The 72,089-nt window shown below is 40.7% G+C and overlaps 2 protein-coding genes across 2 annotated transcripts in view; one reads left to right on the top strand and one right to left on the bottom strand.

The window, feature by feature from the left end:
- Positions 1-20,004: 20,004 nt before the first annotated feature.
- Positions 20,005-56,643, bottom strand: LOC133551175 (A disintegrin and metalloproteinase with thrombospondin motifs 15-like). The gene is made up of 8 exons (XM_061897612.1): positions 55,489-56,643; positions 40,069-40,201; positions 39,796-39,963; positions 30,399-30,682; positions 27,933-28,110; positions 27,654-27,826; positions 24,063-24,238; positions 20,005-23,991 (listed from the first exon to the last, which is right to left on the bottom strand). The coding sequence occupies exons 1-8, from the start codon at positions 56,473-56,475 to the stop codon at positions 23,199-23,201; spliced, it is 2,892 nt and encodes a 963-aa protein (XP_061753596.1). The 5' UTR covers positions 56,476-56,643; the 3' UTR covers positions 20,005-23,198.
- Positions 56,644-62,445: 5,802 nt separating this feature from the next.
- Positions 62,446-72,089, top strand: part of LOC133550536 (serine/threonine-protein kinase 36-like) — a 14,875-nt gene continuing 5,231 nt past the window's right edge. The window contains exons 1-16 of the mRNA XM_061896502.1: positions 62,446-62,549; positions 64,089-64,212; positions 64,292-64,432; positions 64,505-64,582; positions 64,655-64,785; positions 65,479-65,728; positions 65,793-65,886; positions 65,951-66,117; positions 66,191-66,357; positions 68,976-69,093; positions 69,196-69,327; positions 69,391-69,570; positions 69,645-69,736; positions 69,825-69,888; positions 69,955-70,065; positions 70,169-70,243. Coding sequence (XP_061752486.1) covers positions 64,129-64,212; positions 64,292-64,432; positions 64,505-64,582; positions 64,655-64,785; positions 65,479-65,728; positions 65,793-65,886; positions 65,951-66,117; positions 66,191-66,357; positions 68,976-69,093; positions 69,196-69,327; positions 69,391-69,570; positions 69,645-69,736; positions 69,825-69,888; positions 69,955-70,065; positions 70,169-70,243 — 1,884 coding nt within the window. The 5' untranslated portion in view covers positions 62,446-62,549; positions 64,089-64,128. The remainder of the gene's footprint in view (positions 62,550-64,088; positions 64,213-64,291; positions 64,433-64,504; positions 64,583-64,654; positions 64,786-65,478; positions 65,729-65,792; positions 65,887-65,950; positions 66,118-66,190; positions 66,358-68,975; positions 69,094-69,195; positions 69,328-69,390; positions 69,571-69,644; positions 69,737-69,824; positions 69,889-69,954; positions 70,066-70,168; positions 70,244-72,089) is intronic.

Genomic DNA, 72,089 nt, shown 5'->3' with positions numbered 1-72,089 from the left:
ACTGTAATTTTACATGTTTGGCCAACTTCCCTCTTCAGTTTGGTTTAAAATTTACATGCAGACTTAAATTATTGTGTGTAAAAACTTTTTCGTATCATAGCAGTTTTATTTAATTTGTTTGTTCTCTATTTGTAACACAGTGAATGGATAAATACATTAATAATATACAATGAGTAAGTAAATCATTATTTAATACCTAAATAAAACAATATAAACAATAATGAAAAGTTTTCATAAATACTGTAAATAGTTAAGTAATTTATGTTACACCTATGAGATGAATAAGATTTTTTTTAAGTAATGTTCAAAATGTATATGAATATTTTTTTTCTTTGTACTTTTTGAGGTTGTGCACAGACAACAAACCTTTGGGTGGACATCCAGCCCCTGTTTTCCAGGCGAGAAAGTTTCTTTCCACCAGAACCGCCTCTGTTTTCAGGTCAACTCTGTAGTGTTGTGCAAGTTTGTTTATGCAACGTCTCCCTGTTTGCAAGTTGCCTGCTATCTTTATGCAACAATACCGTCCTTATGTGGTTGGGCCATCTCATGCTTACTAAAGATGAAAGATTTCCTACATATCCACTTTCAACCATTTAAATGCATTCAGTGTTGTGTAATTCTAACACAGTGGCAAAAAGTGAAAACAGTGAAAAGAGCTTGCAAGTTGAAAAACGTTTGGCTTGCGCACTTTGCCCACTCCCATCACAGTATCCTCTTGGGGAATAATCCCCCACCCACACACCCCAAGATTGCCAGTCCTAAATCTTTCGAGGGGGACTTTGAACTTTGCAGAGGTTTCCTGGTACAGTGTGAGTTAATATTTCAACACCAACAGTCTCGTTATGCTACAGATGGTGCTAAGATAGCATTCATGCTTTCACTGCTTTCCGGTCCGGCATTGAAGTGGGCCACAGCAGCTATTAATAAGACTTTGGGACTGAGCTCCGATTACGTTGCTTTTCGTACTGAGTTCCTCGCAGTCTTCAACCACCCAGTCGATGCTGGGGACGCCGCCACAAGGCTGCACACAATCCGGCAGGGCTCCCGCTCCGTAGCCGCTTACACTCTAGATTTCCGCACTCTGGCAGCTGACAGCGAATGGGGAGACAAGGCACTACAGAGCGCTTACAGGAGAGGCCTTAGCGAGACCATAAAGGACGGCTTGGCCCTGCTTTTCGACCAAAGACTGTTGGAACGTGCCGCAGAAAGAGACCAAAACCCCTCCAGCTTCACATTGACACCCCTACCTCGACCTGCCGACCGTTGTCTTGCAGGACAGACATTTCCCCCGACTATGTCCCCTGCTACTATCACGGAGCCGATGCAGATAGGCAGGTCTCGATTGTCGACTGAGGAACGGGAGAGAAGATTCCGGCAACGTCTCTGCCTCTACTGCGGCCTTGCGGACCACATCATCCGCCAATGTCCTTCGCGACCGAGGGACCTGGCTCCCCAACCAAGAGGTATGCTGGTGAGCCATACCGCCGTCCCCACCTTAAAGAGGGAGAGAAATGATCCTGGCATACTGTTTCCTGCGACCTTGGCCTGGAACTCGAGGACATTATCAGTTGGGGCCTATTTGGACTCCGGGGCAGACGACAGCTTTATCGACTTTGAATATGCACGAAGAACCGGGATCCCCATGGTTCCTCTCGATACCTTCCTCTCCGCTCAAGCTTTGGACGGACACCCTTTAGGTCCCATCAAACACCGCACTATACCCCTGTCATTGACCCTCTCAGGCAACCATACTGAGACCATCAGCCTCTGGGTACTGGATGCCCCATTATCCCCCTTTATCCTCGGCCGCTCCTGGCTTTGTCAGCACGACCCCCATATATCCTGGTCATCTGGCAGAATACTGGCATGGAGCACTTCCTGCCACGCGCACTGCCTCAGGTCTGCAGTAGCTCCCCCTTGCAGACTCAAGCCCACTTCACCACCTCCCGATCTATCCCGTGTTCCTTTGGCGTACCATGACCTGGCGGCTGTCTTCAGCAAGGAACAAGCTCTTTCTCTTCCACCCCACAGACCCTATGACTGCGCGATTGACCTGATCCCCAACGCGGTCCTCCCGTCCAGCCGTCTGTATAATCTGTCCCTCCCTGAGAAGCAAGCCATGAGTGACTACATCTCTGAGTCTCTCACCTCCGGAATCATCACCCCATCCAAGTCACCGGTGGCAGCAGGGTTTTTTTTTGTTAACAAGAAGGACGGTTCTTTAAGACCCTGTATTGACTACCGACAACTCAATTGCATTACCGTTAAGAACAAATACCCATTACCCCTCCTGAGCTCATCCTTTGAGCCCCTCGCCCCTGCCACCATTTTCACAAAGTTGGATTTACGTAATGCCTACCACCTGGTGCGCATCAAGGAGGGTGATGAGTGGAAAACGGCATTCAATACTCATCTGGGCCATTTTGAGTACCGAGTCATGCCGTTCGGGCTCACAAACGCACCTGCTGTCTTCCAAGCCCTTGTGAACGACATTCTAAGAGACATGATCGATCGGTTTGTTGTTGTTTACTTGGATGACATTCTAATTTTTTCTAAGGATCTACAGGAGCATCACCGACACGTCCGCGTCGTTCTTCAGCGACTCCTGGAAAACCGCCTCTTCGTGAAAGCCGAGAAATGTGAGTTTCACGCAACATCTGTTGACTTTCTGGGCTTTATCATTGAAAGCGGTCATATCAAGGCTGACCCCAAGAAGGTGGAAGCAGTAGTGGAGTGGCCCAAGCCTTCTACTCGGACGGAGCTAAGACGCTTCCTGGGATTTGCGGGATTTTACCGACGGTTCATTAAGGATTTCAGTAAGGTGGCCGCACCACTCCATGCTCTCACATCTACCAACATTCCCTTTCAGTGGACCCCAGAGGCCGGGAGGGCCTTTTGGAGCCTCAAGAGGAGTTTTGTCTCTGCCCCTATCCTTGTTCATCCTGACCCAGACTGCCCATTTATTGTTGAGGTGGACGCCTCCGATTCAGGGATTGGGGCGGTGTTGTCTCAGCGCTCCAGGTTAGATAACTGTATCCATCCCTGTGCTTATTTTTCCAGGCGCCTTTCGCCTGCAGAACGTAACTATGATGCTGGTAACAGGGAGTTGCTGGCAGTCCACGACGCTTTGACAGAGTGGAGACACTGGCTTGAAGGGGCCAAACACCAATTTCAGGTCCTCACAGATCACCGCAACCTCCTGCATGTCGGGTCAGCTAGAAGGCTGAATGACCGTCAGGCCCGCTGGTCCCAATTCTTTTGCCGGTTTGACTACGTCCTCTCGTACAGGCCGGGCTCCCGCAATACTAAGGCTGATGCCTTGTCCCGGCAATTCTCGGAGGAGCCCGCCTGCACCGTCTCTCAAGAAACCATCATTCCTCCGGCCCGAATTATCGGCATGGTCACCTGGGAAGTGGAGAACCAGGTTCAGCGTGCCCTGCGCTCCAATCCCGGACCTAGGGGCGGACCCCCCAACAAGCTTTTTGTTCCCCGAGAACTACGCGCCAAGGTTCTGGACTGGGGGCATTCCAGCATCATCACCTGCCATCCGGGATTCCAACGCACACTCTCCTTCATTCGACGGCGGTTCTGGTGGCCGTCGATGGCTTTGGATACACGTGAGTTTATCGCAGCATGCAGTACCTGTTCTCGTAACAAGTCTTCCCACAGACCGCCGGCGGGCCTGCTGTGCCCCCTAACTGTCCCCGGTCGTCCCTGGTCACACATCGCGCTGGATTTCATCACTGGATTTCCCTCATCCCGAGGTAACACCACCATCCTTACCATCGTTGATCGCTTCTCCAAAGCCGCGCATTTTGTCCCTCTGCCTAAACTTCCCTCTTCTTCCGAGACGGCCGACCTCCTTACCACTCACGTGGTTAAGCAGCATGGCATTCCCATGGACATTGTGTCTGACCGTGGCCCCCAGTTCACTTCCCGGTTGTGGCAGTCATTTTGTAAGGGAATTGGGGCTACGGTCAGTCTTACATCAGGATACCACCCACAGAGTAACGGCCAAGCAGAGAGGACAAACCAATGTGTTGAGACTATGCTACGCTGTGTTACAGCCCGCCAACCTGCCTCTTGGAGCAAGTTCTTGCCCTGGGTCGAGTTCGCCTACAATTCTATGAAGAGCTCGGCCACAGGTTTGTCACCATTCGAGTGCTCCCTCGGTTACCAACCCCCTATATTCCCCCAACAAGAGGCCGAAGTGGCCCTCCCTTCTTCTCGTAGGCACATCAAGAAATGCCGTCAGATTTGGAAAACCGCCCGTGCTGCCCTGTTGAGGGCCTCCGAAAGAATGTGCCGCAGTGCCAACCGGCGGCGCATTCCGGCTCCATCCTACACTCCTGGACAACAAGTCCTGTTACGGGCCAAAGACCTCCACCTACAGGTACCTTCCCGTAAACTTGCACCGCGGTTTGTAGGACCATATACGGTGGAGGCCATCATCAACCCAGCATCTGTTCGTCTGTCTCTTCCCCCCTCAGTGAAGCGACATCCGGTGGTCCATGTATCCCAAATTAAGCCTGTTTGTAGTTCTCCACTCTCTTCCCCTGACCCTATTCCGCCCCCTCCTAGAATTCTGGATAACGGTGACCCAGTTTGGACCGTCAAGGAGATCCTTGGGGTCCGTCGGCAAGGTAGGGGTCTGGTATTTTTGGTAGATTGGAAGGGTTATGGTCCAGAGGATAGATCCTGGGTGCCGGCCTCCTACCTTGCTGATCCCTCCCTTCTGAAGAACTTCTATCAAGCCAACCCTGGAGCTCTCCGGCGCTCGTCGTGAGCCTCGCATAAGAGGGGGGGCACTGTTATGATGCACACGCCATCTGCTTCTCCCTCCCCAGCAGTAGCACCTAGAGGCCCCGCTGTTCGCACGGCAAGACACGCCCCCGCACGTGCCGCGCAGACTGCAGCCATGCGCCTCCACAGCTGCCGACAATCACCTATCAACGCAGCTGGTCTTGACGAGAGGCAGCGGCATAAAAACTCACGCCACTGACTGCTCCATGCCGGAACAACCTTTTGATTCAGTAAGCTTCACGGCTCTGGCTCCTCACCTGTGTCTCTCTCTCTTGCTCGTTTTGTCTCCCTTGTGCCTAGTTCTTATCTGTCCTTGTCGTCTGCTATTCCCACAGTACCTCCGTGTCTCTGCAGTGAGCGGTGCGTCTCACCTGCTAAATTATTTCCCCGGACTCTGACTGCCTCCCTGGACCCTCGACCCCCCGCGCTTGCACCTGGATCTCTGGACGTCTCTCTCTTGCCCCCACGGACCTCGCTAGGATTTTGGACCTCTCTCGCTTCACCCTTCTGGACCTGTTTGCTACTGCAATCAACACACACTTACAACAACCCCAGGTAACTTATATTTGAGTAACTTCCACACATAGCCTTGCATCCACACACATAGTTGCATACACACCCCATGTACTCATCAAGCCAAAATAAAACCTTTGAGCTAGACCTCCTGATGTCGTGCCGTCTCCTTCCCCCATTATAAACGTAACAATGGGGAGTATTATTGTATCTATAAACAAACTTATTGGTGTGTCCAGGCGAAAGTAACGTCGGAGAAAATGCAGTCGTTTATCAATTATTTAATGTTTCTCTGCAGCCTGGTAGCAAATGCGTCATGGACCGGTGGTTGGGGACCACTGCTCTAGACCATACATTAGATTTTGCTAGTTTCAGTTTTAGAGTAACAAACTCTACACCGTTTAACGCTACTTCTGTACATGTTGAATCGGGGAGAAATTAGCAAAACATTTGCAACTAATTTAGTCCCCCTCCACCAGCAAAGTAAAGCTGACGCCAAAGACATGCGCTGTAAGGATAATTTCAACCCTAATTTTAAAAAAAAGTGTTTACATTTACTCCAATCTTAATGACTATCGGCAAAAACCACCCGTCTGAATCGAAAGGATATTTTAATCTAAATGTGTGTGATCGAGGCAGAATATTCCAAATGGCGTGCTTACATGAAGCATTTTTATTCCAAAGAGGCTTTTAATCCAATGAATTGTGTACATGTGCACATAGCTAATGTCAGCATTAGAGGGGCCTTTTAAGTGTTGGGATTGGAAAAAGTTATATTTTTGTAACACAACCTACCATTGATCTCAGAAACCGCAAGTTAACAAGGTACCTTCTAGGACGGTGTTCCTTGCTCCATCTCTGCATCCGTTTGAGGGTCCTTGTTCTGGAAAATGTTGACGACTTCCGCTCTATGATATTTAGTAAAGAATAGTTTTTAAATGTAATTTACACTACTCAGCTGTTTGTGGGAAACACATGTGTGATACAACAACCTTATTGATGCTGGATGAGCAGTTTGCTTCTCAATGGTAATACAACATGGGTTTGTTGCTTCTGTGTTGCGATACATTGTTAATGGGTGTTTAGTAAAGATGCATAATACATAAAATCAGCATCATAATCACAATGTACTAGTTGTGTACAATAGTCCAATTTCAAGGTCCTGCGATTTGAGGCAAATTAACTCCGCATGTGGGTGCCTTTTAAAACGCACGAGCAATTAAAAATCAACTAATACAATTAATACATTGATAATGTACAACTTATATCTCTCTCTCTATTAATGGGCAGAGATGACAGCAGTGTAGCATAATTTAAAGTGCTAGTTAAAGCTGGGGTATCAAAGTTATATTTTTTAACTAAATAGAAAAATCAAATTCACATCATACAGTATACCTTAACAGTAATCATTTCTGAAAAACAAATGTACGTCGGCTAGCTGTCTGTGCCTTATAAATAAGTATTTTAGTAAATAAAACCCCAAAAGACCAAACTGTTTGTCTTCCTGGCGGTCAACCCCTCCATATCCAATCACAGGATTTACAAAAAAAAGAGGGGTGAGCAGAGCCCACGAAGGAGCCTCCTTATTAGCTGACGCGAGTGGAGGGCATGCTTTACAGTTGGAATTTTGCTTGGTGACACACGATTCAAGTACCCTTGCTTTAAGTCATCTAGTAAAAATCCCTGCATTTTGAAATACATATTGCAGGGTTAATTAAACTAGATCAGTGGTTATCAAACTTTTTTCACCAAGTACCTCAGAAAACACTTGCCCAAGTACCACCATAATGACCAACATTAAAACACAGTAGCATGGTAAGATTAAGTATTCATTAAAAACAAGACAGAGGTTTTATTTATATTTAATAGTTTGGCCACTGTAACATTACATACAGTTTGAACAGTACACTGTGTTTCAATATTTTATTGGGTGATTCTTTGGCGTACCAAAGATGGAGCCCGCGTACCTATAGTGGTACGTGTACCGCAGTTTGACAATCCCTGAACTAGATCACAGTGTCATTTTTGTTCCAATATTGTGCAGCTCTAACATGTAGACAAAGATAACAAAATTTTCGTCACTACTCTCTCATGCACTCCAAATAATCAAAGTTAAAAAAAAAGGTTGTATATGTATAATGACAGTTTAAAAATAACATCTTGAAATTAAACATTCCATCCTCTTTGTAATTTATGTAAATAAACGCTGCCGATATAATTACAGCATTTTTCAAATAAGAAAATATTGAGGGGTGCAGTTGCACTACAGGCCTGCAGGCGGCAGATTGTGCAGTGACAAGTGATAACACTGCACATAGATTTTATTTCAAGTGGACTGTAACTGTGATAATACAAAAGGCATTCTTCAGTCTGGAGTTTTATCCAGATTGCATTGATTTGGATTTTTCCAGGATGCAAGTGACTATCAACACATAACCTCTGGGCTCGTTTTCCACGATTACCTGTGCAAATTTTGTGCAGGAAATCGTACTAAATTATCATTAGAACTGACAGTTACCTCTAGACTTTTCCCAGGTTGCTTTCTGAAGAGCCATGGAAGAGTAAACAAAGTCTCACCAAATGCTGGACCAGCCAAACCATGAGCTTTTTTTTCCCTTTTCTATGATGTTCTTTAATGTGAACATTATGATTAAATACTATGATATGCCAATGTGGCTGCTTAAGCAGAGCATAATATCTGCTGACACATTTAATGGTTTCACATGCCTCTATGATTGTGTTTTTTTATCAAGACGCTCTGATAGTGAATTGTTGTTGACTTTTTTTTTTTTAGCTATTGGGATATGATCCAATCAATTATCTGGCTCAAATGCAAACATGTGGTAATGCTGTATTCATGAATGCAAAGGAGTCTTCGGCGGTTTGCAGTGATGGAAGCTGATATTGTGCATGCATTGCAAGGCCGTTTTTGACCCATTCACACTGAATTATACAGAGTGATTGACTAGAAATTGGAAAATGCTTACAGAAAACGGTTGTGTATTATAGTCCACAGTTTCCACTTTGGGGCTGTGGTATGTTTACTTGCTGCTTTGGTTTGATTTATTGGTTAATGCAATGTTTGTTTACAAGTTATATAAGATGATGCATTTCCAAATGCAGCACACGTGGCTCAATGTTGCTCTACTTTGTATTTTTGCCTTGTTTCAATAAAACGGCAAACAGTTTATTTTTAACCTCAATCGACGGAATGATTAGAATAGTTTGCAGTGCATGGAGGTCAGCTGTGAATGTGTCACCGCCATTGTTTGCAGAATCATACTGTTTCTGCTGTGGTCAGCAGAGCTCAGCAGTGATGCGCACTAATGTGGCTCCTCATCGGACTTGTCCATGAACCCAGTCACCATCACATGAATCGGCTACAAACCGGCTCATTGAGATCTTGAATGTAGTCTGTGGTGAGAAGCCTGTCCGAATCAGCAATCGCTGCAAACACACATCTGCTGCTGATCAGGCACACAGACAGACAACACACAGACATGTCATCGTTTGGCTCACTCCTTCTAATTAGAACCTCTAAGAGGTGTTCGTCCCATCATCTGTTTTAGATCATTTTGCTTTGTTTACAAGGATACGTCTGCTTAGGAATGTTCCAAAATTGGCGTTGGCTAATTATTATTCTTTAACTTACAACATGGGTGAGCAAATGCTAAGAGAATATATTTGAATGTGGTATTTATCAGTCTATTACCTATTTTCTATGGTAGTGGTTCTCAACCTTTTTTCAGTGATGTACCACCTGTGAACATTTTTTTTATTCAAATACCCCCTAATCAGAGCAAAGCATTTTTGGTTGAAAAAAAGAGTTAAAGAAGTAAAATACTGCACTATGTCATCAGTTTCTGATTTATTAAATTGTATAACAGTGCAAAATATTACTCATTTATAGTGGTCTTTCTTGAACTATTTGGAAAAAAAGATATAACAATAACTAAAAAACGTAAGCTTCATATAGTTTCTGTTATTTTAGGAGAGTTTATTGACAAGCATGACTTAGTCAATTTAATTATAGTACTTGGTAAAAGGTTTATTTTTAAGGCCAAAAATAGATATTCACTTAGTATTACTTTCTTTAAAACATTTATTCAGTATTTTTTTAACTTTAGAAAGATACATGATTGACAACGATAATGATGCCAAAAAACATGAAAAAGATGGGAAATCCTTAAAGGCTTATTATGAAAATGTAATAATGTTTATAGATATGCAACAACAGCAACATATATGCTATCTGTTGTTGTGTTCCCTATTTTTGAGTGTACAAAATGAAGGTGTGTGTTGAATCTGACTTGGACATAATATGGACTATACACAAATGCTTTTTATGAAAATGTAATTTTGTTTATAACTTATATGCAATCTGTTGTTTCCCTAATTGTTGTTGTTGTACATGGATGAGGGTGTGTGTTGCTGAGCCCCACTTTGACATTGTCTGGACTGGACCTGGTTTTAAAAACCTTTTAGAAAAGTCTAATTCCATTAACAACCTGGTCTGATGCAGATAAGGTTATTTTTTTTGTATTTTTTTTTTTTTTAATAAAATAAAATGAGATTTAAAAAAAAGGAAAACAATGACCTTTTTTTTGGATAAAAAAGAAAGTAAAATCATATAAAACAATTACATGAAAAATAGTAATTAATGATAGTGTTAGTGGACCGGCGACACACACAATCATGTGTGTTTCAGGGACTGTGTCCCTTGCAGACTGTGTTATATATGTTGTGGGAACCAGCATTTTGGTAGCAGAAAGAAACAACCCTTTTTTGTGTGAGTGGGTGTGGCTGGGTGTGAATGGGGGAGGGAGGGGTTTTCTTTGGGGGGGTTGATGCACTGATGGAAAGTGTATCTTGTGTGTTTTTGTGTTGATTTAATTAAAAAAATAAAAAAAATAAAAACGTATTGAAAAATAAACAAGTGATTCAATTATAAATAAAGATTTCTACACATAAAAGTAATCATCAACTTAAAGTGCCCTCTTTGGGGATTGCAATAGAGATCCATCTGGATTCATCAACTTCATTCTAAACATTTCTTTACAAAAAAAGAAATCTTGACATCATTATTCATGGAACATGTCCACAAAAAAAATCTAGCTGTCAACACTGAATATTGCATTGTTGTATTTATTTTCACAGTTTATAAACTTACATTCATATTTTGTTCAAGTATTATTCAATAAATATATTTATAAAGGATTTTTGAATTGTTGCTATTTTTAGAATATTTTAAAAAAATCTCACGTACCCCTTGGCACACCTTCAAGTACCCCCAGGGGTACGCGTACCCCCATTTGAGAACCACTGTTCTATGGTACCTCTGTGGTCAATAGATTGAGGTGAGCAATTTTTTACCATAAGAAATAATGTCAATTTTATGGAGAAAAATGTACGTTTTAGATTCAAAAAACAATGTGAAATACATATATATGTCAAATAAAAGAATGAATGAACATTTAATGTCACATTTACCTTAATTGAAGACTCGTATTATATCCGTTGACGTAACAAGAGCAAAATACGTCCCATTTTAATTCCTTCAATCAATCGCAACTGGACTGTTTAGTTTGTCCTAGAAGACGTTTCCCCCGGAGGGTGTCCATGGGCAAGGATGATTCCGTTCAATCGTACTGAGAAAAACAACTTTTAAGATGCAAACAACCAATCCTACTTTCAATGCCAACAACATTTGTTGAAGTGTATTTTCCTCAGATGGACATCCTTGCCAAGGCACACCCACCTTATGTTGGACTATAACTATTAGGGGTTTTGGCACCAGCCGCTATGAACTGATGAAGCCTTCTTAAATGACAGGCAAAACGTCATCTAAGACAAACCAAACAGTCCACTTGAGTTCGATTGAATGCCCTGAGAATACAAAGACCTGGATGAATGAGAACATCCAATGACATGTAAGAACAATTGGTTTTGCATGATATAACCGCTTAATATCATTCACTTTTTCATCTCAGCACTGTACCTCAGACTCACTTTCTTTCTTCCCATACTTGGAAAAACAAAGTAATTTTGATCTATAAGCTGATGATGTAGTAAGACCAGATATTTTGGGCCCATCATACAGGGCTCACTGTGACATTTCCTATGCCAACCCATTACAGGGATGCTTGAAACTCAGATCTTTGCTTGCAACTGCAGGGGGCCCTATTATGCAAAACCAACTCTTCTCACCTATTTGTGCCTTCTTATGTGTATTTGGGTTATGCATAAGTCCTTTTGAAATCAAACCGTGGAGGCATTGCAAAGATGTTTCTTAAACAATCTTGTCTTCCTTCATACTTCCTTGAAACTGTCAGTTTTCTTCAAGTGTAACGTCCGAGATTATCTATATATGGTAGACATTTACTCATACATCTTTGCACAGGTGAGCCATTTTTAATTTATGTGGGACTGATTATACCGCAAAATGTCCACAATGGAAAATACTTAGTTGTAGGTTTGCTTTAACCTGCACAAGTCACTACACAAACTTTCAGTCTCATCTGAAGCAAAAAGTGCCCTACTTTTAATTTTTATGATTTGTGGCAATATGCCCTCAATTATGAAGAAGTCGATTCGAGTGTGTGCAAAGAAGAGTCCTGGTTCAACCACAGACCTTCACAGACTTCCAAAAAACTACTTTTAATTGCAGACCGGCGATTACCGTTTATAGCAATGGAGGAGACAATGAAATGGTAAATAAAAACAGTACGTTAGAAATGTACAAATGAGACGTTACCAAAGATAGCTCAATTTATTTTGTAGCTAGCATAGCCTTCTACTGTAAGATAATAGCATCAACGCCCTTCGCCAAAATAAAGAATGGTTTTCCGAAAAACTACTTTTAATTGGATCAGTGTCTACTATATTTGGCAAAGGACACGTTAGTAATATAATCTGTTATTACGTTTGCAATGTAGCTTGTAGCTTAGCTTACTGTATAGTATAGTCACTGTGTCTCTATTGTTTACAAGTGGTCAAAACAGCAGTCAAGTAAAATTATTCACATGATACATAATAGAAAAGCATTTTATTGTCAATATACACTTGTTTTGTCCAGGATTTAACATAAGAGAGATAAAGACTTTGTATGAGATTAAACTTAGCCAGTATAATGTACCCGATTTGATACTTGGTTTCACATGATCCACATGAATCGTCTCTTCATTTAGCCGACAACAAACCACGGTGAGCCGCTGGTCTCGCTATATCATCCGGGGTGTTGTGTTGTGAAAGTCAAGTAAAAATTACATGGCTGGTGGCGATCACCAGTGTTCATATTCCACACGGTCTTTGCAAAACAACAACAACAAAAATAAAATAAACAAGGCTGCTGGAAGCGGGGCCAAGGTCAAGTCAGCATGAGGGGGCTTCATTTGAAACTAACAAATACGCTTCTCAAACCAAACGTTTGTAGAGGCAGCCGAAAAGTGGCTAAAATTTAAGTTTTTACAGAAGAGTCTATGCAATATTTTGACCAAAAAACACCAATACATGTTATATGAACCAAAAGTAAGCATTTTAAAATTGAAAAAAGTCATAATGTGACCCCTTTACAGCGTAACAATTAGCCAGAAAACTAATTCTTATCCCATAGCACTCTTACGTTGGGACAATCTTAAGTTGAGGTACCACTGTATTCATAACACAACAACACTGAGTCACTGACATGTGGGATTCTTTGTGAAGGGCTCTCGATTCGGCAGGATGATACACTAGCAAACAGACTAGTTTGCTTAGCACATTGTTTGGCCATATGATAACCGAGATTGTATACGCAAACCGGGTAAAGAGTTACATCCGAGACCAAATAGGGGCCTAGTGGTTAGTGTCTGCCCTGAGACTAGAAGGTCGTGAGTTCAAACCCCGGCCGAGTCATACCAAAGACTACAAAAAATGGGACCCGTTGCCTCCTTGCTTGGCACTCAGCATTAAGGGTTGGAATTGGGGGTTGTATCACCAAATGACTCCTGAGCGTGACCACCTCTACTGCTCACGACTCCCATCACCTCCCAGGTGGTGAACATGGGAACAGGTCAAATGCAGAGAATAATTTTCCCACACGTAGTGCGTGTGTGACTATCGTTGGGACTTTGACTTTAACTTTTGTTTTATATAGTCCCTTGTGCAATCTTTTTGTATTGCAAGTCATTACAATGTGCATGTGCACCCAATGAAGTGTTCAGTGAGTACGAAGTGTAAACTGGACAGAGAGTTGCGACAGCTTCCAATAAAACTTCAGCTTCCTGAAGTATGAGACTGCAATCCAAATCCTAAACTGTATTGGGAAAGCTCGGAGTCAAGATAAGCTGTCTCGTACAATTAATGCCTTCAAAGCTGCAACAAGATCTGACTATGAACTCAAGCAAGAGGCCATTGGGGGAACAAACAAATATTTTCATTGACTGCCTTCCAGTTCCTCTTCTATCCACGTTTATGTAGGTCAGCCTTTTGTCATATATTATCTACGCTTCGCTCTAAAATGTACAAACCCCGTTTCCATATGATTTGGGAAATTGTGTTACACGTAAATATAAACGGAATACAATGATTTGCAAATCATTTTCAACTCATATTCAGTTGAATATGCTACAAAGACAACATATTTGAAATTCAAACTGATAAACATTTTTTTTTTTTGCAAATAATCATTAATTTTAAAATTTGATGCCAGCAACACGTGACAAAGAAGTTGGGAAAGGTGGCAATAAATACTGATAAAGTTGAGGAATGCTCATCAAACACTTATATGGAACTTCCCACAGGTGTGCAGGGTAATTGGGAACAGTTGGGTGCCATGATTGGGTAAAAAGCAGCTTCTTCACAAACAAGGATGGGGTGAGGGTCACCAATTTGTAAGCAAATTGTCGGACAGTTTTAGAACAACCTTTATCAACGAGCTATTGCAAGGAATTTAGGGATGTTTAACATCTACGGTCCGTAAAATCATCAAAAGGTTCAGAGAATCTGGAGAAAACACTACACATAAGCGATGATATTACGGACCTTTGATCCCTCAGGCGGTACTGCATCAAAACCGACATTAGTGTGTAAAAAGTATCACCACATGGGCTCAGGAACACTTCAGAAAACCACTGTCAGTGACTACAGTTGGTCGCTACATCTGTAAGTGCAAGTTAAAACTCTACTTTGCAAAGCCAAACCCATTTACAACAATACCCTGAAACGCCACCGGCTTGGCTGGGCCCGAGCTTACCTAAGATGGACTGATGCAAAGTGGAAAGGTTTTCTGTGGTCTGATGAGTCCACATTTCAAATTATATTTGGAAACAGAGGACGTGGTGTCCTCCAGAACACAGAGGAAAATAACCATTCGGATTGTCATATGCGCAAAGTTCAAAAGCCAGCATTTGTGATGGTATGGGGGTGTATTAGTGCCCAAGGCATGGGTAACTTACACATCTGTGAAGGCACCATTAATGCTGAAAGGTCCATACAGGTTTTGGAACAACATATGTTGTCATCCAAGCAACGTTATCATGGACGCCGCTGCTTATTTCAGCAAGACAAATCCAAGCCACGTGTTACAACAGCGTGGCTTCGTAGTAAAAGAGTGCGGGTACTTTCCTTGCCCGCCTGCAGTTCACACCTGTCTCCCATCAAAAATGTGTGGCGCATTATGAAGCGTAAAATACGACAGCAGAGACCCCGGACTGTTGAACGACCGAAGCTCTACATAAAACAAGAATGGGAAAGAAATCCACTTTCAAAGCTTCAACAATTAGTTTCCACTGTTCCCAAACGTTTATTGAGTGTTGTTAAAAGAAAAGGTGATGTAACACAGTGGTGAACATGTCCTTTCCCAACTACTTTGTCACGTGTTGCAGCCATGAAATTCTAAGTTAAGTATTATTTGCAAAAAAAATTAAGTTTATGAGTTTGAACATCAAATATCTTGTCTTTGTAGTGCATTCAATTGAATATGGGTTGAAAATGATTTGCCAATAATTCAATCAATCAATCAATGTTTACTTATATAGCCCTAAATCACTAGTGTCTCAAAGGGCTGCACAAACCACCACGACATCCTCGGTAGGCCCACGCAAGAAAAACTCACACCCAGTGGGACGTCGGTGACAATGATGACTATGAGAACCTTGGAGAGGAGGAAAGCAATGGATGTCGAGCGGGTCTAACATGATACTGTGAAAGTTCAATCCACAATGGATCCAACACAGTCGTGAGAGTCCAGTCCAAAGCGGATCCAACACAGCAGCGAGAGTCCCGTTCACAGCGGAGCCAGCAGGAAACCATCCCAAGCGGAGGCGGATCAGCATCGCAGAGATGTCCCCAGCTGATACACAGGCAAGCAGTACATGGCCACCGGATCGGACCGGACCCCCTCCACAAGGGAGAGTGGGACATAGAAGAAAAAGGAAAGAAACGGCAGATCAACTGGTCTAAAAAGGGAGTCTATTTAAAGGCTAGAGTATACAAATGAGTTTTAAGGTGAGACTTAAATGCTTCTACTGAGGTGGCATCTCGAACTGTTACCGGGAGGGCATTCCAGAGTACTGGAGCCCGAACGGAAAACGCTCTATAGCCCGCAGACTTTTTTTGGGCTTTGGGAATCACTAACAAGCCGGAGTCCTTTGAACGCAGATTTCTTGCCGGGACATATGGTGCAATACAATCGGCAAGATAGGATGGAGCTAGACCGTGTAGTATTTTATACGTAAGTAGTAAAACCTTAAAGTCACATCTTAAGTGCACAGGAAGCCAGTGCAGGTGAGCCAGTACAGGCGTAATGTGATCAAACTTTCTTGTTCTTGTCAAAAGTCTAGCAGCCGCATTTTGTACCAACTGTAATCTTTTAATCAATCAGTGTTTACTTATATAGCCCTAAATCACTAGTGTCTCAAAGGGCTGCACAAACCACCACAACATCCTCGGTAGGCCCACATAAGGGCAAGGAAAACTCACACCCAGTGGGACATTGGTGACAATAATGACTATGAGAACCTTAGAGAGGAGGAAAGCAATGGATGTCGAGCGGATCTAACAGGATACTGTGAAAGTTCAATCCACAATGGATACAACACAGTCGCGAGAGTCCAGTCCAAAGAGGATCTAAGACACAGCAGCGAGAGTCCCGTTCACAGCGGAGCCAGCAGGAAACCATCCCAAGCGTAGGCGGACCAGCAGCGCAGAGATGTCCCCAGCCGATACACAGGCGAGCAGTACATGGCCACCGGATCGGACCGGACCCCCTCCACACGGGAGAGTGGGACATAGAAGAAAAAGAAAAGAAACGGCAGATCAACTGGTCTAAAAAGGGAGTCTATTTAAAGGCTAGAGTATACAAATGAGTTTTAAGGTGAGACTTAAATGCTTCTACTGAGGTGGCATCGCGAACTGTTACCGGGAGGGTATTCCAGAGTACTGGAGCCCGAACGGAAAATGCTCTATAGCCCGCAGACTTTTTCTGGGCTTTGGGAATCACTAATAAGCCGGAGTCCTTTGAACGCAGATTTCTTGCCGGGACATATGGTACAATACAATCGGCAAGATAAGATGGAGCTAGACCGTGAAGTATTTTATACGTAAGTAGTAAAACCTTAAAGTCACATCTTAAGTGCACAGGAAGCCAGTGCAGGTGAGCCAGTACAGGCGTAATGTGATCAAACTTTCTTGTTCTTGTCAAAAGTCTAGCAGCCGCATTTTGTACCAACTGTAATCTTTTAATGCTAGACATGGGGAGACCCGAAAATAATACGTTACAGTAGTCGAGGCGAGACGTAACAAACGCATGGATAATGATCTCAGCGTCTTTAGTGGACAGAATGGAGCGAATTTTAGCGATATTGCGGAGATGAAAGAAGGCCGTTTTAGTAACGCTTTTAATGTGTGCCTCAAAGGAGAGAGTTGGGTCGAAGATAATACCCAGATTCTTTACCGTGTCGCCTTGTTTAATTGTTTGGTTGTCAAATGTTAGAGTTGTATTATTAAATAGAGTTCGGTGTCTAGCAGGACCGATAATCAGCATTTCCGTTTTTTTGGCGTTGAGTTGCAAAAAGTTAGCGGACATCCATTGTTTAATTTCATTAAGACACGCCTCCAGCTGACTACAATCCGGCGTGTTGGTCAGCTTTAGGGGCATGTAGAGTTGGGTGTCATCAGCATAACAGTGAAAGCTAATACCGTATTTGCGTATGATGTCACCTAGCGGCAGCATGTAGATGCTGAAGAGTGCAGGGCCAAGGACTGAACCCTGGGGAACTCCACACGTTACCTTAACGTAGTCCGAGGTCACATTGTTATGGGAGACACACTGCATCCTATCAGTAAAATAAGAGTTAAACCAAGACAGGGCTAAGTCCGACATACCAATTCGTGTTTTGATACGTTCTAATAAAATATTATGATCGACGGTATCGAAAGCAGCGCTAAGATCGAGGAGCAGCAACATAGATGACGCATCAGAATCCATCGTTAGCAATAGATCATTAGTCATTTTTGCGAGGGCTGTCTCCGTGGAGTGATTTGCCCTGAAACTGGATTGAAAGGTTTCACATAGATTGTTAGACGCTAAGTGTTCATTTAACTGCTCCGCAACAATTTTTTCAAGGATTTTTGAAATAAAGGGAAGGTGAGACACCGGTCGGTAGTTTACCATGAGGTCGGGATCGAGGTTAGGTCTTTTAAGAAGAGGATGAATAACCGCTTTTTTGAATGCTAGGGGAACAGTGCCCGAGGAGAGTGATAAGTTTATAATATTTAGCACTGATGGACCTAATAATACAAAGAGCTCCTTGATCAGTTTCCCAGGAAGAGGGTCAAGTAAACATGTTGTCTGTTTTATTCCATTTACACGTTGTAACAATTCCTCTAATGTTATTTCCTCAAAACGAGAGAAACTATTTTGGAGGGCAGTATCCGCCGTATATACAATCGTGTCAGTGTTAATAGAACCCCGTTGTAGCTGGGACGCATTGTCTTTAATCTCCTTTCTAATGACTTCAATTTTCTTACTAAAGAATTGCATAAAGTCATCAGCTGAGTGGGTTGAGCTACTGGAAGGAGTCCCTTGTTGGGTTAGCAATGCTACCGTACTAAACAAAAATTTAGGATCGTTTTTATTACGGTGGATGAGATTTGAGTAATATTTGGCTTTAGCTAAGGTAAGCATGCGTTTATAAGTTATTAAACCATCACTCCATGCTTGATGGTGCACCTCAAGTTTAGTCGTGCGCCATTTGCGTTCAAGCTTTCTACATAATAATTTCTGAGCTCTAGTTTCTTCTGTAAACAACGGGGTGTGCTTTTTTGGAGACTTTTTTAACTTTAGCGGTGCTATGTTATCAATGGTTTCGCGCAGGGCGTTGTTAAAGTTGTTAGTGAGGTTATCAATAGAGCCCACATACTTTGGGAATGGTGCCATTACCAAGGGCAGTAGGTCAGCAAGAGTTGTCGTTGTGGCTGTATTAATGTTGCGGCTGCTATAGCAGTTATTATTATTATTAGTTTGACGAACATGCGTCTGAACCTCGAATTTTATAAGGTAATGATCGGACAATACTTTAGTATACGGGAGTATCGTAACTTTGGAAACGGTGATACCCCTGACAAGCACTAGGTCTATCGTATTACCGTTGCGATGCGTGGGTTCATTTATTATTTGTGTGAGACCACAGCTATCAATTACAGTCTGGAGCGCTACGCACGGTGGGTCCGATGGGGTATTCATATGGATATTAAAGTCCCCCATTATGATTATATTATCGGCGTGTGTCACTAGATCAGCAACGAACTCTGAGAATTAATTGATAAAGTCCGAATAGGGCCCTGGGGGGCGGTAGATAACAGCCAGGTGTAGAGGCAGCGGTGTGACAGACCTCATAGTAAGCACCTCAAACGATTTATATTTATTATTTATGTTAGGACTAAGGTTAAAGTTTTCGTTGTATATTAGTGCGACCCCCCCACCCCTTTTAAGCGGACGGGCAATATGCGCATGTGTAAAGTTAGGAGGACATGCCTCATTTAGCGCAAAAAAGTCGTTTGGTTTAAGCCAGGTTTCGCTGAGACCGATGACGTTAAGATTGTTGTCTCTGATAATATCATTAACTAATAACGTTTTGGGAGACAATGATCTTATGTTTAAAAAACCTATATTATAGGTAGTGGGCTGTTTCAGGGAATTTTTGATCAATTTATCCGTAGTAGCAATATTAATAATGTTGTGTTTATTATGCCCAGTGCATTCAGTATAATTACGACCATATCTAGGAATTTATACGACAGGAATTTTCCGATTGTTTGATTGTTGCTTTGATAAACTGCACGCATCATGGTTAGCCACCTCAGTAACAGGGATTTTCCGATTGTTTGTTTGTTGCTTTGATAAACTGCACGCATCATAGTTAGCCACCTCGGTAAAACACATGTCCAACTCTGAAACACTCAAAGCAGAAAAAACTTGTTCTAATTTAACTGACTCCTTACCCAGACCAGTAGTCTCGCATCTTTCATTTGAATCCGTCTGCAGGATGGAGGGAAGTGGTGTGTATTCCGTTTATATTTACATCCAACACAATTTCCCAAATCATATGGAAACAAGGTTTGTATAACAGCAGATGTGTGTTTATAAAAGATGCACATTAAACCAATCATTTATTTACTCTGCTGGTGTACAAGTAGTTAAAAAGATAATCAACTCCACATTTTTATTCAAGGCTGTATTTGGAATAAATATATTCAAAAACAATTCAGTTGTGTTTAAAAAAAGATTAAAAACATATTTACATGTTGTTTTTTTTGCACAGAGCTGAATAAATGTATACATAGTATACAGTACAGCCCTTATAAGTCAAAACTTTCTTTTGCTGTACAAAGTGCAAAAGCAGATGAAATTACACAATAGAAATACAAATCTGACTATAAAAGGATCCATCATGTGGCTGGATGTTGTACTGGACAACGTGGGCCTGTAAAGGAACAGCATAAGAATAACATCATGATTTATAGGATTTCATCGAGTGTGCAGAAAAAGCAGCATAGTCTTTTTTTGTGGTGACTGATGTTGAAATTAGGCTGGGCAGAAAATAATTGTACTTACATGGACACAAAAAAATCAGAATAAAGGTCCAATAAGATTTAGAACACGTTTATCAGAATATTTATTCCGATATGGACGATTCGGAAATAAACTTAATTTAAAACGAGAGGGGTGGTTTTTGCCGACCGTTGTTCCAAACAGCATCAATGTCAATGTTTGTTTCTTCATGTTTGAAATGTTAAAAAGAACTCAGGATTGTTGAAGGCCTTGTGGTGAAAGGTTGGAAACACGTAGTTGTAAAAGCAAGTTAATAAAAATAATGAATTTGAAAAATTACTTAAACAGACACGCCAGAGAGGAGACATTTTACTTGTGAGGCCCAAAGAACAGGACTTTTGTTTTCAACATTGGCGAAAGTAGTCTTCTACTATTTCCGACAACCAAGATGTGTATTCTGATTAAACGCTCGCCGCATGTATACGCGCAACATGATCAGATAAATGTATCTAGTGTCCACGTACACAGTGCTTTTGGAATTCCGATCAAGCAAAAATGTAGATCAAAATAAAAGCTGCATATAGTATGTAGTTTTCTTATTATGGGGATAAAATGTGTAGTTTATGCAGTAAGGGTCTTTAAGTAAGGGCATTTAAGAGTTTATTAAAAGTAGTGTGTGCAAGCTACAACAGTGTCTTCTTCCTGGCTGGATTAGAATAATAATCTGTGGATGAAACTATTTTCCTCTTTTATTATAACCAATATAATAGTATTTGTGATATTTTATTACAACCAATGTGGGATTGCCAACACTTAAGCGTTGCTCCACCCAAAGTGTGCACCTTAGACGAAGGCTTGCTGTGACAGACTTAAGGGGGAACTGCACTTTTTTGGAATTGTGTCTACAATTCCCAATCCTTATTGAGTGACAAGAACACATGTTTTTTTTTGCATTTTAATTTTGAATAATTGGCACGTTCTTGGTGGCAAGCAACAGTGCTAATGGGATTCATCCTATTTGCCTCTAAATCACTCTAAAAATGCATCCAAAACGCAACCACAATACCCCATTTACATCTTGTGACCTGAATATTAACGAAATCATGCCTCTCACCAAGATTGAAAAAGGTTGTGGCCATGAACTGAGAAGTTGGTCATCTGTGACTTTCCACTTATACGCCCAGATGAGAAAGACACAAAAAGATGCTAATTTATTTTTTTCAACCCTTTTCGCAAGGATTATGATTAATTCTTCATCTAAACGGCAAGATTTAAACATCCCAACATTCGGCATCCATGTGAGGGCAGACATTGTACAGTACATGATTTTATTATGTTTGTTGGCTCTTGTGAGGTGTGCCATAATTAGTAGTAGTTGTTATCAAATGAAAAAGCAAACGCTATGATGCGCCTATAGAATTAATGCCCAGCCGTATGCTTAAAATGATTTAAAAAAATATGTAAATATTACATGTTATTATGAATGTGCCTGTTACTACATTAAATATATAACATATATTTACATGTATATGTTTTTTTTAGAGCACTTTGTTGGTGGAAGATAGCGACTCCCGAAGGCTCCATTGTTAGCTGACTTTCATTTAAGTTTATTTCCGAGTTACAATTCATACAAAATAAAATTGTATTTGCATAAGGATTGTGAATGATTGGTAAAATTCCCAAAAAAGGGCAGTTTCCCTTTAGTTGAGGGGGAGAATGTCGTGCCGGCAGAATCTGCGCAGGTGCACAACTTTTTTCACTTAACCAAATGGGAAAATAGGCCCTAACTCATAAAAAGGAAACCATGATATTTTTTGTTACAAATGTAATCTAGGATTAAATAACATGCCAGAAAAAGGTGAAATTAGGCTGTGTTCCCACTGCAGAGTTGGATGTCCAATTCATTTTTTTTTTTGTCAAAACCGATCTTTTTAGTGGTCGTTTACCTTACAAAAAAAATGTCATTTTTAATGTCAAGGCAGACATGACGTCGCACGTACTGCAGTGTTTATTGAAGTAAAAATGTCTCCAACTCTTGTTGGTCTCAGCACTGGCGAATTTGTGGTAGTTTCATTGATTTTGTGTCATCAATGTCAACATTTTCTGAAACAAATACAAACAAGTACCTAGACTATGATGTCTGCTTGAAGAGCGTGTGGACGAGCAGTCGGAGACGAGAGTGGTGGAACTTTCACTTGAGTCCCTAAAACATAATAATTTCAACTATTTCCACCACTGTTTATGTTGTAGCCATCTATTTTGGCAAAGAATGATGACGGTTATCGCTTTTTGAAGTCATTCTGGTCAAATGAGTGCGACCAGAGCGTGGGATTGTTCACATTAAGGATGCATCGCATATATATCCGATTTATATTCACATACGAAATAGGCCTTGGTCGGATATGGAAAATTTGGAATTGCCCTGTTCACACTGACGTTAAAAAAATCCAATACAGGTCTCATATGGTCAAAAACAAAATGGATTGACCTGCAGTGGGAACAGGGGCTTAGTCACATTGTGTTTGACAAATTGGTCAAATAAAAAAATGTTTTTGCATCTGTCACGCTAGACAAAGGCTGCACAAAATCCCACGTTTAAAAACATTATGACATGAAATGGTTTCCAGACTGATAAGCAAGATAAATAGCTTGCTAACATATGTCAGCTCTATAGTGACTTTGTTCAGTGTTGGTCTTCTGTCGGGAGTGGATTCAGATAACAGTCTAAATGTTGGGGAAAATATATGACAGCATTCATTCTACGCCGCTCACCCTCCCTACCTTGCTAGGTGTGTCGGGATGTATGTGGGAAATGTCTATTTAGTCCTAATATAGGTTTTTTTTGGAGTTCCTAGCAAGACCTTAGTTTACAGAAGTCCAGCTCCTGTGGTTTACGTAAGCCAGTGCAGTGGTCCCTTGGAAGTGCATGTCCTGTTTGGGCTCTGCAGCTCAGTGGTCGTCTCTTAAAGCCTTTCCCGCAGGTTCTGGAGCAAGGCGCCCACTGGCCAATATGCCACTCTGGACATGGGTCTCCACAAGCTCTGATGGCTGACGGTGTTTGGGACGGATCGCATTTCAATCCCGGCGAGCCGTCTGATCTTAAACACTGCACCATTCGCCTCTGAAAACCCTCGCCGCAACTCACTGAGCATTCATCCCAGGTTGTGGATGTCCATTTCTCAAGAGGAGGCTCCTCTTTGCTGTAAGGTTTCTTCAAGGTGTTCACACCCTTCTCCTTGTCACCGTCATCAGCCAGAACACTGTTGTGGGATTTCACACCAGCGTCTTTCTTCAGAGTCTTGTCATCTTTGTTCTGACGGGCCAGGTAGAAAGAGTAGCGTATGCGAGGCGGCGTCAAGTTCCCTGCACACAGCACCTCCACAGTGAGGGCCTCGCCCAAGGGATTTACAGCCTGGAGGTTCTCGGAGATGCCAGTGGTGCCGCTGTAGCGCAGCAAACTGCCCTTCACAATGATGTCCCTTTCGCCTGCCGACACCACGTAGTTGCCATTGAGCAGATACCGACTCTCGCTGTTCTTCACCGCCAAGTAGTTGTCGTCACCCAGCATTCCTTGGTATCCTCGCTGACGGATGTCTATGTTGGCCGCGCCCACTGGCAATATGACCACAAAGTTGTAGCCGTGTCTGCATGCCAGAACACATTACAGTCAATGAGGTGATAAAACAATGATTGGCGTCCATGATGGTCTACTCACAAGGGCTTTGTGAAGAGCCCCGACACCTTCTTGCAGTTTTTGTTATCACCGCCGCAGATTCCACACTTGTTAAACTTCTTGTTTGAGCCAATTTTTCCATCGCAACCAGCCTTGATGCATTTTCCTTGAACACACACTCCCAGGGATTCTGGAGAGCACGGCGTTCCATCCACAACCTGTGGTGTGCACACACACACACACACACACACACGCACACACACACACACATGCAAACACACAAACAGGCACGTTAAGACTTTATTTAGATAATGTCTTTTCGGGTGTGTTGTTATATTTTTACATGTTATTATTATATTGCGATTAGTTCTAAAAGCTGAGGCGTTGGTTGCCACATTTCCACTGCACCATAGAGCAGGATGTGGTGTAAAAGGATATTTGGTTTAAAGCATGCAGCTGTTCTATGATTCAGAGCTACATGTCCCCCGAGTGTTCATGTCCTCTCAGCTCAATGTGATGTAGTGTGAACTCTCGCTCATGACTGCTCAGACTCACTCCACACCCTTGTTATCTCAGCGAGATAAACCCCCTCTCCTCCTCCTCCTTGTCTTATGCATTACTCTTTTCACTTGGAGGCCAACATGAATTCACATTGCTCACTAATGAAGTCACCTTTGGCCACATGGCTAAAATTAATACCCGTGTTTTGATGCATTAAACAGGCATGGTTGTCTGGAATGATGAAAATAAATGTAATTAATGTTGCCAAGCTTTACATTTTATGTTTGGTTAAAAAGAGATCCGACCAATTAACATATTTTAAAGACATAAATTCAAAAATTTTGGGATATGCCGTTTTGGTTTACATTTTTAAAGTAAAAAGAAGTGACTGACTAAAAGCAGGATAAAAAAGAAGAGTGACTTTTACATTTGAAATAGGGCTGCACAATTTTGAGGAAAATCCTAATTGCGATTTTCTCTCCAAAACTGCGATTGCAATTCAATTTGCGATTTTTTTTTAACTTATAAATGCATAAAACTGCAAAATTAAAGAGTGAAGGAAGACATGTTACTTTTAGACTGTCTATCAACACATTAGTGTCTCAAGGTGACACACATTAAAACAATATGCAATAATTTACTCAAAAAAACATTTGGCTTAATGCAGACAGACTCAGAGCTTTTGTCTACATGTGAAGTGAAGTGAATTATATTTATATAGCGCTTTTCTCTAGTGCCTTAAAGTGCTTTACATAGTGAAACCCAATATCTAAGTTACATTTAAACCAGTGTGGGTGGCACTGGGAGCAGGTGGGTAAAGTGTCTTGCCCCAGGACACAACGGCAGTGACTAGGATGGCGGAAGTGGGAATCGAACCTGCAACCCCTAAGTTGCTGGCACGGCCACTCTACCAACCAAGCTCTTTAACTGAAGAAATAACTGATAAAAACTATACAGCGTTTAAAATGTAATGTAATCATTATATATAAAAAAAACAATGCAAGTAACTATTTAAAAGGTTATAAAGTTGTATTTCTCATCACTGTACAAATGCTTACAATTGCATTGTAATTTGAAGGTAAATAAGCTTGTTATCCAAAATTTTAAAAACATACAAAAATTAAGTGGACTTTCATTTCTGTAAGCAAAAAAATTTACTTAAATAAATATTTAACAACTTAAAAGTGTTTTTTTTCCTCATGTGGATAAAGTAGGTCTTGACGTTGTCTTTTTGTTGTTGTTGTTGCCATCATGTGATCAGGGCATTCTTGATTGTTTCTCTGTGCTCATGCGCCCATATTTCCCCCTGAAATATTAGCACAATGGGACATTTGGCAAAGATTGTGGATGACATAAAGAGGGCTCACTGCGTTCAGTTATTTCTAATGTTAAATAAAAACACTCCGGTGATGAGAGGAGTGCACAGAGTGAAACCTCGTTCTCCCTGTTTGTAGTGAAAGACAAATAAACACAAGCCTAAACAAATGTGATTGCTGCTCAAATGTCGGTGATGGCGGCGAGATTTAAAAACAACCAAAATAAATTAGCCTCTTGCGGTTATGCAATCGCAATAATTCAAACCTCGATGTTGATTCGATGTCAATTAATCATGCAGCCCTAATGTGAAGTACCAATTTTCAGTATTTTTGTGTCATGTGGCAACATATCTTTTTTCATTCAACATATAATACTGAGCTCATAATGATAACTGTGCCGTCAAGTTATATATATTATATATATTTTTATTTTCTAACACGTTTAAGTGTTATTTGAAAGTATGCATTCATTTCAGTTTGTCCTAGGTGCATTATTGATATTGCCAAGTAAAATCACCACTGCTAATCAGTAGCATTTAAGTGGCATATAGATGTAACTATTACTGCGTAAAACTATAATCAGTTAGTATTACCGTTTTTTTTTTTTTAATATCCGATAAAAAAAACTTTGGTTAAACTCAGACTGGTATTAGTGCTCATTTCCTGGAGACGCAAACTAGCGCCCCTGATCGTTAGTACCGTTTAGTGCTAGCCTCCAGCTAGCAGTCAACGATAATCGCTCCTACTTTAAATTCTAACATGAATTTAAGACACAATAGCGTCAACATACAACAACGTTAGCATGACAAGTACACACCTAAGAGTCATATATTCTGTCATTGTATACATGCTAAATATTAACATCCTTATTGAAATACCTGTCAAATGAGCTGGGGAAAAAAGCTATCGTGCTATCATGTTAATGTAAGTATGCTAGCCTTTGAACTCATTTGACAGGTACACACCAAAATCATATATTTTGTCACTTGACTTTATCTTGGTAGAAGGCTAACATTAGCTTGTTTGTTTTTTATCAGAGTAATTTTTTTTCTCATTTCACACATGCAAACTATTAGCATGCTAACATAAGCTAATTTACTAATTTGACAGGTATACTCCTAAGAGTCATATACGTTCTTACTTAACAGAGTCTGGCTAGTGTGCTAACTGTTAGCGTTTCAGCTGTCCTCTGGCATTTTAAGAGTGAAGTGAAATTTCTACTGAAATGGCTTTGTCTCGTTTAATTAATGCAATTACTGCTCCCACAAGTCATAAATGACATGCGCTACTTTGCACAACAGGTATAAACTTGAACGACTCAAAAAAAATCAACCTAAAGCATTCACAAAATATGCCAAATTTGCTGTTAGTGATGGCGCGACCAAATGGGTGGAAGCCTGAATGCTCAGTGTGAGCGCTAGGAATAACAACCAAGTCCGGTTATTTGTTATTAAAGCATACAATGAACCAAAAAAGGAAGCAATTTACTAATGTGAGTGAAAGGATGCGAGTGTAAAAACTTTTAAGAGTGGCTTGTAAGTGAAGATATTGGAGTGACTACTGTTCTGGAGTGATGTGTGTGGCATGTTTCGGTTTGCAGAATCTTATGGTTTCTACTCTTCTCCCAACTGGCATCAGCAAGAAACGCTGGCAGCTCGTCAAGCTTGTCATGTGTGCTTTACTCTTTTCAGTGTGATTGGCTGAAAAGCGCTGAAAGAACTACTTTGTGGAACAAAAGTTGAACGAAAAGAATTGACCACAGCCTATGATTACTTTTGTTTTTGAAGTCTAGTGTATTCGTCATGTTGCTTTTTACCTTAGGTGCAAGAACGTAGAAGTAGCCAGTTCCGTTAGCCCTGCAGATGAGTTTGCATCTGTCATCGGTACTCACTCCGGAGTACTTTGGTACCCACACCACAGAAGGGGCGATGTGGTTGCTGCTGAAGCTGCGGCCGCTCATTTCACACTGCTCATCCCGATACGTCTTATCTGCACATAAAGGAGGGAGGGAAGGGGAGCGTGCAAGGTCAGAAACTGGAATTATTTAAAGAGAGGCCACTGGATGTGATTGTGTCCGTCATTGCGCGATACTAACCTATGTCAGGGCAGCGGTTCAGGTTGCAGGAGCGGTATTTGATTCGAACCCCTTGGCAGTATTTGCCCCCATTTGATGGAACTGGGTTGTTGCACTCCCTTTTGGCCAGTTGGACTCCACCTCCGCATGTGCGAGAACACGATCCAAAAGAACCCCATTTACCCCAGCGACCGTCCACCTGAAAAGTACATCAATCAGCAGCAGATTGGTGAGGTTAACATTCCATTTTTCACCGGGCGTGATTCAATAGTCTGGTTCAACAATTGCTACTCAGTTCAAAATATATCAATCAATCAATCAATGTTTATTTATATAGCCCTAAATCACAAATGTCTCAAAGGACTGTACAAACCACAACGACTACGACAAGAACCCACATAAGGGCAAGGAAAACTCACACCCAGTGGGACGCCAGTGACAATGATGACTATGAGAACCTTGGAGAGGACCTCATATGTGGGCCGCAGTGAGAAGAGGTTTTAAAATAATTAGCGCATGCTTACTTTTACAGCATGCCTTTGGTAAGCGCAGGAGTGAGAAGAGGTTTTAAATTAATTAGCGCCCCGGCGGCAATTCAAGGAAATACGGTATATACATTAGAAATACATTCGATTATTTACATTAGGTTATTTACAATCCGGGGAGATGGGATGTGGATGGAGGAGGGTATTAGTTAAGGGTTGAAGTTTCCTGGAGGTGTTGAGGTGGATGTACAGTAGATGGCAGTATTGTCCTGTTTAAGAGTGTCACAACTTTGCTGTTTACGGCAGACGAACTGTTTTACGGTAGACGAAAACGTGACTGCTGTTGTTGAGTGTTTTTACCGCGCTGGGAGGAAACTGCCTAACAATAAACACACATAAAAAAACAAGAACTCGCCCTCGATCATTATATAGTAATTACGTCTTTGAGCGGAAACGCTGTTTATATTGTGGGAAAGCGGACGTGAAAACAGGCTGTACTCACTCAGGTCTGCATGGAGCTGGAGGGGGCTTGGCCTACAGCTCCGCCTGAATTTCGGAAGATTTACGGGAGAAAATTTGTCCCGGGAGGTTTTCGGGAGAGGCGTTGAATTTCGGGAGTCTCACGGAAAATCCGGGAGGGTTGGCAAGTATGCTTTGTACACTGGTGCACAGTCATGTTGGAAGAGGAAAGGTCCCGCTCCTAAATATTCCCACAAGATTGGGAGCATGGAATTGTCCAAAATGTTTTTGAATCCTGGCACATTCAAAGTTCCTTTCACTAGAACTAAGGGGCCAAGCCCAACTCCTGAAAAACAACCCCACACCATAATTCCTCCTCCACCAAATTTCACACTCAGCACAACGCAGTCCAAAATGTACCGTTCTCCTGACAACCTCCAAACCCAGACTCGTCCATCAGGTTGCCAGATGGAAAAGCGTGATTCATCACTCCAGAGAACGCGTTTCCACTGCTCTAGAATCCAGTGCAATGGACTTGGTAATGTATGGCTTAGATGCAGCCGCTCCGCCTAGTGAACCCATTCCATGAAGCTCTCTGCGTACTGTACCTGGGCTAATTGGAAGGTCACATGAAGTTTGGAGCTCTGCAGCAACAGAAAGTCGGCGACCTCTCTGCACTATTTGCTTCAGCATCTGTTAACCCCTCTCTGCCAGTTTACATGGCTTACCACTTTGTGACTGACTCGCTGTTGTTTCCAAACTCTTCGATTTTTTTATAATAAAGCCGACAGTTGACTTTGAAATATTTAGGAACGAGGAAATTTCACGACTGGATTTGTTGCACAGGTTCCTGTGACGGTTGCACGCTGGCAATCACTGAGCTCCTGAGAGCAGCCCATTCTTTCACAAATGTTTGTAGAAACAGTCTCCATGCCTAAGTGCTTGATTTTATACACTTCTGATCATTTGGATGGGTGGCAAATACTTTTGGCAGTATATATTCGAAACGCCGATTTAGATATCAAATCAAATATATGACAAAATAACAATTACTTGTAGCGCTAGTGACAGGTAGCTAAATTTGACAGATTATGGTGAACTTCCTTTCTTTTCCCTTTACCAAACTGCACATGCAAGTGACGTCGCGGCCACATTGGGATTTATGCGTGTTTACATTTGTGTCTGATTAAGATAACATTTTACTTGCAGTGTAAACAGTCAGCTGAAAAAAAACAGTTAAAACAAAACAGATTTGGTCCAATTTAGCCTGCAGTGTAAACGTAGTCAAACTGGAGGGCTGCAGGCCATTTATAGCCTGCAATGTCATTGAACGTGACCCAGAAGGCTCATTTAACCTCTGAAGTTAACTTCTGAAGGCCTGCTGTACAGTTTGTGTTTAAATAATTGACACATGCATGCAAAGGGTCATCACACATGTGTAACATCCTTCAGCAGTTCAAGGGGTTCCGTGTCCTGCTCACAGACACTTGGATAGTGCAAAGGCAGCATATTTGCATCCCACCAGACACAAGCTCATTCTTACTTTCACACTGTAGTCCTCTTTGTCGGAGCAGATCCCTCGGTCGCAGACTTTTCCATCTCCGCAGTGAGTGCCGTCCGCCCAGGGGAAGTGTCGAGTCATACACACCAACTGGCCATTGGACTTCCCTGTGCACCACAGACGGACGCATGGCGGCTGCATGAAAGGACAGGGTCTGGAATCTTCACCAAAGGCCAGCTGACACTGCCGCTCCAGCAGGTAGGACGTTCCGGGGAGGGCGTTTGGGAGGCCCAAGGGTTTCTGTGGCTGATCCAGCAAACATTCTCCTGTAAAAAAGCACGTCGATCCCATTTCACCAGCTATTGTAGACGACATTATTAAATAACACATAGCAACATTTTCCTGAAAATGCACACATTTCTGCTCTTGTATTGGAATTAAATCAACCACAGCTTCTGAAAAACTCTCTGACTTTTAATAGCTTGTTGAATTTTCTACTGAGCTGATAAAAGACAAACAAGCTAAGCTTCATTTACAACAAATGACATGCAGGCACCTTTCCAGGAACTACCTAATAATAGGAAGACTTTGACGAGCAGGTGCTCTGTAAATGAAAAGTCATCGTCAGTAGATAAAGGGTGTCCAGGAGGAGGGTTTTTTTTTTTTTTTTTGCACTCTACTGTCTGATGCACAACTTCACAGCCTTATGAGGAATGTAACAAACTGGATGGGAGAAAAACATGGTTCCCTAGGCGCCTAACTGTTTATGATGCGGGGAATTTACAACAGTCAAAATAGGCCTCAGGAATTGAACGTTAATATGCTTCCCCTTGTTTCACCACAATTTGGAATGAATAAAAAAAGAAATCCTGCTGATTAACTCGCTTAAAACATTGCCTGGCAACATCTGTAAAGTGTGGGGAAATTAACAAATGATTGTAGGCGCCGCAAGAGAGCCTCTAACGTGCGGCGGCATGTCTTCATTCTTCCCCACCGCCGTGTTAAAGTGAAGATTTATGAGCGATGGTGAGGAGAAACCATGTTACGACATTTTGAAAGTTGCTGTTAAAAATGTGCGGAAAAAAATGGGGGTTAAAACAAAAAAATGCTCTCTTGTTTTCAGAACATGATCAAAGATTGTTTATTTAGAGTCAACCTGTGTGGGAAACTAGTTGGTTCAAAACGCTGCTGTCCAAACCACCGTGGTAACTCTCCTCCACACAAAGCCACTAATTTGGGACACATGTGGAGCAGTTTTTTAAATTAAAGTTTCGCATCACTCAAAGGCTGAGCTCTGTGGTCTGGCATGTAAGTGAACAATCTGTGTTCATTTTTTTTTGCTTTCTGAAGAAAGAATGGATACGTTTAAATTTTCAGCCATGCATTGGTGCAATTAAGTAAAATGGTTGTATTCAGGCTAGAAATCAAGTGGGGGAAAGAAGAAGCGCCAAGCCACTTCATTCCTTAAATATAATACAATAGTCACATGCAACCAACTTGTTTTGTAAATGATCAACACCTAAATATTTTCTGCCTTTGTACAAAATGGATGTTTTTGACAGTAATACGTGTCGCCAGGGTCTGTTTATGAGGACCAAATGTGAGAAAAATCTATTACCTCCCTCCTAATAGATATGAGACCACTTCACTAAGGATAGCTTTGTAAAAAAAAAAGTTAAAAAAAGCTTTACTAAACATCCTAAATGAAGTTTCGAGCTTTGCCAGCTGGCAGGTGGCAACCCTCGATTTGCAGGTACTTCACCACACTATGCATTTAGTAGTTCCGGTTCTGCATAGTACGCTTTCTTCATGATGATTGCACCCAAACGCCTCCAGAAGATGCGATCAATGGTCTGGTTTTCCGAGTCGTGTACGTCAATACCTGAACATTACACTTCAGATGGTCTTTATATAGCTTGCAATGTCTATATTGGTTAACGATGATTAGGCTCGAAGACGCTTGCATTTATTTTTATTTTGCTAACTGGTCTTACAGAGAAGACAGCATTGGTTCTCCTGCTCAGGACTTCCAGATGAAATTTCTGTGTTGTCCAGGTTTCGCTTGGAAGTGTAGGGATAATGATGGCTTTATGCACAAGGATCCATGTAAAAGCTCATATTTTCTAATACAGTGGTACGTCAAATTAAGAGTCCTTTAACTTAAGGGTATTTTGATATAAGAATAGATATGAATTTGTGCTTTTGGATAGAATAGATAAAAAGGGAGGAGGAGTAGCACTCTATATTGATAAAAATCTAAACTTTATTAAAGTTGAAAATATGACATCTATCATTGAACAAGTAATGGAATGTGTAACGGTAGAGATTATAAGAGAAGGAAGAAAAAATATCCTAGTTAGTTGTATATATAGAACTCCGGGATCCAAAATAGAAACCTTCACCAAAGCTATGGAAGGATTATTTTATAAATTGAATAACAAAGAAATATTTATTAGTGGAGACTTTAACATTGACTTAATACATACAAGTAGCAACAGAGAAACAGCTGAATTTATAGACACAATGCACAGTATGAGTTTGATATCTTTGATAAATAAACCAACAAGAATCACATCACATAGTGCCACCCTAATTGACAATATATTTACCAATATAATGGATGACAACCTAATATGTGGAATCTTGATAAATGATATAAGTGATCATCTCCCAGTCTTTGTGGTCTACAACTGTGCCAGTAAAATTAAAATCAAGAATGAATGTGAAACTGTCTATAAAAGAATCATAACAGAGAAAACGCTCAACAAATTCAAGAATGAACTACAAAAGCAAAATTGGAATACTATTTATGATAAAAAAGAAATTAATACAGCTTATGAAGAATTCTTAAACACATTTAAAATACTATATGATGGAAATTGTCCAGTAGTAAATTATAAAAGGAAGTCAAAGTATGGCGAGTTTAAACCGTGGATGACTAAAGGACTCCAAAATACCTGTAAAAAAAAGAATATTTTATATAAGGAATTTATAAAAAATAGAACTTTAGTAAATGAATATAAATATAAAAAATATGAAAATAAACTAATCAATATAATCAGAATGTGTAAAAAAGATTATTATATAAATAAACTGGAATATAACAAGAATAATATAAGAGGTGTATGGAAAATATTAAGTGGTATTATTAGAAATAAAAATGATGATAATCAACACCCACCACACTTTATGGAAAGTAACAACATGATTAAGGATAAGGAGGTGATAGTAAATACATTTAATGATTATTTTATAGATATTGGACCGAAACTAGCAGAAGAGATAAAGGTAGAAGGGACAAAAATAGATGCAGCAGATTATATCAACCCAAACCCTAAAACATTGTTTTTAAAACCAGTAGTAGAAAGAGAAATCAGGGACATAGTCAAAAGTTTTAAGAACAAAACAAGCAAAGATGTGGATGATATAGACATGCAAACTTTAAAGTATGTGATAGATGGAATTAGTGCTCCATTAGCGTATCTATTTAACCTTTCATTTGAAATTGGAGTATTTCCTCAACTAATGAAAATTGCAAAAGTTGTTCCTATTCACAAAGCGGGAGACGGACACTTATTCACAAACTACAGAACAATCTCAATATTTCCACAGTTCTCCAAAATATTAGAAAAAATATTTATAAATAGATTCGATGGCTTTGTAGAAAAAAATGAATTATTAACAGATAGGCAGTATGGTTTCAGGAATAATCGATCAACAGCACAAGCATTAACAGATTTAATTGAAGAAATAACTGATAGTGTTGATAAAAATAAATATACAATAGGAGTATTCTTAGATCTTAAGAAGGCTTTTGATACAGTAGACCATAGTATTCTTATTAGAAAAATGGAAAAATATGGTTTTAGGGGTATTGTTCTGGAATGGATGAAAAGTTATTTATCTGATAGAAAGCAGTTTGTACAGATATCACAAAAAAAATCATGTTGGTTAAATATTAAATGTGGGGTACCACAGGGGTCAGTCTTAGGGCCCAAGATGTTCATCATGTATATAAATGATATTTGTAAAGTAACTGAAAACCTTAAATATGTGTTATTTGCGGATGACACCAATGTACTCTGTTCTGATGTGGACTTGCAGCAGCTCCTGAGGACCGTCACCATGGAGATGTGTAAACTAAAAAAATGGTTTGATGCTAATAAATTATCATCAAACCTAAATAAAACTAACTTTATGTTATTTGGAAATAAGAGAAATGATATAGATGTAAAATTATATATAGACAATGTTAGTATAGAAAGAGTAAACAAAATCAAATTTTTGGGTGTGATCTTGGACCACAGGATCTGCTGGAAGTCACACATTACATACATCAAAGGGAAGTTGGCGAGAAATATTGCTGCCCTGGGTAAAACAAGGCACATTCTTAATCAAAAAACATTACACACTCTTTATTGTACACTTGTTTTACCATATTTGAGTTACTGTCTAGAAGTTTGGGGAAATACATATAGGACGGACATCCAACCACTATTCATAATGCAAAAAAGGGCCATCAGACTGACACATAACACAGGACCCCGAGAACACACTAATGGATTATTTATAAAAACATTTGATTTAAAACTACCAGATCTCATCCAACTCAAGACTGCCCAAATGATTTATAAAGCAAGTAAAGATTTACTTCCAACAGGGTTACAGAGAAGATTTTTATGGAGAGAAGGGAATTATAATTTAAGAGGAGAACTACTTTTTAAGATCCAATATTGTAGAACAACGCAGAAACGAATGAGTATAACAATAGCAGGGGTTAAAATATGGAACTGTTTAAAGGATGAAATAAAACACAGCACCAACATAAACCAGTTTAAAAAGCTTTTTAAATCATTTATCTTTAGTAAATATAAGAAAGAAGAGCAGACATTGTTTTAGAAAGACAATAATATATAATATGTATGTAAATACAATTTATGATTTCATAATTATACATATAGGTTATATTAAAATGTATATATTACCACTTTATATGGAATTTAAATAAATTGTGTATATATAATATATATATATATATAAGTGTACAAATGTATATGTTTGATCTAAATGTTAAACTGTGTATATGAGACGTGCTACATTTATGTTGCTTATATATTGTTTTAAAAAAAAAGTAATATAAGTGAAGCATGTTTTAGATTTTATATATTTTGAACCTTGTTCTTGTTGTGATGGGGTAGGTTTATATAAGCGTTGCTTCAACCTACACCCTTTCGGCTCAATCATTGCTCAAATGAGTGTTTGTTTTTTTCTCTTTTTTTGTTGTTGTTCTTTGTTCTATGTGGAGAGCTGTCTCTCGATCAATTGTTAAGCAAACATTTGCTTGCACAAGCATTCCTGCCATTAGTTGGCACAGTGATTAGCTGCCAACCTGTAAGATGTTATCAAAACATCCGGTCTTACTCACTAGCATTAGCTTATAGCTAAAGATGAGCATACTTTGTTTTTCCAACCATGGAATCGAAGAAAGTGAGTGTGAGTACAGCGCTAAGAAGAAAAAATTGGTGATATTCATTAAATTCAAGGGAAAAAAAACATCAAAATCATGACTTGTGAAGCAGTATGAGGGTATCAGTGCTAGTCTGCACCATATTGAAGCAGGATGAGTCTATAACACGAACATTTATCCATGAAAATATGGAAAAGATGCTCATGGGGTTTGACATAGAAACGGCGAGAAGCAGATACCAGAGAAGTTGGCTCTCCAAGGTTAATACTGTACATTTTTATACTTAACTTCATAAAACTACTGCCGTAGTCTGTAGTACATTTTATTGCACAGGTGTCAAACTCAACTCTGCCACTTCATTTTATGTGGCCTGCGAAAGTCTGGAAATAATATGCACCAATAAAGTAGTTAACAGAAAAAAGTACATGAAGTGCATACAATTGCATATATTATAAACCTTAATAGTATCCAACTATGTAAATATATTATCATACAGTCAAAAAAATGTTCTTGTTAAAATAAAAATACTCAAAGTTATTCATCAAAGTGTACGCTGTAAAACATTTTTTTTTTTAAATAGCAGCTCATTTGCCGGAATTTTACTTTGAAAAAACTGTGGTAAGTTTTTCATTTACAATAAATGCTGTCAAAAGGGTTAGGAGGTTAGGGTTAGAATTTTTTCACGACAAAAATTGTGGCAACTAACTGAGCTGCCAGCAAAATCTACAGATTTATTTTTACGATGTATGTAGAAAATATATATATATATAATGCGGAAATCAAATAATGAATAATGAATATTATAATGAAGAAAATCCATACATTTATATTAATCAGCGCTGTCAATGTATTAAAGTATTTAATTGTGATTAATCAAATTTTTCATAGTCAACTCAAAATTAATCACAATAATCGAAGCAAGATTAAAATTTTCATCATTAATAATTGTACCCAGACAGATACATTTTAAGTTTTTAATAACATGATTGGGCGATTAGTTTGCTTAATGAAATGTGTTTTAAACAATATGCTTTTTTAAACCACTCAAGACGAAAAGGACATGAACAAGAGACTTAAAAAAATTACCTGCAGTGTGCTAGTGTTTTACCAAATTTTGTATTTTGTAGTAATACATCATTTGTAGTCCTGCTGTTGGAGCACTGCATTCAGAGTAGGAGCTCCACCATGTTTAAATACCAGTTACACGCATTATAAAGACAAAATATGCATTGTAATGATCATGGTTTAATTGTCAAATATGTTTTGTAATGTAATATGTGATGTTTCTACCTGAATAATTGCTTCTGATGTTCTGTACATTACATGTTGTAAAAGGTGATGGTCTTCATATAGCTGCAATGCATTAACTTTCTGTATTGATGATTAAATTTAAATATTGAGACTGTATTCTGTAACTTAGGAGTATCAAACAGAACATGTAATAAAACTATTTACACAGTCCAGCCGGAAAAAATCCCCTGCATATTACTCAACTCGTGTACTAGCATTTTTTTAGTTGCAAATATCAAATAACCATACAAAAAATCTTTGACAGCGCATGATCGTAATTTAATACAATTAAGCTACTTTTATTTTTTTCATTTAAGTTTAACTATACATAAAGCATGTCAGTTTTATTTTGAAGCTGTAAAATTGTGATTGGTTTGAGAAGGTGTTTTGACATGTTCTGACAACAGACCTGAATTTTTGACAATAAAAAAGTCCCCTTCCGTCTTCCTGCTTACCGTCTCTCATTTCTGTTGAGCTTTCATGCCATCTTACTAAAGCGGTCACAGTAACAATCAATCCACCTTAACGGTAATCCAAACACGGAAGTAAAGTTCCTTCCCTATGATGATGATGTCGTGTCATGGCGTTCGAATATAAAATGGTCTTTTCTTGTCGGAAGAACGACTTGCCATGGCTTTGGATCGGATATTTTCATGATGTCCCCCTTTTTTTTGTGTATTTCTGCTCGCTATTTTCCAGCTTGTGGCTCAACAGCAACTGACGCCATTACATTTCCACGTGCTACAGAATGGCCAGAGGGTTACGAAGGAGTCAGGGGGAAAAAAAGGAGCTCATAGTTAAAACGTTATCACGTTAACTTTGACAGCCGTAATATTAATATATTATTCACTATTACAAACGGCCCCATTTGGGCAACCATACCTGCGATGTGGCCTTCATTGGAAAGGAGTTTGACACCCCATTTCTATTCTGAATATACAGTATTTTGTATCAAACAGTTTATTTTTCTTTGACTTGAGATACAAATATTTTGTATTAAGAGCTCTGTCACAGAACCAATTATGCTTGTAATTTGAGGTACTACTCTTATTTGTTTTCTATATAAAAAGTGGATAAAAGGCACAAGAAGACAGGTGTGGACAAACCCAGATTATTAGCATTAAAGCTACAGACACACAAAACAGAGATTTGCCAGTAGGACTTACAAAAATCACCTTTAAGCGCCGAGTTACCTCTGAATTGTATTCAAAATGGTTGAAAATAGTATAAAGTGGTACTTTTGACGCAGGTTAAAGGCCTACTGAAACCCACTACTACCGACCACGCAGTCTGATAGTTTATATATCAATGATGAAATATTAACATTGCAACACATGCCAGTACGGCCGGTTTAGTTTACTAAATTACAATTTTAAATTTCTCGCCGAGTTTCTTGTTGAAAACGTTGCGGAATGATGACGCGTGCGCGTGACGTCCCGGGTTGCGGGGGACATATTAGCTTAGCACCATTTGCGGCTAAAAGTCGTCTCTTTTCATCGCGCAATTAAACAGTATTCTGGACATCTGTGTTGCTGAATCTTTTGCAATTTGTTCAATTAATAATGAAAAAGTCAAGGTAGAAAGATGGAAGTGGGAAGCTTAAGCCTTTAGCCACACAAACACCGTGTTTCCTTGTTTAAAATTCCCGGAGGAGAAGCTTTACTATGGATCAGAGCGGTCAAGGGAACATGGTTCCCGACCACTTGTCAACCGGCAGGTTTGGGTAAGAAAATTGTGGTAAAAAGTCGCCTCTTACCGGAGATCAGCTGAGCTTGCGCCGTCCATGCAGCTGCCGTCGACTTCCCTCAGACACTGGTGTCAAGACACCCGTGAACAAACCCCTCCGACTATCAGGTACTATTTAATCTCACTAAAACACTATCAACACATTAGAAAGATAAGGGATGTCTAAAAACATCTGAATCCTTCCCAATGCAATCGCCTTCTTTTTTTTTCTAGTCCTTCGCTATCAATATCATCATCCACGAATCTTTCATCTTCGCTCAAATTAATGGGGAAATTGTAGTTTTTTCGGTCCGAACAGCTCTTGCCGCTGGAGGCTCCCATTATAAACAATGTGAGGACGTGAGGAGCCCTCACCCTTGTGACGTCATCGTCTGCGACTTCCGGCAAAGGCAAGACTTTTTTATCGCACCAAAAGTTGCGAACTTTATCGTGGATGTTCTCTACTAAATCCTTTCAGCAAAAATATGGCAATATTGCAAAATGATCAAGTATGACACATAGAATGGACCTGCTATCCCCGTTTAAATAAGAAAATCTCATTTCAGTAGGCCTTTAAGCTTTTACAAAATACTGTCTAAAGCAGGGCTCCCCAACCTTTTTTCCACCAGAGACCGGTTTAATGTATGCATTATTTTCCCAGACTGGCTTTCTACGTGTGGCAGATAAAAACAGCCCAAAAATTCGCCTTTGGCTCCAATCTGGAAAAATAACATTTTATATGTCTATTAATGTAGATTGTCCCATGTACTATAACAGAGGAGTTGTAATATACGACTATTAACAAGCTTATCGGTGTGTTTAGTGGGACAGGCGAAAGTTAAGTCAGAAAAAATGCAGTAGTTTATAAATTAATTAATGTTTCTAGAAGGCCCGGTAGAAAATGCGTCACGGACCGGTACCGTAGACCACTGGTCTAAAGGGCTCATGAAAACTCACCATGACCACTGTCCAAAAACTCAGTAATGATGGCAGCACTGCAGGGCGACCACGGGCTGGTGCGATTGATCTGAATGAGCGTAGGAGACATCATGTGATTATCCTGCAGTTTCCCAAACACGTCCTCGCAGGCCTTCACGTTGTCGTGCGGCATGTTGAAGACGTGTCCTGCGGACAGATGACAGGTGTCTTTCAGAAATGCTTGATTTATTTCGCGGAGTGGAAGTCAGGGTTTGCGCGGGGCCAATGTGTGCCGAATGATCGACGGCTCACCGAGCTCGTGAGCTGTGGTGAAGGCCGAAGGGAGGCCGTCGTCTTCGATCACAGAGCAACTCCTCTTGGGATCGCACATGGTGCCGACATCCGCCATACCGAGGGTGTCACATGTGGAGGCACCGCAAAGGTCCTGAAAAACCAAAGTAAGTGAAAAAGTCAGCAAACTATTGTAAATAAATAATAGTTACATTTGTTTTTAATGAGCTATGAATACAGGATCTCGAAAAGTCGTGGAACACCTGTCGAAGGGTGAAAATAGACGATATGAATTTGGTCAATGTTTGTGGGAAGAACATTTGCTTAAAAGCTGCTGTATGTCAGCAGCTCCAAATTATATCCAACAAATGAAAGCAAATGTTCCCAAAAGTCCTTTAGGAGAACAGATTTATCAAATAAATGTATTTGTCACAATTAGAAGGTTAAAAGGCTAAATGGCCTTAAGATGGCCTAAAATCTATAACGTGCTATACTGTACATTGCAGCCTCTTGCGATAAGGATATACAGTACAGTCCAAAGGTTTGGACACACCTTCTCATTTCAATGAGTTTTCTTTATTTTCATGACTATTTACATTGTAGATTGTCACTGAAGGCATCAAACATAGGACACCTGTGAAGTGAAAACCATTTCAGATGACTACCTCTTGAAGCTCATCAGGAGAATGCCAAGAGTGTGAAAAGCAGTAATCAGAGAAAAGGGTAGCTATTTTGAAGAAACTAGAACATAAAACATTAAAAAAAATTTGTTAGGTACATAAATAACTCCACATGTGTTTATTCAAAATTGTGATGCCTTCAGTGACAATCTACAATGTAAATAGTCATGAAAATAAAGAAAAGGCATTGAATGAGGAGGTGTGTCCAAAGTGTTTGCCTGTACTGTAAATCACGATATATTGTTTGGCATATTCATGATAATAGAAGCATTTCAAAACAGCTATGTTCAAATAGGTTCAAATGTAAGCTGCTGACATATGCTGTGACATTTTGCATCCATTCTGGTTGCATAATTTTCTCTAAACTGTTAATATACTTGTCAATTTACTGTAAATAGCTGGTTGTTTTCTGTTGTACCAGGATTCTATCTACACTTTTGTCAAAATTAAATAAGTAATTATTTTTCAGTTGCTTGAATATTATACTTTAGTTTTGGCCAATACTACAAATTATAATATCGATCCAATACCAGGTTACAGGAGCAGTATTGGCCATACCAGTGCTGATACTTTAAGTTTACAAAAGAATTGAATGATCCCTTTTTTCTATCACAATAATCATCAGACAAAAACAAAGTATTCACTTTTATTATGTACAATATTTTGAGCAAAACAAATAGTCAATAGTGCAAAATAACAACAAAAACAAAAGCAAAAACTACCATTGGATCTTAATCCCTGGAGTTTGTATACGTAAATATTAATCCGATCACTGTATTATCGATAACGGTATCGTCAATATTTGTATCACACACCCTTGTTTACATACAGGTACAAGAGTTATAGCTTAGCGGTTAGCAATGCTTTTATGTATCTTCCTATTGATTGATTGATTGATTGAATTGAAACTTTTATTAGTAGATTCCACAGTACAGTGCATTTTCCGTACAATTGACCACTAAATGGTAACACCCGAATAAGTTTTTCAACTTGTTTAAGTCTGGGTCCACGTTAATCAATTCATGGTATAATGTGTAGTGTAGCATGTTTAACTGTTTCTTGTGATGATACTAGTAAAAAAACACAGTTTACGTGCCGTGCCGCCATAGACGTACGGACAGATTAGTGGTCTAGAACAGTGTTTTTCAACCTTTTTTGAGCTAAACACATTTTTTCATTGAAAAAATTCATAGGCACATCACTGGGAGAAAACATTAAAAAATTAAACTCAGCAGCCGATATTGACAGCAAAAAGTCGTTCTCGCAATTGTTGGTTATAAATTCAAACCATAACCAACCATCCATCACTATAGCTCGTCTCAAAGTAGGTGTACTGTCACGACCTGTCACATCACGCCGTGACTTATGTGTGTAGTGTTTTAGTTCTTGTCTTGCGCTCCTATTTTGTTGTGGATTGTCTTGTCATGTCATGTACGGATGTACTTTGTGGACGCTGTCTGCTGAGCTACACGCTGTAAGTCTTTGCTGTTGTCCAGCATTCTGTTATTGTTTACTTTGTGTTGGGATGTCGCATGGCTGCAGTTGTGTGACCTCAAGTATGCAAAAATCCAGGAGAGCAGAAAGCCGGTAAGATGATTTTAATTTCATCAAAGTAAAAGATATAAACAGAAAGCAGTCTTGCATGGAGATGTTCCCAACATGGTTTTAACTTCGAGCACTGAGGAGTGCTCGAGTGAAACATAAATAGACCTATGTTGATTGACCGCAGCTGAGGACCGCTGCCAATCAACGGCGAGTGTGACAAAAACAGTGCTCAGCGGAGTAAACAGGAAGTATGACAAAATAAGAGCACTGAACAGGAAACAAAGTACAAAACACGAAAAACTATCAGAAAGTAAGTGACAGATCGTTACAGGACCTCCCCCTCAAGGAACAGATACCAGATGTTCCCTGGAAAAGAAAAATGGAAAAAAATGTCCACAAAGTAAGGGAGGATGGAAGGAGGATTTGGTGGAAGGTCGCCAAACCTCGTGTCCCCGCAGCCAGCGAGGGAAAGTCAGGTGGCGACGGCGCGTAGAGCGCCGCTGGAACTGGCGGGGCGGGCGGCCACGGAACAGCCACATCATTGGCCGAAAAAGAGACGAGTGCATCCCGCGAGGAGGACGCCCAGGGCACGGCCACATCCGCGGCTGACGTGGAGGCGGGCGCGCTGAAGCAGGCCCGGAGACAGCAGACAAAGCGGCGGGGGCTGCAGCCAAAACAGATACCTCTGCAGGAGGCGGCTGAGGAGCCGATGTTGGTGCCGGCGTGGAAGCGGCAGACGTCATCAACGGCGTGGAAGCGGCAGACGTCATCAACGGCGTGGAAGCGGCAGACGTCATCAACGGCGTGGAAGCGGAAGACGTCATCAACGGCGTGGAAGCGGAAGACGTCATCAACGGCGTGGAAGCGGCAGACGTCATCAACGGCGTGGAAGCGGCAGACGTCATCAACGGCGTGGAAGCGGAAGACGTCATCAACGGCGTGGAAGCGGAAGACGTCATCAACGGCGTGGAAGCGGAAGACGTCATCGGCGGCGTGAAAGCGGCAGACGTCATCGGCGGCGTGAAAGCGGCAGACGTCATCGGCGGCGTGAAAGCGGCAGACGTCATCGGCGGCGTGAAAGCGGCAGACGTCATCGGCGGCGTGAAAGCGGCAGACGTCATCGGCGGCGTGAAAGCGGCAGACGTCATCGGCGGCGTGAAAGCGGCAGACGTCATCGGCGGCGTGAAAGCGGCAGACGTCATCAACGGCGTGGAAGCAACAGACGTCATCGGCGGTGTTGAAGCGGCAGGCGTCATCGGAGGCGTGATTGTTGCAGATGTCATCGGCGGCGTGAAAGCGGCAGATGACGCCGGGCGAGGAGCAGCAAATGCTGGCCGAGGAATAGCGGATGCCGGCGGTGACGAAGCCCGGCGTGGTGCTGCTCTTGGCGGCGTTGGAACCGTGCGTAGTGCCGGCGTTGGAGCTCGGCGTGGAGCCGGCGTTGGGGCTCGGCGTGGAGCCGGCGTTGGGGCTCGGCGTGGAGCCGGCGTTGGGGCTCGGCGTGGAGCCGGCGTTGGGGCTCGGCGTGGAGCCGGCGTTGGAGCTGTGCGAAAGCCCGCTAGGGACGTAGATGTCTCCGTGGAAGGAGACGCTGGCGGGGGTGACAGCGGTGTGTGCCTGGCTGCACCGCAGTGTATAGTGGGCCCCCCTCCACTAGGTGGCTGCCAGACACCGTTCACACATGCGGGAAAACGTGCCTGCTCGTCGGAGTCCCCCGGTGCGAAAACCAGGGACGGGCGGGAGGGGACCAGGAGGAGGGACGAAGACACGTCCCGTGCCAAGTCCCAGCAGGAGGACAAAAGCGACCTCACTGTGGGCTCCACTGGAGCTCTCGGCGAACCAAAAAAGAGAGCGGGAGCTGGCAAAAAGAGCAGCCGGGGAGCAGCCGCTGGAAGCTGCGTAGGAGCAGGGAGAAGCAGCTCAGCAGACGACGGGAAGGATGGCGGCGGCGGACGTGCCGGTCGGAGAGCCGCAGTCGGCGACGGAGCCGCAGGAGCCGCGAGACGTGAAGGAGGAGGCGGGCGCGCCGGTCGGTGAGCCGTAGCCGGCAGCGTTGCCGAGAGGAAGGATGGCGGCGGAGGACGCGCCGGTCGGAGAGCCGTAGCCGGTAGCGTTGCCGCGGGAGCCGCGAGGCATGCAGGAAGTGGCGGACGTGCTGGTCGGAGAGCCGTAGCCAGCCGTTGAGCCGAGAGGAAAGATGGCGGCGGGGGACGCGCCGGTCGGAGAGCCGAAGCCGGTGGCGTTGCCGCGGGGAGAGGGTCAGCGTCTGTAGGCTGGGACCGCACAAACCTGGCCTTCAAGTCCTCCAGGAATTGTGCGGTCCAGAACGTCGGCTGAGGATTGCCGACAGGGATTCTCGCGAGGTCACAATTTTCTGGCTCGAAGTTACTGTTGGGATGTCGCATGGCTGCAGTTGTGTGACCTCAAGTATGCAAAAATCCAGGAGAGCAGAAAGCCGGTAAGATGATTTTAATTTCATCAAAGTAAAAGATATAAACAGAAAGCAGTCTTGCATGGAGATGTTCCCAACATGGTTTTAACTTCGAGCACTGAGGAGTGCTCGAGTGAAACATAAATAGACCTATGTTGATTGACCGCAGCTGAGGACCGCTGCCAATCAACGGCGAGTGTGACAAAAACAGTGCTCAGCGGAGTAAACAGGAAGTATGACAAAATAAGAGCACTGAACAGGAAACAAAGTACAAAACACGAAAAACTATCAGAAAGTAAGTGACAGATCGTTACACTTTGCAGCCAGTTCAGTTTTAGTTTCGTTTTGGATAGCCGTCCCTAAGCTTCAATGCCTTTTCTTAGCGGCACTCGCCTTATGTTTATTTTTGGTTTAAGCATTGGATACCTTTTTACCGGCCTCCCGCTGTCGTCTGCATATTGTGATCTTGACAAACCATATCTCTGACATCCACAAAGCAATTATCTACCTGCTGCCACCGCCGCGTAATTTGTTTGGCTCTTCTTATGTCTAAATAATGTCGTTGTGTGAGAGCAGAGCTGATACTAAATAACAATAATTCTCACATTTGCATGCTATGTACAGATTAATATGATAGGCTGTGAATAAGTGACTACGATTAATTCCAAGTGCCTTTCAACAGATGAGTGCAGGACAAACAGTAAGTCTTTGAACTGTGATGGATGTTTACAACAGACTGTTCTGTTTGTTCTCCCATAGTTGCCTTTCTAATCTGGAGGTTTGTTTAAAACTTGTCTGTGTACCAAAATATTTGTTTCTGGTCCTCTGAGGCTTATTTTCACTTCTTGTTTTGTTTCACACCAGACAGGAATTACTTAAAGGAAACAACCAGAAGAGCTTAATAGTAAAAATGGAATCTTGAAGAAGCTGGCGGAAGTTTCCAAACCACAATGGTGTTAAGTAATGCTTACATTTTGACCCATGTGAGGTAATATGACTTGTCCCCAATCGTACCATTTCCATTCCAGAGCAGTTTCCAAATAGCATGTCCCGTCACCACAAAATTTCAAATCCTAATCTTAGCAACGATCCTTTTGGAGCACTTGACTGAGTCTTATAATCACAGGACAACTTGACAAAGATGACCGCACAGAACCGCCTTGCTGTCTGCTCCGTCTATGCAAACATTGCAACGCTTCTAAACAGTTATTGCATAGAAAACACAACCCTTAAAATCCCGCATGCAGGGTCATGGCACCATATTCTGTGCCCCCATACTTACAACTGCTACAGGTCACCCCATCCCACTCTAAACCCAACGTCGCTGCCCAATACACACACACACTTGGTATGTTGACATGCACTAAAAAACGTATTACTGCATAGTTTTATTTAAACCAGCATTTTAAAACATACAAAAAACTTAAGTTAGGTTTTTGGCTTTTTTAAGTACAGTATTAACAAAACATCTATAGATATTAGATAAACCAGCATAAGTTATTGTTTTTTCAAAAAGTTCTGATTTGTTTTATCATGTTTTTTTTTTTTTACTGTTACGTCATGTTACGCCAGGTCATTATTTGTTTAGTGTTTGGGTGCTTTTCATGTGTTTTTAGTTCACTTCCTTTGTCTTGTGCTCTTATTTTGATTACACGTCTTATTTTGTTTGTGTCGTCCCTGCAGTAGAGTCACCTCTTCTACTTTGCGCCGTCTTTTGCACTTGGGGGTGATTGGTGATTATGTGTTTCACCGGCCGCTGATCACCTAGGCACTATTGAAGCCAGTCTCACTTGTATGTCAGTGCAGGACCATTGTTTGAGTTTGTTAGAGTTATGTACACAGTTATGTGTTGTCTTTTGTTGTAACTCTGCGCTATTCTGTGCACTCTGTTGCTGCACTCTATTTAAATTCTTGTACATTTTTCATGCAAAATTTTTCCGGTGCTATTTTATTTTTTTTGTAACATTGGGACATTAAATAGACTTCTACCTGCACGTTGCCTGCAGACTCCTGCATTTTGGGGTCATTACCCCCACTACAAAGGGTGAACGCAACAAAAATAATTAATAAATAATCATATATTCTGTCATCATTCACTTATACCTGATTATAAATCTGTCAAATTTAAAGTGTAAATAAAGATTTTCTGATACACATAGGTTAATGTAAATAATGATAATACTTCATTTTAAATAAATTGTTATTGGCGCATTTCCTAGAAGTTTCTCCCTGCCTTTAAAACCGAGTGACGCCTCTGTAACTTTATTTGTGGGTCCTTGAACGCACCACAGTTGTGTGCAGTGAGATGCAAAACTAAAACTTATACATATCCTTTGCTCATGCTGCCATAGGTAAGATTTATTGTAGTTTTATATTTCTTCTATCACCTCATCCTTGTTCTAAAATGATGATGCTGTGGGTGAACGCTTTGATGACGTTATGACGTCCATGTTGCGTAAAGTGTTTTAAGTTCGGTTTGCCGCTATACATATGGAACAAACCATTTTTTTTTTTTGATAGTGGGTGAAGTTATTAACCTTTGACGTTTCTAATTTTATTCAAGCAACCTTGTTATTGAACTTCCACAGCTATATTTATTTCACTTTAACGTTTATGACATATTTTTCTATATAAACGTACATATATATATATATATATATAACCATCCATTTTCTACCGCTTATTCCCTTTTGGGGTCGCGGGGGGCGCTGGCGCCTATCTCAGCTACAATCGGGCGGAAGGCGGGGTACACCCTGGACAAGTCGCCACCTCATCGCAGGGCTAACACAGATAGACAGACAACATTCACACTCACATTCAGACACTAGGGCCAATTTTAGTGTTGCCAATCAACCTATCCCAAGGTGCATATATATATATATATATGTATATATATATATATATATATATATATATATATATATATATATATATATATATATATATAACATTTTTCTAACTTTACAGAATAAAAGCGCAGGGACCTCCATGTTTAGAGCCCCGTACAACATCCCAGCTGACCCCTCCAGTTTGGCGTCCCTGGCTGCATGTACAGTACATAAGCAACAGCATGTAGTCTAGTGATGTTGTGAGAAATTATTCCAAAGCAAAGAACAAAACCGCAATTGTTCGGCCTTTGCAAGTGAACTCCAGATGTGCTCACGGGATATTTCAGGTCATTAGTGAGAAATGAAAACATAAGCAAACATGAAGAAGGGAAAGAACCTGCAGTGTCAATGAGTTTGTTCTACAGGATGACCTACTTCCCACATCTGTCTGTTGTCTCGGTTTGTTGGTGTGAGGCATCAATTTGAATACAATTTGCAAGTTAGGAGGGTGAAGAAACATGTCGGTGTTTTCTTGCATTTGAAACATTGACAAGCTCTTGGTCTTTGGCCACATGCATAAGTGAGGTTCTGACATCTTGTCAGAACCGTCTTGATGTACAACAGTGCAGCAATAAAACAGCAGTCTAAAATGTATGTCAGGGACGTGTAGTAGACACAAAAGTGAGTACACACTTCACACTTCAGCCAACCAATTTTATTAGGGTATGTCTTCTCAAGGGGCAATATGATGTAAATGGAGCTTGTACAGCAGTATAGATTTGCTATTCATTAAATTGCAGAGGACAAATTTCACCACACCTAGTGTGTGTGTGAAAATCATTGGTATTTTAACTGTTAACTTTAAAGTAAAGGTGATGGTCAAGTATTTCTACTCTAGGCCTGAACCTAAATGAGCTCCTGTGGGGCATCTTCCATATACCTGTCAACGTTGGTATTGGAAAATAATAGGGAAAAATGGAAACGTGGGGTGCAGCCAACTGTGTGTGCTTTTATTTTGAAGGCCTACAGGATGTGTCTGCACCAGTGTGCCAGAGTGCTGCCGAAAGCTACAATACACTGGAACCTCTGCTGGTGAGTACTAAAGTAAAGTATATATTGTTTTACACGGAAATGGCAAGTAGCCGGAAAAGAAGGGCCTAAAAATGGGGTGTTTCCTACGGAAAGTGGAAGCGTTGACAGGTCTGATCCTCAAGGGGAAGGAATGTGGAGGAGCGCAAGATGTCTAACATCCACCAGTGATATCATCACGGTGGAGTGGATGTAGCAACCTGTGCAGCAGTACTAGATAACAATGGTACTCGCACTAAATATTCACATTTAAGGCACGTTTACTGTAAAGTGGACTCCCCTATGTGGTTCTTTAGACAACAATAACCGTGTGTTGACTTATTTTCAGAGGGCAGTAAACATGTAGTGCCTTCCAAGCTTTCTACGGTCTACTCTAAGTTATATCCAATAAATTCTACTTTATTGTCCCTTGAGAATATATGATAAGGTGGTTGCTGAAATGTGATTGTGAGTGAACTGGTACTGATGTTTGAAAGGGAACTGGTACTGGTGTTTCTGGGGAATTTTGCCCATCCACAAACATTATGTGAGACAAGAACACACGTCTTTCCCTTTTCTGTGTATTCTAAATAGTGGAAAAATTGCTTGTAGGAAGCGGCTAACAGTGGGGGTAATGGTGATACAATATATTTTGCCTACAAAGCACTCTAAAAAAGCCTCCAAAACCGTTTATATACATGCTGTAAATATATATGTAATGTCGTAACAGGCATATGATAAAATGTAATATATACAGTTTTTTGCTCATTAAGAGCTTCACCATAATGTCTTCCCTGGGGGCTACCATTGCTATGCGCTCTGTGAAACTAATGGCAGACTTTGTGAAAGTCTTGGAGCTTTATCATATAGCACTGTTGCTAAACGTCTCAAATAAGAGCATAAAACAGTGCCTTACAATGTCTGCTCTCATTGGGACGGTTGTATCTTTCAGGACATGTGCGCTCCTCGAATAACAAGTTCTTCCTAGCGATGTTGCGATGATCTTATGCTACATTCCATTTGTTGCGAGCCATATAGTATCAAGTTGGTAGCATGTGGGCTTTTAAACAACTTGTTTTAAACAACCTTCTACTAAACAGATGAGATGCATTAACTTTTGCCAACTCAAAGGCAATATAGCAGAAGAATCTCCAGCTCCTTCTTTATTTGACGGGACATGCTACATTTTATATGTATGAAAAGTGCTATACAAATAAAGTTTGATTTACTTTGATTTGAACCAACATTAATAGTAGCTCAAGCTTCCTAGTAGCTGGCTGCTCGCTAGTGGTCGGAAGTGCGATGTGTCACAAGGCCAAAAAAGTAGTTCCTCTGTGTTAGCTCTTACAATAACAATGTCAATATAGCTTAGTTAATATGCAGGTATTTGGAGCGTTGTTGGCAATTTTTGGAAGTTTTTAGAGCGCTGCGCTTATTAGGCGGAATAGAATAAACCCAATTACATGCATTGTTAGACGCCTCTTACTAAAAAAAATGTACTATGTAAATTGCAAAGAAAAGGGAAAGACCTAAGTGTTCTTGTCTCACATAAGGATTGTGGATGATAGGCAAAATTCCAAAAAAGGTTAAATTTAATAGATTGCTATGAGAGAACCTATGGATATACACTATGTTGCCAAATTTTTTGGCCACCTGCCTTAACTCACATATGAACTTGAAGTGCCATCCTATTCCTAACCCATCCACCTTTTGCAACTATAACAGCTTCAACTCTTCTGAAAAGGCTGTTCAAGAGGTTGCAGAGTGTGTTTATAGGAATTTTCTACCATTCATCCAAAAGCACATAGGTAAGGTCACACACTGATGTTGGTCGAGAAGGCCTGGCTCTCAGTCTCCATTTTAATTCATCCCAATGCTGTTCTATCGGGTTCAGGTCAGGACTTTGTGCAGGCCAGTCAAGTTCATCCACACCAGACTCTGACATCCATGTTTTTATGGACCTTGCTCTGTACACTGGTGCACAGTCATGTTGGAAGAGTAAGGGTTACGCTTCAAACTGTTCCCACAAGATTGGGAGCCTGGAATTGTCCAAAATGTTTCGGTATCCCAGAGCATTCAAAGTTCCTTTCAGTGGAACTAAGGGGCCAAGCTGAACTCCTGAAAAACAACTCCACAGCATAATTCTTTCTCCACCAAATTTCACACTCAGCACAATGCAGTCTAAAATCTATCGTTGTCCTGGCAACCTCTAAACCCAGACTCATCCGTCAGATTGCCAGATGGAAAAGTGTGATTAATCACTCCAGAGAAGGTGTCTCCACTGCTTTAGAGTCCAGTGGCGACGGGCTTTACACCACTGCATCCGACGCTTTGCATTGTACTTGGTGATGTATGGCTTAGATGCAGCTGCTTGGCCATGGAAACTCATTCCATGAAGCTCACTGCATACTGTCTGTGAGCTAATTGGAAGGTCACATGAAGTTTGGAGCCCTGTAGCAACTGACTGTGCAGAAAGTCGACGACCTCTTTGCACTATGCGCTTCAGCATCCACTGACCCCTTTCTGTCAGTTTACGGGGCCTACCACTCCATCGCTGAGTCGCTGTTGTTCCCAAACTCTTCCATTTTCTTATAATGAAGCCGACAGTTGACTTTGGAATATTTAGGAACGAGGAAATTTCACGACTGGAAATCACTGAGCTCCTGAGAGCGGCCCATTCTTTCACAAATGTTTGTAGAAACAGTCTCCATGTCTAAGTGTTTGATTTTATACACCTGCGGCTGTGCCAAGTGATTAGGACACTTGAATAGGATCATTTGGATGGGTGGCCAAATACTTTTGGCAATATAGGGTATGTCTACATTCTACAGATGATTGCAACCAAGTGACACATCAAGCATGTAATGACAAGTCTGGGTAACATTTGTAACTGAGTCTACGGTCAATAATGGAAGGAGAGTAAATACAGGCCTTTAAGTGAGGCGAGCCGCGGTCACATTACGTATGCTGACTACAGCTGTGGAGATGTGACACCGTAGAGGTTTCCGACATTGATTGAGCAGGCGGCGGCATAAACCTGCGATGGTGTAACTTCTTAAACATGCACAAGCTACATCATATGTCCTTCCCCGGGCTTTCGCCTCAGGCCCCTGTTTAATGAGGAGCAGGCTAGTTTGGGGGGAAAAACACAGCTGGAGGAGGAGGACTAAGAACTGCTGTGAGAAACAGAACTCTTCCGACTAGCACATCCCTTAGGGCCCCAATGTTCGTTAATTTTTGGTAATAGAATATTGCACACCTTATATTGTATAAGTGTATAACATAACCATGTGTCAGTTTATCTTATTAAATATGTTAAAGAAAATAGCAATGTTGTTGTTGACTTTGGAACGGATGCACTGAATGGGCAAAAGTAATGGGAAATAAGACCATTAAACCCGCAAAAAGTATAAATGGATGCAAAAAAATATATGCAGCAATAACAGTTTCTCATCTTCTAGGAAGACTTTGCATAAGATTTTGGACTGGGTTTGTGCAATTGATGTCCAAGTTCATCCTAAAGGTGTTGGATGGTGTTGAGGTCAGGACTCCCAACTCCTCTATAGACCCTGGACCAAAGCAGATCAGTGGTATACATTGTGTTGTGGCAGTGGAAAGTGACAATGTTGGTCCCAAATGTGTACAAAGCAATAAATAAATGTCCTTTATCGCATGTGGCAATATTAGGCCTCTTATGGTTAGTTGCCGAATGAGGCCTCTTGATTGGGCGTCACACTAATTACACATCTTGCTTTGTTTTTAGTAGTAGTCGGGTTGTGACATATTTTTTGTAAAACGTGACACATGTTCCTGTTTGTCTTTTCAGGTGACGAAAGACCGAAATGTGTATGTTTGAGCATGAATACCCCAACAATTGGATTTGTGTTAAATTATTGTAACACATAAACAGCCACAACATTAGGACAGACCAGCACAAGCTAATAATAGAGCAATAGATGAATAGAGTAATAAAAGAGCTGTGTCAAAATATTAGACGCACTTACTACCATGATGCAGTGCATTTATTTTACACATTATTAATCATACTGCTAAATTAATAGGCCAAGAGACCACTTCAAATACATTATCCATGTGTTGCGAGGGCTGGCTTGCAACCCAAAAACTCTGTGCGGTTGTTTAGGGCAGTGGTTCTCAAATGGGGGTACGTGTACCCCTGGGGGTACTTGAAGGTATGCCAAGGGGTACTTGAGATTTTTCAAAAATATTCTAAAAATAGCAACAATTCAAAAATCCTTTATAAATATATTTATTGAATGATACTTCAACAAAATATGAATGTAAGTTCATAAACTGTGAAAAGAAATGCAACAATGCAATATTCAATGTTGACAGCTAGATTTTTTGTGGACATGTTCCATAAATATAGTTTATGTTTAAAATATTCTTTTTTTGTGATGAAATGTTTAGAATTAAGTTCATGAATCCAGATGGATCTCTATTACAATCCCCAAAGAGGGCACTTTAAGTTGATGATTACTTCTATGTGTAGAAATCTTCATTTATAATTGAATCACTTGTTTATTTTTCAACAAGTTTTTAGTTATTCTTATATCTTTTTTTCCAAATAGTTCAAGAAAGACCACTACAAATGAGCAATATTTTGCACTGTTATACAATATAATAAATCAGAAACTGATGACATATGTAACAGGGTCAATTTCGTCTTGTAAATAATATATTTTCTAATGTTTTATTATTGTTATAATTACACAAAATATGTAAGTTACATGTAAATACCTGAGTGTTGTTTGATGTTTTGTCAATGTGGAACCATTGTCTTGTTGTCCCTCCTACTGCAATAATTACTGTGACACCTGTCTTTTTATATGCGTTGGACACGCCCTCCAACTTCCCTTTTTGTTTACTATAACGGGAGAGGGGCTCGACGATGGCAGAAAGTTTTTGATGACAATTGTATTCTGTATTATCAGTAAAGTGCAGTGGAGAAACCCATGGTGTCGGTCGTGTTCCATAAATCACACACAACGCAGAGGAAAAGACCACCGGTTACACATAGTGCTGTATTTTACTTCTTTATCTCTTTTTTTTTCAAACCCAAAATGCTTTGCTCTGATTAGGGGGTACTTGAATTAAAAAAATGTTCACAGGGGGGGTACATCACTGAAAAAAGGTTGAGAACCACTGGTTTAGGGCCACAAAAGATGCCTTAAAAGTTGAATAAAAAACAATGTTCCTGTCAAAGTTTAATTATAAGGTTGTTTGAATTAAATTACCGGTAAGAATTTGTTACCTTATTTAAACCTTATTGCAAAAAATGCCAAAATAGTTAATTCCCCCTTGGAGCAACAAACCAAGTATCTAACACTCAATGCAGATGTCATAAAACATCAAACCTCAGATTTAAGTAATCACACACAGGGCAAACTTTTTTGAACTAGAATGAGTTGATAGAGGAAAGGTAAAAAATATATAATTAATCCATTTGTGTCAGCATCGGAAAAAGTTATTTTTCCGTTTTTACTTTTGCATCTCATAGCACGTAAATTTGGTGCATTCAAGGAACCTTGATAATGGTCAAAACAGAGGCGCCATTAGTTTTTAGAGACGAAGTAGGCTTAATCCCGAGTAAATGCATTAATGATAATATTAATAATCATGATGATGTATTATTATGAGCATTATTTTACACTAATGATAATCACAGAAATCAGCTAATCTGCAATTACCCAATTAAGTGAAGGAAACTTGACAGATTTCTAATCATACTGAAATGAATAATGACAGGTTGTACGATTATTCAAAGTCACAAATCTTGGAGACATTACAAGATGCATGCAAAAACCTAAACAAGATGTTTTGCATAGCTTGATGTAACATTTTAAAAAGTTAGTTTTAACCAAATAAAGTCAGTGCATGTAAACATATTGAGTGTGTGTAGGTGGGGGCATCGGCCCTTCAGGAATCTAATAATATATGAGAAATCCTAAAGACCACCATGTGGCCACCACAAAATCTTGTGTAGGGCTACACAAAGCCTAGGGCAGTGATTCTCAAACGGTGGTATGCAGGCTCCATCTAGTGGTACGCCGTAAAATCACTTACATATCCAAACACAGTGTTACTGTTCAAACTGTGTGTAATGTTACCGTGGCCAAAATATAAATAAACTTGTCAAATTAAACTGCTCTCTTGTCTTTAATGAATATGTAGGCCTACTGCGCTACTACATTTTTATGTTGGCCATTATAGTGGTATACTTTTTGGATTGATTAATTGATTGAAACTTTTATTAGTAGATTGCACAGTACAGTACATATTCCGTACAATTGACCACTAAAACGTAACACCCTAATAAGTTTTTCAACTTGTCGGGGTCCATGTTAATCAATTCATGGTAAAACTTGGAGAGCCAAGTGTTTTCTGATGTGTTACTTAGTGAACAAAGTTTAAGAACCTCTTGGTGGGAGAACCCTACAAAGTTGTGTTTAAGTTTGACTTTTACATCTCAAGCACATAACCGTGATGCATTCAAGGACCCTTGATTAAAGTTTGAAACCCAGGCGTCCCGAGGTTTTACACAAAGTGGAGAGGCTTAGTCTCCAGGATGTACTAACAATATTATGATGATAATTACGATAGTGATCCATTTGATTATTATTATCCCCTGGTGATTATCCTACACTATGAAGGTAATGAAAAATTAACATTTATGATAATATTTAAGTGAATGATGACAGGTGATTATTAAACCAACAAAATTGAGTCAATAGTGTTGATTAATGAGTATAAGACGACGAGTATTAAACTAATAAATAAGTGATATATAAGAATGAAATGCAGAGGCCACAAAAGAGGGTGTATATATAAATATTTCACAATAAAAGCTGCAACAAAAATAGGTGTTTACCTGTCTAGTGAAAAGTATGGCCGTGTCCCAGTATTCTGCGTGCTTATCGTTGTGCTTGTTCATCTTTTTCTGCCAAGTACAAAAGTTCCGGAGTGACATGGCGGCGTTCGAGGACACTTTGGGTCCCTTGTCCACCTCGAATATTATCACAATCTTCACGACGACGATGTTGATGGAGTTGAGGATGCTCGGGTGCTTGTAGAGGCGCGCCGCCACCGACATGAGCGTCAAGATGTAATGTTTCAGGTTGTCGCCGTGGAACTCGACCATGGTCTGGTCCGCCACCACCAAGGTCTCCACGTACCTCGGCACCGACGCGAAGCGCTTGCTTCTCCCCATCCTTCTCAGCATGGTTTGGGTCACATTGCGCTCGTCTTTGACGCTCTTGTATTTCCCTAATAGCCGCGCGAAATGGTGGCTGATGTCAGTGTCCACTGCACACTTTGTGGTGGAATTGGGCTTGGAGTCGCTGCTGTTTCTGCGCCGGACGACGTGCGCGCTGCTCGCACTGCTGGTGTCGTTACGCACAGGGCTGATGAAATACTCCCAGCCTTGGTAGGCGAATGCACCTTGCACACCTTTGCACAAGCTCACAGCTGCGTAAGAGTTGCGGTCACCCTTCACTTGACCGGAGTAAAAACACCGGCTGAGGTCTGTGGTCACACCGGTACCGGAGAGCCACGGCGCGTCATGGCCGGACACATAATTAGGGCCAATAAAGTTGGAGTCTTGCTGTAAATCCAGCACTAACTCCAGGTGGAAAGCTTCAATTCTTAGCACACATTTCCCATTGAGAGCATCCACGTAGTCGTCAGGCTCCCACCCACCATCACGCTGCTGCTGCTGCTGCTGCTGGATGTTCAGTCTGACCGGGAAGCAAAGTTCACTTTCCATGCAGCAAACCAGTTTGGACAGGGACACCACAAAGTGGAGCAGGCACGTTGTTCTAATAAACATGACTATGTTTGCATTCGAGGAAGAATGCATCCGACGGCTGAAAGCAGACTAAATCACACGAAGAGCATATTCCAACGTCTATAAGAGTGCAAAGTTGCAAACTCCTCCTGGTCCTGACCCATCCCGGGCTGCACCTGTCTGTCTGTGTGTGCTTTGCTCCACTTTATGGCTTGAGGTCTTGTGTGGAACTATGGAAACTCTATCCGAGTATTTGGAGGGAGGGGGGCAGTCCGTTGGAGAAGACACTCATTGGATGCAACATGTTGCAGTGAGCAGGGATGACTCACTGGAGAGTCCAGTGCTTCCACCTGCATGATTTCAACTGTACACGCACTTTATGAGATGCACTCGCTTGCACAGTTGAATGAGGTTTGTGGAGTAGTTCGCAGAAGCGAAGAAAACAATTGGTTTCAACGGGGGTGTCCAAAGTGCACCCTGGGGCCCAGTGGTGGGCCGTCCCCTGGGCCATCTTAGGCCATGTCTACACTAAGTCGTTTAACCCCTTAAACCAGGGGTGTCAAACTCAAATACAGAGTGGGCCAAAATTTTAAACTGAACAAAGCCGCGGGCCAAGGTTGAACAAATTAACCTTTTAATAGGGACCCAAACAAGTTTTGCATTGAATATTGAACAAGCGAGACTTATATAACTTTATAGTGACATGCAAAATCGATTTTCAAATAATACTAATAATTTAAAAATTGCAATGGCATATCAAATCAAATTTAAATAGATTGAATGCCTCTTTTCTATTTGCAGACTTCTCAGGTAAATATAAAAATAAACTTTTCCCACAGGCTAATAATAAATGTTTATATTGTAGCGTCCAGGAAGAAGTAGTGCTGCGAGGGGTTCTGTGTATTTGTTCTGTTGTGTTTATGTTGTGTTACAGTGCGGATGTTCTCCCGAAATTTGCTTGTCATTCTCGTTTAGTGTTGGTTCACAGTGTGGCGCATATTTGTAACAGTCTTAAAGTTGCTTATACGGCCACCCTCAGTGTGACTTGTATGGCTGTTGACCAAGCTTGCATTGCATTAGCGTGTGTGTGTGTAAAAGCCACATACATCATGTGACTAGGCCGGCACGCTGTTTCTATGTAGGAAAAGCGGACGTAGCGAAAGGTTTTAGAGGACGCTTGAGGCAATGCATTTAAGGCGCGCCCCCAATATTGTTGTTCAGGTGGGAATCGGGATTTTCATGAGGGGCACTGAAATTTGGGAGTCTCCTTGGAAAATCGGGGGGGGGGGGGGGGGGGGGGGGGGGGTGTTAGCAAGTATGAGTATTAGCGGTGAATGCGGTGTTACAGCGACACCGCCGCTGTATAATACCGGCGGGCCAGCTATAATGTTAATTTGATATTGCCTCAAGGGCCAAATGAAACTACACGGCGGCCCAAATCTGGCCCGCGGGCCAGAGTTTGACACCCATGCCTTAAACAAATAATTATTTAGCCTACCGTATTTCCTTGAATTGCCGCCGGGGTGCTAATTAATTCAAAACCTCTTCTCACTCCTGAGCTTACCAAAGGCATGCGGTAAAAGTAAGCATGCGCTAATTATTTTAAAACCTCTTCTTACTCCGGCACTTACCAAAGGTATGCAGTAAAAATTTGAGTGTGATGTAAGCTTGGACCTTAAATCCTACAGAATAGCTCTTAATCTTCTTCCCTTTATGCGATTTCAAATTACCGGTATTGAAATCAGCCTCCTCCATTTTGAAAATGATGACAGGGGAAGTTTCACTCGTGACGTCACAAGTTTAACCAGGGGGTAATACTAAGCAAGCGCTAATTATTTTAGGAAGCGAGTTTGACCCGGCAGTAATTCAAGACAGGCGCATACTATATGCCCTGCGGCAATTCAAGGAAATACGGTAAGCCCCGTTTCAGCCACGCTAAACCAGCTTTTAAAGCCCCCCCCCCCTCCTCGGACAAATTTTTACACCACTCAGTGCAACGTGTAGTTCTTGAATCTCTGGCACTGATCTTTGTATGGACTCATTGGGAATTTACAAACTGAGTTCAGAGAGGAAGTGACGCCAGAAAGACCGCGCCCGCACAGGAAGTGACGTAAGAAAGAACGTGCCATCACCAGCTCCATAATAAAGCGGTTATGTAAATCGGAGCCAACCACTGGAAATATGAAGGCGAGTCATGCAGATATGCCCGTGTTTCTCCTTCTTCTACATCAGTGGTTCTCAAATGGAGGCACGCTTACCCCTGGTACTTGAAGGCATGCCAAGGGGTACGTGAGATTTGTTTAAATATTCTAAAAATACCAACAATTCAAAAATCCTTTATAAATATATTTATTGATTATTACTTCAAAAAAATATGAATGTAAGTTCATAAACTGTGAAAAGAAATGCAACAATGCAATATTCAGTGTTGACAGCTCGATTTTTTTTGTGGACATGTTCCGTAAATATTGATGTTAAAGATGTATTTTTTTGTGAAAAAATGTTGGATCTCTATTACAATCCCCAAAGAGGGCACATTAAGTTGATGATTACTTCTATGTGTAAAAATCTTTATTTATAATTAAATCACTTGTTTATTTTTCAACAAGTTTTTAGTTATTTTTATTTTGTATTTTTCCAAATAGTTCAAGAAAGACCACTACAAATGAATAATATTTTGCACTGTTATACAATTTAATAAATCAGAAACTAATGACACAGTGTTGTATTTTACTTCTTTATCTCTTGTTTTCAACCAAAAACGTTTTGCTCTGATTAGGGGGTACTTGAATTAAAACAAATGTTCACAGGGGGTACATCACTGAAAAAAGGTTGAGAACCACTGTTCTTCTACATGTACAGACGCTTGTGGAAATCACACATGAATATCTTGAGTTAAGGAAACGCGCGATTACAGCTATTTGGGATACAACACATCTCAGACGGCAAGAGAACATTTAAATGTCCGGGTCAGCTGTGATTCTATTTACCGAAAAACTTTGCCCCTTCCTCCTGTGGATGTGATACAGGCAGTGTGTGACTACAAATATTGCCCTATGGATGTGACTGTGAAATGTCCCAAACAACTGCTGGAAAATGAAAATCCAGTCCATGTTTTTCTTTTGGGTGACCCGTCTTAGTGTAAACTGGGCTGAAGCCCAAGGACCCCACCCAATCAGGGGACCCCAATTTTGACGGCGGGATTCAATGGTTGGCGTTCGTAGCTGTCAATCACAGACAGCTCAGCTTCGTGTAGGCTGTCTCTCTCGGCTGTTTCGTTTTTTCCTACTGCGCCGATGTGAGAGGCAAGCATGCTGACCACTGAGCTAAAAGCACGGGCAATCTCCAAGATCGGCAGCACTATTCTTGAAGTTGACCGGCCTCCGGTACACTCCTGCACGGACATGCGGCCGCCGCGAAGGAGATGTATGCAAGAACAAAATTATTCTTAAAATGGATATTTTTCATTGTGGCCGTGACTGAGTAAAATCTTTTTCTTTTTTTTCTTATTTTATCTGTGTTTTCGGGTGTGGGAGGGCTCCTCCAGCCCCGGGTTCCCCTCTAAGGTTAAGTTGGCCCCGACCAATAAATTGGGGCCTAAAGCAAAATTTAATTTAGAGGTCCCATTGTGAAAAAAAATTAAAAAAAATACTTGAAACATTTTTTTTCAAACTTGAGTTTAATATAAAAAAAAGTACCAATGATTGTCACACACACACTAGGTGTGGTTAAATTAACCTTTGCATTTGACCCATCTCCTTGTTCGCCCCCTGACTGGTGAGGAGAGCAGTGAGCAGCAGCGGCGGCCACGCCCGGGAATAATTTTTGGTGATTTAACCCCCTATGCCAACCCTTGATGCTGAGTGCCAAGCAGCGAGGTAATTGGTCCCATTTTTATAGTCTTTGGTATGACTCGGCTGGGGAATATGATGCATGTTTTCTATATCAAAACAAATTCATGGGAGATAAATGGTTCAATAATTATTTTTGAGTGCAACATACAAATTCAATTATAGAGCTGTCAAAAATATTGAGTTAACTCTTGTGATTAATCACTAAAAATATTGGATTACCGGTGATCTTCTATATTGGTATACACAAATTAATCATGTAGTTTATTTGACTGCAAATGCTCCTTTAACTTAACCATGGATAGTTACCTGAAAGGTTGTTATGTGGTCAGTAATTAGGTCAATGCACTCCTACTAGTGTGCTTCCTGGCAAATTTCACTTCAGAATAAACCCTGATTGAACTCTGAATAAAACTGTTACCGGGTTTTGAGCAAATAACAGCCGTGCATTTAAGTAAAACATTCAAAAATATTCCCTGAATGACATTTTTACCAAAACAAATGTGTTGGTATCCAAATATTGGGGTCTTTTTAAAGTTAATTTACATTTTTTTAAGCAAGCAATAACTTGAAAAATAATCACTATTAATCCAACCTTGAACGTGTCATTAATATGATATTAACGTTTGACGTATTGCCTTTCAAAAAAACCACTAACGCATTCTGCGCCACAGGAGCCAGAAGGTCCATGTGGGGAACTTTGGGGTTATATTTCAATCAATCAATGTTTACTTATATAGCCCTAAATCACTAGTGTCTCAAAGGGCTGCACAAACCACAACACAAACCACTACGACATCCTCGGTAGGCCCACATAAGGACAAGGAAAATTCACACCCAGTGGGACGTCGGTGACAATGATGACCCAGTGGGACGTCGGTGACAATATATTTGTGTCAGTGATGGAGCAGGAAGGGGTTAGGAATATGTTTGCAGTAAAATTTCATATGAAGCACGCTGACATTTACAAGCATTAACTAAAGCAGTAAGATCATCAATCAATCTGCATGTTATATTATTAATGCAGTCAACTTATATGAAGCGCCTTCCTCTCAGGGCAGTATAGCTCAGTTAGTAGAGTGGCAGCAACTTGAGGGTTCCAGGTTCGATCCCCACTTACGCCATCCTCGTCACTGCCGTTGTGTCTTTGGGCAAGACACTTAACCCACCTGCTCCCAGTGCCACCCACACTGGTTTAAATGTAACTTAGATATTGGGTTTTACTATTTAATGAGTCATTTGAGAAAAAGCACTGTATAAATATAACTGATTTCACTCTCTGTAAGCAGCAAAGTGCGCCAGCAGGCGTTTGCTTTAATGATGTTGTCTCACGGCAATTGAAAATAAAATGGTCTTGTCTTGTTGGGAGAAAAAAATACCAATGTCCCCCTTTCTTTTTGCATTCCTGCTCGCTATTTTCCCGCTTATGGCTCAACTGTAACTTGACACCTTTACATTTCCCCCACGCTACGAGGAGCAAAAAGGAGTCAGGACCCATGCGCAATAATTGCGTTTTTAAAAAAACTGATCGCCGTTAAAGGAACTTTTAGTTAACTCGTTGTTAGCTTGTTAACTTTGACAGCCCTAGTTAAAACATATAGAAGTCTGCAACGTGTGGACTTCAAAGCAAACAGCAAAAAATAATGGGAACTTTTGGTGGTGTTTGTTTTTAGAACATTGTAATTTTGCTAAGTTTAGAGAATGTGCTTTTACTACCATCTAGTTAAAAGTTCAAGTTAAAGTACCAATGATTGTCACTCACACACACACACACACGTACACACACTAGGTGCAGCAAAATTATTCTCTGCATTTGACCCATCACCCTTGATCACCCCCTCAGTCTGCTTGAAAGTTCGGTTGTGTGTGGTAATAACGGGTAAAACATCATTTTTTATGTTCCAGACTATGCACAAAGCATTTTGTTGTATTTTTATTTTGAATCATTAAAATCATATGCTTTTTGGGATTAGGGTTACAAAGAAAGCTAATAATAACACTGATAATGTCAGGCTTGCCACTGACTGTTTGTTTGTGTTTTAGTTTTTCCTCTGTGTGTTTAGTATTTCCTGTCCTTAGTTCCTGTCAGCACTCTTATTTTGGTTCAGCTTCCTGTTTGTCTCCCTGAGTGCTTTGTTTCCCCTGAGAATAGGCTGATTGGCACCTGGCCACACCTGGTGTCAATCAGCCTGATCCTACTTGTACCTGCTTTGCCTTCCAGTCAGCGCTGGATTATTTTTTTCTTGTCAATGACTTTCGTCGTGTCGTTTCATGTCAAGTCATTGCAGCGTGGCGGTAAGCTATCTTTCGGTATCTGTTTGTAGCTTACTGTTTTTTGTTCAGTGCTTCCGTTTTTTTTTTACTCTAAAGTAACAACTTCTGTTTTCCTGTTTGCTACCCGCTAGCTTCCATGCTAGGCCCCTTTTTGTTTCTTGCTAGCTTCCATGCTAAAGACCCTTTTGTTTGTTATCCGCCTCGTGCGCGTCATTTGTTAGTACCCTTTTGTTTGTTCTTATTCTATATTTTAATTAAATCATGTTTTCTCACTCCATGCCTGCCTCCATCTCTGCATCTTGGGGTTTGTCACAAACAAACTCTGACAGATAATACATTCTTAAAATAATAAGCATTAAAAAAATATGCCTACTGAGGCTTTGAAAATGCTTCCACAGCATTGGGCATTTTTTAATCCTGAGATTGTTCTCAATCAATCAATCAATGTTTATTTCTATAGCCCTAACTGTTACTGTTTTTTTATGCAACATTAGATACATCTGCTAATTCCGTAATTCTCATATCTCGCTATGGCACAGAACTGCAGATTGCCACATCAAAATATTGTAAAATACGCCCAGATTCTGAACATTGTTATCTTAGTAAGGACAAATTATATGTAATAATAATAATAGTGTACAAGTGTGACGGTAATCTTAGTAAAGATAGAATGTATGTAATAATACAGCTCTTATATTAAATTGTACAAATGTCTGATGTGTAATGCCATGGTTAGTGAGTTGACTAGAAATTGTGTGTAATGTCATCAAATGGAAAGCCTTGCCGTGCCAGACTTTTCATTTAAACTTGAAAATGAGGTGTGGTTGTAATGTACAGCACAAGTATGTGTGAATGATAGGTCTATTTACGACTTTTCTTAACTTGATTACATACTGTAGTATAATTTTATTGTTTTAATTGTATTGCATGATATTTGTATCTCTTTAATTTAGGTCACCAGCTACTGCAGATAGAAATTAGCTATTTGGCTATAATCTGGTGCAGAACATCTGTTTTTGAGCTTTAATGTTTCTGTGCATTGTACTTTCAAATAAAGACTATAAGCTAAACTAAAACAAAACTTTGAATCTTTAATAATTTCAAAGCATGGCTCACGTATGACATCTAGTGGACAGAATATTAATAGACTGAGGTCCGACTGTGGTTGCCAAATGCTTCATGAAAGTGAATTAGCTCATATTACTTAGTCTGTATCACTGATTACTGTAGTAGTTGTACTTTTTAGTGCTATAGAACTGCTCTGCAGCATACTGAGAACTGTTTATTATACATACTGCAAGAGTAAGGCAAATATTTGAAATAACTCACCCTGGTTATGAAATATGAGCACTTACTGTAATCACCGCATTTCTCCCTTCTCTACTGCGTAACAAGGTTGAAGTAAAGAATTGAAATAATGAATATTAAAGATATATTTTGCATTGATGATAACTTTTTTTTTGCCAGTTTAGCGAATAGGGATAGAGGCCAAAGATAAAAGTAACCTTTGTGATGGTGAAACCTTTGAGTAAATAGTTGCTCTACTTGTCCTTTATACAGTATGTTTTCCTACACAACACATACCTCCTGAAACATTAACATGGATTCCTACCATGTGTTGGCTCCCGTGGGGCAAGGATCATTTGGTCGAGTTCATAAAGGAATGAAGAAGTTTACAGGCCAGGTAGGTTTGTAACTTTTTTTGAAATGTAACAAACTGTTACCGCATAATGTCCTGTTACCTATGTGTGTGCGTCCATCAGGTGGTGGCTCTGAAGTTCATGCCGAAGATGGGGCGCTCAAATAAAGAGTTGCAAAGTCTAAAGAAGGAAATTGACATCATGACAAACCTTCAGCATCCAAACATTGTGAAACTTTTTGACAGCTTTGAAACAGAAACAGAGGTACCTTATCCTCCTTCTACATTCCCCAAACACGTGTTACCGACACTATACACACACTTCTCTGCTTCATAGGTGGTTGTTGTGACCGAGTATGCTGAGGGTCAGTTGTTTCAGATCATTGAGGATGATGGCAGTTTACCAGAAAGTCAGGTACAGTATTTGCATGCACACTTCATACCATGCATGAGTTCCCATTTTCATCATCTGATATTTTAATCCAAGGTTCGTGAGATTGCCTGCCAGCTGGTGTCAGCTCTGTATTATTTGCACTCTCGTCGTATTCTTCATCGAGACATGAAACCACAAAATATCCTCTTTGATAAAAATGGAGTGGTGAAACTGTGTGATTTTGGGTAGGTACTTTTATTATCACTATGGCACATGTATAGCCTCCTAAGAAACCAGTTTCTTATGCATTGGACATTTTTGTTTTGCATAAAAGGGCATTTTTTTTTCCAAAACATGTAACCCAAACAAAATAAATGGATCATCCAGTACCTTGTATTTCTTAAATGAGGGCAGGAGACTGTGAGAAGCATGCAATGGGTGGCTTTCAGAATTAGGAGCTAGGCTTTAGAAGGCCCTAAACAAGATTTTGATTGTGGCCCCATTTCAGTCTGTCATGTTAGTCCTATCACACTACAGCCTATTTTGAGTATTTTGGGATTGTTATGCTCTCGAATATTCAATTTATAGTGAATAATTCCTAGTTTGCGGAAAATTAATTTACCAGAGCCAGGCCCAGAACCAATTAACAGCAATGAACGAGGGTTTACTTTACTACGTAGGGGTGTGCCAATAACATTTTCACTTTCAAAACAATGCTAGTATTGTATGCATGAAGGTGTGCCGATACCGATAGTAACCCGATACTAAATCAGTAGGAATCAACGTACATACTTGTATTGTTTTGTGGTGTGGAATAATAGAAAAGGTTTGATCAAGTGAAATTAGTCAGAGAACAATGTAGGTGTGTAAAACACTAAGAGGAAGTACCAGAAAAAAGGAGAACCACTAATACAACCCAACATAATGTTCTTTTCTAGGTTTGCGAGGGCGATGAGTGTGTCTACCATGGTTCTGACTTCTATCAAGGGAACACCATTATACATGTCCCCTGAATTAGTGGCAGAGATGCCTTACGACCACACTGCAGATCTCTGGGCACTAGGCTGCATTCTCTATGAAATCCACACAGGGACGCCTCCATTTTGTGCTGATTCCATCTTCCACTTGGGACAGCTTATTGTAAGACGTCCAATCATGTGGCCAGACAAGATGAGCAGCTCATGCATGGTACGGATGATGCGGCCATAAAGTCAACACAGTGTATTTTTGAGTTTTTGCAATCCTTTGCTAGAGTTTCCTGAAAGGTTTGTTGACCAAGGACCCTCAAAAGCGACTGTCATGGCCGGACCTCCTGCATCACCCTTTTGTTGCTGATGGTGTTCAAGGTGATGTCATGGAATGTGTCAGCACTTTTGCGTGATACTTACTAACAAGTTGGTGTGTTCGCAGTGATGCCAGACACGAGCGACATTTCCAGTCCTCTGACAGTCACGCTTGACCCCGAGATGCTGGCACTGAAACTGAAACAAATGGCAGAAAAGACACCAACAGATTCAGGAGAGCGCAGAATATTTCGAAAGATCAGAGAGCAACGAAACAAAAGCAACATGAAGAAAGTAAGTCCAACGGTGGTTTGTCATCAACTAGAAAAATAGAATCACTATCAATTTAGTCTGTCTACTCTCACAGGAAAAGAATGCAAGGTTATCTGAAAGGATCCATGGAGAGGAAGTAGTGCTTATTAAAGATACGTCCTTTCCTGTTGGTTTTTTCTCTGCATATTCACCTTTGACATCAGCTCCTCTAAGCTGTGAGCCAATGAACCACACAGTAGTTACATCAAGTCACCAAGAGAGGTATGTTTACAATAATCTAGATAGTAAGTCAGGGCCCTTAATGATTTGTTTTTCCCGAGTGAAACATCTTTAATGACTTTTAAAAGCAAGTAATTGGAGCACATTTGTGTTTTATTTTTGTGCACACAGGAAGTACAATGCATAAATGAATGTTCAAATTTAGTGTAAAATACATATTTTTATTTTACAAACTGTCCTACACATGGATCTGATTGCCTTTTTCAAACTAACTCAAACTAACTTGAATATTGAAAACATGTATGTTGTTCTTTGTCTACGGCTTCCCAAAATTACATTTTTACAATGAAATACTGTAAAATCCTTTCAATCCTTGAGAAATTTAATCTTTAAAAACTTAAAATTAAACTTGTTAAATAAATTATTTTTAATTTGTGGCCGCTATCTGCAAGTAGACAAGTGGCTGCTAACAGTGGTTTGAATGTGTTTGCTGATTCAGTGCAAAAAAACTAATTCCTGTTTTTTTCGGTCCTGTCGCTATACGAACCTTGTATTATTTTTTTTTGTTTTGCCTATAATCGAGCAGTACACATTTTGACCTCTTCAAAAAATGTATTATCAATGGCCAATTTTGCCATTATTAAAAAAAGCAACTGAAAACATTTTGCAGTTGAAAAAGTGAACAGCAACAAAATGCCACAGCTTTGGTGGAATAACCCAAAAATCTTTAGATAGATATTGTTTAAGGCTCTAGAATGTATTTATACCAGTTGACAAAGCTTATTAACTTTTCAGTGACAATGATAGAATGCAGCTTGAAGTTTCTCTATGGATGCCTTCAATCATTTAATCGACATCGCAACAGAATTTTCTCTTGAAATGTTGATCGATTTAGGGATTTCGACCAATTTTGCCATTTCAAATGACAATGAACAATCATGTTTAGGATATAGTACGCCAAAGCTATGTTGGGCCAATGATTCTAATGTCCTATCGGGACTAATATGTGATAGTTGATTGGCAACACTTAATTGGCCCTAGTGTGTGAATGTGAGTGCGAATGTTGTCTGTCCATCTGTGTTGGCCCTGTGATGAGGAAGCGACTTGTCCAGAGTGTACAATGCCTTCCGCTCGAATGCAGCTGAGATAGGCTACAGCACCCTCCGCGACCCCAAAAGGGACAAGCAAGAGAAAATGGATGGATGGATGTTTTCCTCAAGGGAATAACACTACTAAATGAGATTGTGGCTCAAAAAGGAATTGCAAGTTAACACTGAACACTGACAAAATGTTGTCAGAGAGCTATTTTCTATACAGTTATCAAGGGTTTCCCAATTTGATTTAATTGATATCAGACATCTGCGAAAATATAGGCAAAAAAAGCAAGTGTCAGATTATACATATGCAGTGTGTTTGCATGTCTTTATCTGGGCAGCCAGTTAATATCTAAATGTCTTAATAAGAACACATAAGCTAGTCTTTTTTGTATTTTAGTCAAGTTATTTACAAAAGTAGCAACACTAGCAGCTACATGAGCAGCTAAGCACACAAGGCGTAGTGGGTGGAGCGGCCGTGCCAGAAACCTGAGAGTTGCAGGTTCGCTTCCCACCTATTGACATCCAAATCGCTGCCGTTGTGTCCTTGGGCAGGACACTTCACCCTTGCCCCCGGTGCCGCTCACACTAGTGAATGAATGATGAATGAATGATAGGTGGTGGTCGGATGGGCCGTAGGCGCAAACTGGCAGCCACGCTTCCGTCAGTCTACCCCAGGGCAGCTGTGGCTACTGATGTAGCTTACCACCACCAGGTGTGAATGAATGATGGGTTCCCACTTCTCTGTGAGCGCTTTGAGTATCTAACAATAGAAAAGCGCGATATAAATCTAATCCATTATTATTATTATTATACACAATAAGTGTCCTTAATTGAAAAATATTGCAGTCCAAAATACAGCATGTGTCAATATAAACAAGTATTAAATAATTATAGTTGCATATTACTTACTTATACAGTCTCCAAGGCAGAAGCGGATTAGAAAGTATCCAGTAGCAAACGCGTCCGCATCATTCAATTTACGGTCATGAGCTTAATTTAATTTATTGTAGCCTCTAGATGAGGCCAAAAAATGTGCTACTCAACTTCACCTAAAGACAAGTTCAAGACAGTTGATAAATAAGTCAGTATTTTTCATACCTATAATGTTCTCCGTTTGACTAGATTCACTTGATCAAACCCTTTCTAACATTCCACACTACAAAATTAAAGTATTTATGATTTGTGCTGATATTGTATCGGATCAATATCACTATCGGCTAATAGCTAAGGCTCCAATAATCGGTATCGTATCAGAAGTAAAAAAAAAAAAGTGTATTGAGACACCCCTAGTAAATATGTGTTGCAATAAAATCCTCAGAAGATTAATCATAATCACATGTCCCTAGGGACTGAGACTGTGCAAAACATTTGAGTTGTATTGTTGTTCTGTATTTGATTCTACCATATGTGCTTTTATTATCTTGCAAAAATGTATGAATAAAAACATCATCCGATAACCAATCCAGATGCTGCATTAGATTGGGCCATGGTCATTTTTGTAGTTCTGTTTTAGAACTGAAGTATTTGTACCTAATATGATAACTATGTTCAATAACCCTGCAGAGGTGTGATCAGCCAGGATTATGAACGAGAGTTTCCTTCAGTGGAGGTTGGGCCACGACTTCAGCGAAGGAGAAGCAAAATGGACACTGAAGTCAGCGAGAACACACTGACCTCCATAGTAAGCATGTTAAAGTTTGTCATTGAACCTGCACTTCTCATTAGTAAGGAAGTAATCTGAACGGAAAAATGGGCCTAATCATATTTTTTTACACTCTTTCAGACGGTCGACAGTGAGGTTTTCTTGGAGACGCTTATTCAAGAATCAGATCCAAGCGGAAAACATAAAGAAGCGTTAAACTACATCAGCATTATAGCTGAACTAAAATACAGCATCATGGCGTTTAAGCAGCAGGTACAGTTTTTAATGGGACATCTACTTGAACAATCATGCCATTATCTCTTCTTGTTTGGTCAGCTGAGTGAAGGTGAGCAAAAAAACCTACAACCCATTCGTCATCCGCTGAAGGTCCTGCAGAACCTGATTCTGACTTCTGACCTTAACGACAAGAGGAACCATCTTCACCGTGAACTTGGACTGCCTCATCTCCTCTTTGATTTAATTCAAGACTCTGTGGGAAACTCCCGTTTCATTCAGGTTGGAACTCCAACACATGCTGCTAATTTGTACGTCTGAATTCTGTAATCAATTGGCACCATTATACTGAGCAGCAACCGTGGAGTCTGCAAGCACTTGGGGAAATGATTGTTGTTCTACTGATCTACTGGCAGAAGAACCATGACTGGTTGAAAGAAGAAAAGAGGTTGGACTATTCATTAAATATTCAGTCTTGTATAATAAATATGTACATATGACTTGTACTCCATCATGTGTCTGTGCTCTGCTCGTAGACCTGAAGAGTTCATCAAGCCCTTCTTAACGATCCTTAATCGAGCAGACCTTAATCCTTTAGCCGTAAGTACAAATACATAGAAGTAGTTTGCTATCGGACATTTGACTGTGTTATTTCTTCTCCTTTAGCCTCTGGCTGGCTGTGTTTTATCCCTCTTTACTCGACACAAGGTTGTTGTCAACGTTGATGTGGACAGGCTCAGCTTCTTGCTGAAAGAACTTGTCTGTGGCTCTCATCAGGTACACAATCGGTTTTGATGTGATCATCGTCCATCTCATTTATTTGAGTTCATTTATTATTTTTTGTATTTGTATTTGTCTGACGTCGATCCTCCGTCGACAGCTCCTGCTTTCTCTCCCGCCTGGATGGGGACTCTGTGATGGCCTCCTATCTCTACTTCTGCACACACTCTCTAAGGTGAGTCATTATTACTGTTTGTTTAGCTGAGACAGTCATTTAAAGCGCAAAGCATGTTGGATTCCACCATATTTAGCTGCTAAACTACTTTGTCATTATAGTTATCTGCAAGTCAAGTGATGCAGGGTCAGAAGTCAAATCTGTTGACATTAGTTACATTAGATGACCAGTTTGTCATTATATGCATGTCTTTGTCAGAACAACCTAGTGCACTCTGAATAGCGTATCAGTGGATCGGGGATGGGTACTGAACTCCTTACATTTACATACATACAGAAGTCCGTCTGTGTCAATGTCGATTCACGTGAAATCAAATGGTGCCATATTTTGAAACCTTTTCTTGCGTGAGACTTCACATCCTTTTGCAGACTCGGCATAACGAGCAGTCAAGCATTTAGAGCACACTTAGCCAGACTGCCTCTAGGTAATGTTACAATTTTCCATGCCAACGAAGCAAGACGAAAGCGCTCAAAAGTATTTGCCAAAAACATGCTAACAATTTACATAATGATAAATAAATGATAAATGGGTTGTACTTGTATGGCACTTTTTACCTTCAAAGTACTTTGACACTACTTCCACATTTACCCATTCACACACACATTCACACACTGATGGAGGGAGCTGCCATGCAAGGCGCTAACCAGCACCCATCAGGAGCAAGGGTGAAGTGTCTTGCTCAGGACACAACGGACGTGACGAGGTTAGTACTAGGTGGGGATTGAACCAGGGACCCTCGGGTTGCGCACGGCCACTCTCCCACTGCGCCACGCCGTCCCATAGCGATTTTACATGGCAATTTCAACACCTCCAAATTTGGCCATCCAAATTAAAACAAAGATGCACATTGCGTTATAATCAGCTGGTTTATTGTAAATACAATTATTGCAGTTTAAAAACTTTGTAGGGCTCAATAAAAGAAAAGACCAGCACATTCGACTCAATGGCAAAAACTACTTCCTGCCGAAGGCAACACACAGTAGTCTATACACTACTGCCATCTAACGTCTTGAAATTGCAACCGCATGCAAAGTTTACTATATAATACAGTACTTGTAAATGAGACACACAAGTTTAGGAAAACAACTGGACCACACAGATCAGTGTTAAATGATACATTTTAAAAAAATATAAAGTAAAGATTTAACAACACATTTGAACGCACAAAAGTAGCAATATTTGGTACTGTTGGTACCGTATTAATACAAATGGGAAAGGTACCCATCGCTGAAGAGCAGTGGGAGCCAATGGGCTTAAAGCCGTGGGCTGTCAACTCATTGTTCAGCCCAGCTCCCAAGACATTACAGAGTAAAAGCTGAGATGGGCTTCAGTGCACTGCGACCGCGAGATGGACAAGCGGTAGAAAATGGATGGATGGATGTTTTACACACTATACTGTATCTGTTACTTACGCCTTAAAACCTCACTCCCATCTGGGTCATGGCACCATTAAAACAGTGGTCATCTTTTAGTTTCCAAACTAGTTTTTTTTGTATTTTTTTTCTTATTCGATACATATTTTTACAAGTTCTATTTGTTGTTTAAAAATAAAATTAAAAAACGTTGGAAACGAAAGCAAAGGTCATTCATTTAGTCCAGCCATGGACTTGAACCAGCGACCACAAATCCTCACCAAATGAGTTAGGTCCAGGGGCGCTAGCCAATGAGCTGTCAAAGCATTGTCAAGCACAGCTCTTAAGGCGTGAGCAGTGAGGTTTCCCAAAATATACGTTTGAGCAGCCACACCAGCTGGTGTCCGTTATAATAATAGCTTGCACTTAAAAAGATTTGTTAACTTGGGCTCCTATGAAGTTAAAATACAAACCCCGTTTCCATATGAGTTGGG

Source organism: Nerophis ophidion, linkage group LG04, assembly GCF_033978795.1.
Source record: "Nerophis ophidion isolate RoL-2023_Sa linkage group LG04, RoL_Noph_v1.0, whole genome shotgun sequence".
Classification (NCBI taxonomy): domain Eukaryota; kingdom Metazoa; phylum Chordata; class Actinopteri; order Syngnathiformes; family Syngnathidae; genus Nerophis; species Nerophis ophidion.
The sequence above is the reverse complement of the archived record's forward strand: the minus strand, read 5'-3'. Positions and strand labels throughout refer to the sequence as shown.

Bases quoted from the DNA above. Each gene is read 5' to 3' on its own strand.
- LOC133551175 (XM_061897612.1), bottom strand. From the start codon at position 56,475: ATGCATTCTTCCTCGAATGCAAACATAGTCATGTTTATTAGAACAACG. The intron at 30,683-39,795 runs GTGAGTTTTCAT...GCTTTTTTACAG, and splicing joins GTTTTTGGACAGTGGTCATG to GAGAATGTTTGCTGGATCAG. The intron at 27,827-27,932 runs GTTAGTATCGCG...CTTTATGTGCAG, and splicing joins GAACCGCTGCCCTGACATAG to ATAAGACGTATCGGGATGAG.